Source organism: Dreissena polymorpha, chromosome 10, assembly GCF_020536995.1.
Source record: "Dreissena polymorpha isolate Duluth1 chromosome 10, UMN_Dpol_1.0, whole genome shotgun sequence".
NCBI classification, from domain to species: domain Eukaryota; kingdom Metazoa; phylum Mollusca; class Bivalvia; order Myida; family Dreissenidae; genus Dreissena; species Dreissena polymorpha.
Window position 1 is genome coordinate 36,554,300 of NC_068364.1, and position 64,587 is coordinate 36,618,886.

The 64,587-nt window shown below is 34.3% G+C and overlaps 4 protein-coding genes across 4 annotated transcripts; 2 read left to right on the forward strand and 2 right to left on the reverse strand.

The window, feature by feature from the left end:
• Positions 1 to 277: 277 nt before the first annotated feature.
• LOC127847758 (protein arginine N-methyltransferase 2-like) lies at positions 278 to 3,206 on the forward strand. Its single transcript, XM_052379889.1, has 3 exons — positions 278 to 468; positions 2,315 to 2,504; positions 3,047 to 3,206. The coding sequence occupies exons 1-3, from the start codon at positions 447 to 449 to the stop codon at positions 3,204 to 3,206; spliced, it is 372 nt and encodes a 123-aa protein (XP_052235849.1). The 5' UTR covers positions 278 to 446.
• A 2,674-nt stretch (positions 3,207 to 5,880) lies between these two features.
• On the reverse strand, positions 5,881 to 10,012 carry LOC127847753 (uncharacterized). The gene is made up of 2 exons (XM_052379881.1): positions 9,001 to 10,012; positions 5,881 to 8,563 (listed from the first exon to the last, which is right to left on the reverse strand). The coding sequence occupies exons 1-2, from the start codon at positions 9,746 to 9,748 to the stop codon at positions 8,217 to 8,219; spliced, it is 1,095 nt and encodes a 364-aa protein (XP_052235841.1). The 5' UTR covers positions 9,749 to 10,012; the 3' UTR covers positions 5,881 to 8,216.
• Positions 10,013 to 16,574: 6,562 nt separating this feature from the next.
• LOC127847756 (putative nuclease HARBI1) lies at positions 16,575 to 18,581 on the reverse strand. Its single transcript, XM_052379886.1, has 4 exons — positions 18,525 to 18,581; positions 17,850 to 18,076; positions 17,231 to 17,338; positions 16,575 to 16,788 (listed from the first exon to the last, which is right to left on the reverse strand). Exons 1-4 carry the CDS (start codon positions 18,549 to 18,551, stop codon positions 16,629 to 16,631), a joined length of 522 nt encoding a protein of 173 aa, XP_052235846.1. The 5' UTR covers positions 18,552 to 18,581; the 3' UTR covers positions 16,575 to 16,628.
• A 26,526-nt stretch (positions 18,582 to 45,107) lies between these two features.
• Positions 45,108 to 57,502, forward strand: LOC127849047 (nephrocystin-3-like). Its single transcript, XM_052381770.1, has 6 exons — positions 45,108 to 45,341; positions 47,320 to 47,390; positions 55,364 to 55,475; positions 55,975 to 56,100; positions 56,307 to 56,432; positions 57,356 to 57,502. Exons 1-6 carry the CDS (start codon positions 45,108 to 45,110, stop codon positions 57,500 to 57,502), a joined length of 816 nt encoding a protein of 271 aa, XP_052237730.1.
• The last annotated feature ends 7,085 nt before the right edge of the window (positions 57,503 to 64,587 follow it).

Below are 64,587 nucleotides of genomic sequence, written 5' to 3' on the forward strand. Positions count from 1 at the left end.
ATGCAAGTTTATAAAACTTCATATTCAAACGAAAGTTGAATCATTATTATTTGTTAGACATTATTTGTTCTTGATTTCGTGTTTGGCCGATTTTCGAATATGAGACAAACACATACAAAAATGACTGAAGCCATTTTCGCATCTCTTTTTTCCAAAATAAGGGATCAATGAATTAACGTATCCATGAACAACTCTTTTTTTTAAACCACGAAGTTTTATGCGTACAAATGTATATGATTTTACAGTGTAGTCACATCTTATTTTGGTTTAACATAAACCACCTCTTTACCAATGTACTTTTAGGTTTATGCAGTTGAAGCCAGTGATATTGCAGAGTACACTCAACAAGCTGTAGAAAAGAAGTGCATGGCGAGAAAGATTACAGTGCTACATGATTTTGCTGAAAATGCGAAAATTGAAGATGATGTGGATCTTATTATATCTTAATGGATGGGTACCATGCTACTGGTATGGAACTGTTTGCCCTTTACTCTCTAATATATTGTGTGCTGATTGATTTTTTTTTCAAAATATGTGAAGGGAAAGGAATTACTTTTTATGGTTTCTTGGTCTTTCAGGAAAAGGAGGATTCTTGCAATGTTTCATGTAAATGAGCCTCGCTGTAGGAAAAAGAGGCTTAATGCATGTGTGATTAGTGCCATCCCAGATTAGCCTGAGCAGTAAGCACAGGCTAATCAAAGACGATACTCTTGGCCTAGACTATATTTTAGTTTAGAGGAGAATTCTTGTAAACAAAAAATTCCATAAAAGTGGAAATTTGTTGTCCCGGATAAGCCTGTTGGACATAATTAAGCCCCGTTTTTTTCAGAATGAGACTCAAATATTTATGTACATGTCAATGTTTTATATAAGTGTTCAGTTCATCAAAACTCTATTACGTCACAAAAATATTAACGTTTTATTTTTTTAAATATATCTTCACCACATGAAATAATTGTATCATGTTACCAGATTAAAATCGATAGTATTATAACAATCGTATAAACTAAAGCTTTATACTATTGCAAGAAATGGCGAATCTGTTTTTGTCAACTAATGGAAAGACAAAATCGTTAAAAATGCGATATTTGATAATTATTAATGGAACAAGGAAGGACATAGTAGAATATAATGTGAGCTTTGGCTAAAGATCAAGTTCATCATGCTCGGCTCGAACCATGGTAGCACGAGGCTTGTATAATAAACTTGATCTTTATCCAAAACTCACAAAACATTATTTATATGCATTATATTGTACATTACTGTTAATTTAATGCTATACAAGCTCAATCTCATTGACAGCATTTGGTTAACAGACCCTCAATTCCGAATACGGGGAATAACCTGTAATTGATGTTTTAAAAAATCTTTAGATATTTATGTATCTTGTAATCAAATCAATGCCAGTTTTCATCAACCAATTCTTAGATTATAGTCTACAAATAAAGAATATTCTTCAAGCTGTTATGTCCTAAGAGTTTAATAGAATTGAATATGAATTAGAATGTTACGCATCTAACTACACTGTTTTGATTTAGGAAAGTTTTCTAATGACAAAAGCAACGTTTGTAGTCTGTAGATATACAAAAGCTGAACATATTGTGTTGGATCAAAGTCTATTTTTTAATCTTAAGACCGCATGTGGCAGTACTGGCGTGAAATCCATTTCTACAGGTCATATGGAATAACACCTATTTTTGCATGGCGTGGTTCATATTGTCCATACCCATTATGTATTTCATCCTTGTTTAGAACACTCGCTAAAGAAGACCTGCTGCTATGACCTTCCTTGCGGTGATTGCCTTGAGAAAGGTAACAAATGAAATGAAATGTGTGATAATTTTGGGGTAAACATATCTAACTCTTGGTGGATATCTTGTAAAAGATTTAATCATATCTGTTCGTATCGTATCATAAGTCAATGGTTTTTATTTTCATGAGTCCTCATTATTTTATTAACCAAATGTCCTTTTTGCTCTAGATCATTTCACTGTTTAATTATTAAAGAGCATTTGTTCAACAATTTATTGATGTATTAACTGGTTGGAAACACTGTGGCTGTGTATGCTTTTATGGTGATATGGGTACATAAAATAAGGTGTTATTTTCTGGATAGTTTGTACATCTATTAAATGTATAATATAGATATTCGATTAAATTCTTAAACATAAAAATAAACAGTTGTAAATGTGAGACAAAAATACAATAAAACTAACAAGATTGTTATACACATTTTTCAAATTTCTGCACAGTCAAGATATAAACTTGTAATCAAAACTAATGATAAATAGAACTAGGTTTTTCTATTTTTCAGGCCAGTCTGTTTTACGACTCGATATAAAGACAGTTATCATAGAGAGCTTAGCGAACATAGAATGTAAATTTGAATTTGTCATTGACCAAGGGGATACCATTCATGACTTTTGTACCTGGTTTCAAGTCGAGTTCTGTCCCATGAGTGAAGACGTGGACACTGTGATACTCAACACTGGACCAGACAATGAGTAAGAGACACAAATAGTGTTAAATATATATTTATTTTTTTATCATATGCTTATTTGTTAATGTGCTTCTATGACTCCTCTTTTAGTACTTGGGCACTGAAACTCAACAATGGACGAGATAATGAGTAAGAGACTCGCAAATAAGTTGAAAGATTTATTTTCTGCGTCTTGTTCTCAGTGTACTTTTCGCTCCTCTGTATGCACAGGACAGATTGTTCTCAAACTTTCACAGTTTAATAACCTTACAGTTGAATGACTTTGTGCATAGCCCTATGCATAAAGAATTATGGCCTCTCATGTTTTTTACACTATAGAATATATGATTCCAAAATGTTGTGTTTTCAACTCCGCTTTTACTTGGTGGATCTCGCTCAAACTTAAACATTTAAATGAACTTCAAATGTACGCGTATTCGACAAGTAAACCACTACTTTTACTAGACATTAGATTCAACTCACTTAAATTAAATGTCTAACCTTAATTATTTTGCAAAAAGCTGTCGGTTGATTGAGATACTAGATGATTCTTTATATGTTTTTCAGGCTGACCCATTGGAAGCAGAATCTGTTCCTGTTGAATAGTCCGGTACGAGTAAATGCTGGTGACGTCATATCCAGGACTCTTACGATATCTCACAATCCTGAACACCGCAGACACCTCAGAGCTTTTTTTTATTTTACGTGCATACCTGGATCAGAGTAGAGTAACATTGTAAGTTTTATGCCACCAGCATCTACTGATAAGTGATGCCGATAAATCGTTTTTGCCTTGTGTCCGTTAAGTGACACATTTAGTCCAACATGAATTATGTTTCATTCAAAGCTTTGATACTTGCAAATATGATTTCTTTGAACACTATCAACTCTCACCTTACCTCATATTCACATATCCAAATTTTTAGTTAATCCAAAGTCAGGAGTTTCTTCTTACATTATTATCGCATGTTGCAAGCATTAGATACTTGCATGGATGATGTCTTTGAACACTATCCACCACCTCACCTATACCTCATTTTGACCTTGAGTTTGACCTACTTTTGGACTAAGATTATTTCAGGAAGCAAAATTCTTCATCAAACCAAAATAACGAGTTTATTCTAACATCCATACTGTATGTTACTTGCTTTTAATATTCGGATGATGTATTTGAACACTTTCAAAACACCAACATATCCCTACCTCATTTTTACCTAGACAACGACCCACTTTTGGACGTAAACTAATTCAAAAGGTCAAATGCTTGGTTGACCCAAAATGACCTTTTCATCTTCCCTCAATACCTCTTGATATAAAGCTTTGATACTTACGCGGATGTTATCTATGTTTACTCTCACAGGGGGTTTTCAAGCCATTTAGGAAATCTAGCTTAGTCAAATTGGTTTTTTTTAATCGATAAAAGTGGCAAATTTGGGATAAAAACTCTACACAACAGGTCTTTCCTTGGCCATTTACAAACAAATCATATAAATTATGGTTATATATTTTGTTGGTTGTTTAAAAAATAAAATTGAGATATAAAGTATAAGAGTCATAAGCCATAAGACACTTCTTTACAAAAAATATTTTTTTGGGGGAAATGGGGATTTTTTTATAATTTCGCTTAGGCATAGGGTCCGTTTGCTTTGGGATCGGGTCCGTTTAACGGCTTTTTTTACATAGCAGAAAAACGCATGTCTCATACTTTAACTGTGTCATTGACCTACTTATAAACGTAGACTAATTCATCAGGTTAAAATTCTTAACCCAAATGTTTGGTTTAAATAACTGGGAATAAACACATCACTGTACTTCACGTTGACCTTGATATTGACCTTCTTTTAGGTGAAGCACGTGATAATATATAATAATTGTACAATAGGTTTTTACATTATAAGAAATTGTGATGTGTTTAGTTTAAAATGTTCTTCAGTTGTTAAACTATACAATTTTGCAATCTTAATAATAATAAAATAAGATTATCCATTATGATTGTTTTAATACAATAAGTTTGTTTTTCAGGTTGACCCAAGCTCATTTCAGAAGATGTTCTATGTGTGGAGATGATGTCCAAAGAATTTTAGCATATAAACATTCATAACCAAAGATCAGTCTGTATAATGGCAATAATCAGTGACCGCCACACTTTAATCGAGGTGGATTAAAATTAAGATATGCATTAGATGCTAACATATTTATGACATGACTACCGATCCGGTAGTCTACAACTATTCACCTTTTAAAAATAAGAATGATAATTCATAGAGTTTCTGTTGTACGTACTGCACATCAAAAGCCATCTCCATGTATGGTAGACCAGCTTGCTTAGGAAAAGTGGGTTAATTGACTACGGTGATATGAATGAAAAACTGTTGACACATTCTTTTAAAAACATTGCAATTTAACATTTTGCCCAGCATGGCATTATAAACAAATATATGGTCATAATATATTCATTAACCCTGTTCAATATATTGCCAGTTGTGTGATACCCATTGTTTTGTTAAATACTGAGTGATTATAAAGTTTTTAATAAAAAACTGTGTAAATTAGTTTATCATAGTCATTCCTGCAAATAAGCGTGTACATAATTGTACGCGTTTACACAAGATCACGGTTGTAGTGATGGTTAAATTTATTCAACATGAATTGAAATGTAAAACTATGTACAAGGTTATTATCTAATTGTGCTGTTCTAATTAAATTACACAATAATGTGTGGTATATGAAGTATAAATCAATTCAAATCAATTAAAATCGATTTAAATTGAACGTAAATTGCGGAAATAACGCTGAAATATACATGAAAATGGCGCGTTTATTATTTGACAATCATGGCGTAAAACGAATCATGGCATTGAGGTCACATCTATGAGGAAAACATAATCCATTTTGTTGCTTGAAATATATGAGTTTTCCAGTTACAAAATCAATGACATTATATTTGCCCCAAAAGCTTTATTATTAATCTAATTTGACTACTCAATTTGTGATGTGTATCCTATGAATCTCAGTCAGTGGAAGGCTGATACATTTTTCTAATCCGTATGCGCATCTATATAACATTTAATTACAGGTGATATGTTATATATTGAAGGAGGAAAATATTCTCAATGACATCTAAAACAAAATCCAACTATTTTTATTTTACTTTCTTAAAGTATATTTACTGTTGTACATACGAGTATTAAAGTTTGTGCTCAGGTTTATTACCATGATAGTGTTTAGTGTAAATGAACGATGAAGCTAATTGCCAACGGATGTTAGTAATGTGAATAAAAGTTTAAGTAAATTGTTAACAATATAAGTTTATATAAATAATAGTTGAAGCAAATTAAATCGTTTAGCACATGTTACACCATTTAAAAACTTTAAATCTAGGGAATGATACTCTTTACGAGTATTTAAGATTACATTGTAGAGAAAATATTTATACAATTACATGATATTTCAATAGATTTAATACAGATACTTTTTAGCGAAATAACAACTAATATTGATCTGCAAATTATACATACTTAATTTCACTATCGTTGTTCGTGTCAAGTCGTCAAAAGGCAAATGAGGAAATAATGATAAGCGTTAAATATTGTCAATATATATAGATAAAAAATTGGAATTCATCAAAAATCGTTGCAGAAATCAATAAATGCAGCAGATTACCCTCTGCAAACATTAATAGCATGTCAAAAAAGGATAATTGCAGTAAGCAATACATGTGCAACGATATTTTTACATATAGTAACATATAGTTACAGACCAAACATGGTCTTTTCAATGCGACCTTCTCTATAACTAATGCCGACAGCTTACGTCTGCCATTTTTGTCCACTGCAGGTGTACACACCTTGTGTCTTGTAGCTCAGAGTCAGTAAAGATGGAGAAAACTTCTCCATTTATGGTCAGAGCGGGGAGATTGTCTTTGCGCGTGTTGGAGCGAAACGACCTAAAATATGTACATTTCAACCCTTTTAGCAGCTAAGGCATCGCGATACAACGAAATATGTGACGAAAAGGCCGACATTGAGTAATAAAGGAATGATTATCGCGCAAATTGTGTTATTTCTAAATTCCATTAAATTAAAATTCTGACGGACAGACAAAGCGCGGCTAATTTATGCTACCCTCCTATTTGGAGATTAAAATATACGCAATGGCATGCTGTATGGATAGTGTTTATTAGTTAGAATGGGTTAAATATACGTTTACCCATATGCTATACGCACTCACTTAATTAATTGTCTTGTACAGTCTTCAAAACCACAATGGTATCAGATAATGATCAGTTAACAATGTATATCATACAAATTTACGTTGACATTATGCTTACATCTAATACGCGAAGACACTTCAAAATACAAAGCTGAAAGTAATAAAATATAAATAAGAGTTTTTTGCCATATTGAAATATGTAATAATCACAGCAAACATTCATAAAATATTAAATAAATGGAAATTTACATGAAATACAGAAGCAACATATTTTTACATGAAATAATATGCAGTCATAAATACTCATGGCACTCCACAATTTCTGTTTAAAAACAGTTAAATAAATGAAAACAAGAATCATATAAAACACATAAATTTTAACAAGAATCAAATAAAGTACGTATATAAAAAGAACAATCAAATAAAGAACGTAAATGGAAACGAGAGTCAAATAAAGAATGTACATCTAAACAAGAATCAAATAAAGAGCGTGAATTTTAACAAGTGTCGAATCAAGTACGTTAACCAAAATGAGAATCAAATAAAAGTACGTTAAAAACACAATACTCAAATAAAGTACGGTAATGAAAAACAGAATTACATAAAGCTCGTAAATGAAAACAATATTCGGAACGTTTACTTAAATGTATAAAGCGTTTTATTTAATAAAAGCATGCAGCGGTATACGTGAATGTTTTTGTTTCTGCTAACATTTTAAAAGTACAAACGACACTGGTCAATATATTTCTCCATTTAAAGGGATCTTTTCACGTTTTGGTAAATTGACAAAATTGAAAAAAGTTCTTTCAGATTCGCAGATTTTCGTTTTAGTTATGACATTGTGAGGTAACAGTAATACTGAACATTTATCATGGTCTTATATAGCCATTATATGCATCTGTTGACGATTTAAAAACCTGAAAATTATAAAGCTTAGCAACGCGAAACGATTGAATTATTTGGAGAGTTCTGGTATAGTCGTTTAATTTTGTGAAACTACGAAGAATGCATTAATAAAGTATAAAACACGTCATTCATATATACTTGGCAGGATGGCCGAGCGGTCTTATGGGTTTTTACTCCAGAAATCCGGGGGTCACTGGTTCGAGCCCTGATGCGGTCTACTTTTGTTTCCTTTTTTAAATTTTATTCTTGATTTTTTACTGGAGCTTTTCAGATCCAATGTTTACATTTATCAATATAAAGCATTTAATGACAAACTTCAAAACACGCCAAAATCTGTGAAAAGGCCCCTTTAAGAACGTTCACGTATGGAATTTAAACGTCGTGTTTTTTTTTTCAGTATTTCTTGCTATAAAAGAATTCCAAAATAACCTGTTTACATTAATTTGGCAAAATATATGTTTAAAAAAGTTGTTAATTTTTATATAAAGCATATTTACATCACGTTCTAAACGTACTGCATGTTGTGCCGAATTGCCAATCAACATGAGTACATTAATAGGATACTGTAAATCCTTACATTATCTTTTCTATCCTATTTCATGAATGGTTTTGTCGCTGACTATGTTTCTTTAAAAACTATGACGTTTTGTTCTATTCCCACGAGCACTGAATCAGTGCTGAAACTGAAGAAGACTGAACATGGCCGTGTTACACCATCCTTCTGAGTAGCTAGTGTGGCCAGCTTATTCTTCCCCTGGCTGTCCACCTGTATAATCGTGTTTGATGCATAGCCACAAACGAGCACTTGTCCACCAGGTGTCACATGAACACCCCGTGGATTATTTAAGTCAGGGTCAGAAAAGGTGGAGATAACTGTTCCATCTATGGCCAGTGTACGGAGTGTGTGTTTGTCCATGTTGGTGACGTAGATCTTGTCGCCCATGAGGTTCACAGAACATTTGTACACTGCAGACACAAAGCATTATAAGACAATTTATATTTTCAATTCGATGTTATTCTGAAATAAATTAATAAATCAAGTGTGATTATTCTGGTAACTCGAATTACATGAGAAAAAGGCACCTGAGGAGAGTATTGTGTATAAATAAACTTTGTATAGCAAGTTATGCGCTATGGCAGACCATGCTAACTAGCGTGAAGTTGTTTATACAACTAGCATAGTGACTATTTATAATAAACAAACGTTCTTTCGAAGTGAATTTACGTTGTCCAACCATTTGTTCATATATCTATTGTGTCGCCGTTTCATTTGAGTTCAAAAAGTGGTATACTTATAAGCATCTTAAATACACAAAATGTACAACATACGTTACCCACTATGAATGTGTTTCTTTATATATGTGCATCGTTATTACTATAATATAATAGTATTTGTCCACTACCTGTATTAGAATCTGTTTTGTCCTCGTACAGTTTCTTTACAAGTGTTCCAGTCAGAGTGTACTGATTCAGAGCTGTACCGCTAGTTACATACAGATCATCCTTATGGTGGGCAATACCAACACACCTGTGCGTCAGCTGAAGCTTCCTTCCCATCTCCAACCTGTCATTCTTGGTATTGATCATCTGTAGACAGTGTAGACCGTCATCAATGTTGTTCTCATTCATGGTAACAACGACCTCACTTGAAGATATCAGACACATTTCATATAAATATGAAGACAATCCACTCAAACAGCTCAAACATTGGTATTTATTGTCTAACAATGTCACCTTATTATTGCTATAGTCTAGTACAAGCGTCTCACCAGTAGGAAGCTCACAGATTGCATAAAAAGACCCAGAAAGCGACATTTTCTCTGACTTTCTCTGCAGCAAAATGGCCTTATTTGGATGTACAACTTTCCCCAGACCTGTCAATTGAAATAAATACTTCTCAAAGTCGATACTGGGTGCGAATTGTATACCATAATCATATGTATTTTTCGACTCTTTTAGAAATAATTCAAAGTCCTTTATCTGCTGTTGATATTTTTCTAAAGCTATAAAAAGAAGCTTACTGCTTTTGTTGCAAACTTCATTGACCGCTTTACTGAGACATAACAGACTTTCTTCAATGCTGTTACAAGTATCCATTTCTTTAGTTATATATATAGTAGAGCTAGCAATCAATTTGTCCACTTCTTGCATCGTTGCTTTCTCTAGCCGATCTAAATCTGTATTTATTTTCTGTCGCACTGTGTCGATCTCTTCCTTAATTCGCTTGTACGTCCCTTCAAGGGACAGAAGATTGCATTCTGCTTTGTCTGTCAGTTTCTTCAACTCCTCTTGTATTTTATCAATGTTTGATGAGAGCTGGTGGACGTCTGCCGTTGAATATTTGCTTGTCTCTTCAATAGGGCTTATTTTACTGCATGCTCTACAATGCGCATTTATTATAAGTTAATTAATACATTAAATCAAGTAAACAATGTTTATGAGAAGTATACTAAGTAATATACATTACTAAGAAATATGTACCAGCACTTACTAGTTCAAACAACTAACGAATACTTATTAAAAATATCTCAAGAAAACAATTAAACATTGCATCCGCTTTTCAATTTTTAAAGATTTTAGCGCTTAATATTGGTCCATTATCATGATCAAAATATAAATTACTTATATTTGTCAGAGACACTGATCCCGCACGACAAATGTTTTAACAAAGTCAAATACAACAGTTGCTTAAAGATGACTTTCTTTAACACAAAGCATAATCTTTTTAAATATAAGTAAATATAAATCACAAAAGAACACAAGTTCCATAAAATGTGTTGTTCCTACAATGCCTTACCTTATAAAAACCTACAAATGAAGGTCAATCAGCTTTATAATATTGGCCGAAATCAACGAACTAATTAGGCAAGATTCTTCTAATTCATTATCAACGATATTTTTGACAAAATGTGAATTAAAATACCTCCACACCACTTTGTGACAAGTAAACATCGGTATGCAGACAGACCGACACACCAACCAACCAACTGACAAACCAACCGACCTACTAACCGACGAGTGTCACCAATACACGATGTCAAATTTGTTTGCTCGGGTATAGCAATAGAAAAACATACCTGATTGAACAGTTTAATCATCCCTTTAATACACATATTAAACACATGGATATTCAATGTCAATCTTAAATCTGCAAAGTACACAACTAAGGCACTTCTTAGTCAAAGTCGGCCAATTTGTTACAACTAGCTGCACAGCTTTCCCATTGCCCTTCACAATCACTGCACAAAGGGTTGACATTCAAAATAACAGTTGATGTACACGCTTGACTTGTCGAAAACTATAATTGAAAATATTTCTTCGAACCGCAATATTTACGTCACAATCTTTAAAACTCGTGTACTATGATCAGTATTAACATCTGGGGCCCGGCCAGTGTTGACAACAGGGGAATCGTTTAAGAAACTTTGAATAGGGCTAATGTACACTTTTATTTTAAACTGCAGTTCCTGATATAATATATTTACCTTGTTTTCCATATATAGTCTACAATGTACATACACTTTGTTACTTTTTGGGAAGTTTTGAAACTAGGAGAAATAATTGAAAAAAACAAATGGAAATGTGTCGATAGCCGAAGTATGATTTATAATTTGATAAATTACATACCAGGGCCCGTATTCACCAACCACCTAAGTATTAAGGCTAAAATTTCCTTAATTATCTAAGAATTTACCTAAGGCAAAAATTTCCTTAACTTTCTTACTAAGTAAGTCCCTTAGGTAGAACCTAAGGTAAGATTTGTCCTTAAATACTTAGGAAAAATAAATGCGTTTTCGTTTAAAAATAATTCTATAACTGGAATCGTCAAGCCAAAAATATTACTATATTTAGAACATGACGTTGAAAAGTGCTCGCAAAATGGCGGAATGTCATTAGCGCACAAATGTGTTGATAAGAAAAATCTTAATATTGCGTGTAGATGCTGAATAAATAATATAAAAAGTGCATAAAGTAAGTAAGAGGTTTACGCTTCCGGCATCTGTCGAAACAGCTGTCACAAAATATCTGTATCGATTTTATGCTGTTGTCGTCGATCTCTTAATCAACAACAAACATGTACCCAAATTTGGAAAAAAACACGGAAGTGAATGCAGACGATAGTTGGAAAAAAATGGCGAAACAACGAGCGCCCAACTTTACATTACAAGAAAACACTCTCCTCGCTCATTTGATGGATGAAGAGTACATGAACTTCGGTATGTCCAGGCATAAACTGGACAGACAGGTTTACCAGCCGTAAGTGTTATTATAATTTGTTATCGTACCGGTATATTAATTACCTTCGATAAGTTTATTCCTAAACATCAAAACACTTTAATTGCAGATATTTTTTATGACTGCCTTTTAAAGTATGAACATAATTAAGTATTGTATGGCAGCGATTTTTGTTCCTGCTTTATAATGTACCCGTAAAAGGTACTTTCCCAAATGAAGAAAAACTACAATTGCTGTCTGAAAATTTCCCAAAAGGAAGGCAAATGCCGTCATTTTTGTTCCATAAAAGAGCATTATCTGCAAGTTAACAAATAAAATTATCACTTTGCTTTTGATACCATTGAGCAATTAAAAAACCCTATCATTCCCAGGATTGTTCGCACTAATTTCTCCAAATGGGAAAGGTACTTTTCCTAATTGGGGAAGACAAATGGCTGTATTGACGTTTATGTATTAACTATTAAGCCATTGTTTTTATTCAATTTATGAAAGTTCATTGATATTATCAATGTCTTATTGCATTTGATACAATTGTTTTAATATCATTGAGTGCACAGTAACTAACAATAAGAATGTTTGCTTGCAATGCGTTTCACAAAATAAAGTATATTACCCTGTATCTAATTTGATTTTTATACCCCCGGATTGAATGATCGGGGTATATTGTTTTTTGCCTGTCTATCTGTCATTCTGTCTGTCTGTCATTCTGTCCAGCAACTTTAACCTTGGTCATAACTTTTGCGATATTGACGATAGCAACTTGATATTTTGGCATGCATGTATATCTCGAGAAGCTGTACATTTTGAGTAGTGAAAGGTCAATGTAATCCCATAATGTCAAAGGTCAAATTTATGGCTTCAAGTGGCGCAGTAGGTGGCATTGTGTTTCACAACAACAGCAATTGTTTTTTATTGTGTTGACACAATATGTTGTTATGCATCCCATATTAAAGGCAATACTTAAATTAAATTTAAATATTTTTTTGATGATATTATTGATTAGGATAAGCATCTTATCAAAGTGGATATAATACTGGAAAAAAGGATGAAATATATCCTCAAATTAACCATAAAAAACACAGTATAAAGTGAAAATTAACCCTTTGCATGCTGGGAAATTTGTCGTCTGCTAAAATGTTGTCTGCTAAGTTTCAAAAATTAGCATTTTCTTCGATTTTTTTCAAAGAATACTATCAGAATAGCAAACAGTTTGGATCCTGATGAGACGCCACGTTCTGTGGCGTCTCATCTGGATCCAAACTGTTTGCACAGGCCTTCAAAATTCGGTTCCCGCACTGAAAGGGTTAACATGACATGGAAATCAGAGAAAGCCCACTACAAAGTATATATTTTAAGTTCTGTGTTGTCTTTTATTCAGAAATTTCTAGCTCTGTAAAAAAGGAAATGTGGTCAAATGTGGAGACTACATTTAACGCCAATAGTACAGGGCCCCACAGAAAAGGGAGTGACCTCGAGAAAAAATGGGAGAACCTCACATTTACACAAAGAGGCATCTACCAGGATCATCAGCGTATGCTGACATTGACTGGTATGAAACTTTAACTAGGGCTGTTTTCTTTTTCCAAGTATAAAAGGAACAACTTTATTTATTGTTGTGGAAGTTGATGTATTTGTTAAATAATTTATATAAAACAACATTACAAGCATAACATGGAAACTATTCAACTTGCAAGGACCATATTAACCCATTTATGCCAAGCGTCTAGAAAAAAGGCCTTGGCAAACAGCGTAGACCCAGATGAGACACCGCATGATGTGGCGTCTCATCAGGGTCTGGGCTGTTTGCTTAAATGAATTTTTGTAAGAAATTTTCTAAATATAGAAATAAATATACAAGACATCCCTAATTTTGGAAATAAATTGATCCAATTTAGAAGGATGGGAGACTCCACTAGGCATAAACGGGTTAATTTGTCAGAATCATTCAGCAATGTTCAAAGTAATATTATTCAACATAAACTTGTTTAATTATTTGAATATTAACTTCTATAAACATAACTTATTAATGCAGTTTGTCAAAACAATATTTTTTATAAAATGGCAATAAATAATATTATATAGTCATTTCTTTGTGACCATAATTGAAAAAAAAGCTTACTAGAACTGTTAAATTTTAATTATAATAACAATGAACTTAATTTGCTGTTTATTTTTGTTATTGGATCACAGGCTATATTAAAAGTTCTCTCCTGATGGTGCACCTGTCAAAGTATCACTTAGTACTGTTTATTTTTTGCTTTTAATTATGTTTTGTTGAGTGCATATTATTGTATAATACTCAAAATATTACAGGCAGTCCTCCGTTTAATTCAAAGTGCACAATCCTCACTGAGGCTGTGATGAACGTAATTGGAAAAGAGGGAGTTGACATAATGGGTATTAGGCCAAGCAGCCTAGACACCTCTATTTTGCAATTGACCGATATGCGGTAATTTGTTTAAAGTAACATTAAAATGCATACAAAAAGTAGAACATTTACTCTTACAATAAGTTCTTTCAGTGACGTATTAACATATTGTAAATGTAGCATACCATAATTGAATTGCTTTGATGTTAACCTTAAAATAATGCTATAATAATTTTGTGTAAATAAAGTATATAAATGATATTTGCTTAATATAAATACAAGTGTTAATAACAAAATTAGTAATGTTGTCTTGTGTTTGAACAATTTATTTGTTTTGTTTTTAAATTAATTTATTTAAAATAAATAAATCATGTCAGCGACTCTTTCAACATATATGCATAACCACAAATGATGTAATTACTTAATAAATGGAACAATTAAGACAACCGATACACTTTAATTTATAAATAAGAGTATCTCTTATCTAAACATGTCAACAGGTAAAGTAATGAACGTGCATGTTAAACACAATATTTTGACAATTCATATACAAGTAACAATTGCATAAATAAACAATAACAATGTAACAACAAATTTGAATTTTTGAAACAAATGATGTTGATTTAAAAAACAACATATTGTCAATATGCTTACAGTGATGATGACCAGCAAGATGCTGAAATCAACATCGCCATGTGTACCTCAAGGTAATCATTCAAATACACAATTGATTATAGCTTGAACTCATAACACAATTAATCAAGATATGTGTTTGTCAGAAACACAATGCCCCCATGATTTACCATGCATGTGTATCTCATGGAGCTGCTCATTTTGAGTGGTGAAAAGTCAATATTCAAATAATTAAACAAGTTTATGTTGAATTATATTACTTTGAACATTGCTGAATGATTCTGACAAATTAATATGGTCCTTGCAAGGATCACCACTCAAAATGCGCAGCTCCATGAGATACACATGCATGATAAATATCAAGCTGCTATGTTCAATATTGCAAAAGTTATCAAATTTTACCCAAGGTTAAAGTTTTGGGACAGAATGACAGACAGACAGGACAAAAACAATATACCCCTGATCTATCGATCCGGGGCCATACAAAATGAAATAATGCACCAATGATTTTTGTACATGTTTAAAAGTGAAATTACATTTTGAATAGGTCTATAATTGATATTTAATATTATATAATTTTCGTGCTGCGATGTCAAAATCAGTTTCCTTTAATCCGAAAAGAAGGTGAGGCATTAATTATGAAAACATTATTATTGCAATTAACTTACATGCAATTTCATAAACAGAAATTATATATATATATATATATATATATATATATATATATATATATATATATATATATATATATATATATATATATATATATATATATATATATATACATGCACATGCATATCATTTGCAAAAAAAACACTCGCTATCAGACGAATGCATTATTGACATTTTAATATAATACAAACATATCTTGAATATCAAAAATTGTAATGGTAAATACATCTGACTTTAGACATGATGCACTTATTCCAGATATACACCATCGATGGCTGAGAATGGCTATAGAAGCGCAACTATTTCTCCTCCAGACAAACCTTCACCTTCATGGTATGTATGTTATGTATTTTAAAATATAATAAATTATTCTACACAAGCATCTAGATAACAGAAACATGTGCATAATATGGATGACTGAACCTAAAGTGTTATCATTTGACTGAATCTAAAGTGTCATCATTATTTACCATTTTTTATGATACAAAAAAGAAGCCATTAACATATTTACTTTTTTTGAAAATTAAATAAAAATTAAATAATTATACCATGTTTTTAATATCCATTTAGTTGCAGTCATAGCAGTCTACATGAACTTAATGCCTTGAAGAAGAGGAAGCTGGAGCTTCAAATACAATTGTTTGAGGCCCAGTTGGCGCGATTTGATGAGGAATAGATTATTTTGTTATTTGTTATTATTTTGTTATGAAGATATAGTTTAGTTATATTAAAGAGTTACATGAAATTCATCTTCATTGTGTATTTCTTGTGATTTTTTGAAAAATTGTATACAGTAACTTAAGTAAGTTTAAAATGCTCTAAAAGCTTAAATAGTTGTTTCAATTAAAAATGCAAGTCATTTGAATAAACAGGTCTGAAAACATGACTTATTCAATGTGAATATGAGTTGCGTTCTGACAAAACTGGGCATAATGCATGTGGGTCAAGTGTCGTCCCAGATAAGCCTGTGCAGTCCACACAGGCTAATCAGGGACGACACATATCGCTTTAGGCGTAAAGTGTAGTCCCTGATTAGCCTGTGTGGACTGCAGAGGCTAATCTTGGATGACACTTTACGCACATGCATTATGCCTAGTTTTCTCAGATCACGACACCTATGATCTAAAAAAATGTATTTGCTACTACATTCCTGTAACGAAGGCCATCTTCATTTCCATGGTAATTTTCAGGATGATCTGGTAAGGCATCTATGTCCAAAGGATCCATTGGCAGATTTCGCATGTTGCATATGTTGTGCAATACAGCACATGACAAAATCACCCTGTTAATAAAAATATTAATTAAGTTACACAAGTTGCATAAAAATGTCATAAAAACCTCAAATATGTATAACATGTAATTATAACATAAATAATACTTGAAACATATGCATTGTTTGTTCATAATAGTCACATTAATTCAGGTGCTGTTTAGAGTGTCGTTTTTTTCAAGACAGACACAGGGGCAAAATATTAATCATTAATGTTACTTAAAATGATATTACATTAAAATTTTAAGTTAGCTGTAGAGTCATACAAGCATATTTATTTAAGAAATACTTTTTTTGAAGCTGTGTTGTGTTAACATAAAATTTAATCTTCATGTAGAGAACAAAACTATATCTCTCAGTGACTAACATATTCTGTTAAACTATTAAATTTGTCGTAGTGACTGTTCACTGTGTATCAAAGTAACATGATTACAGGTTCTTATAATGAACTTACTTGCATGACTTTAATGGATGCAATCTAATTTCATTGTGCAGAATCACCCATCTCCTTTTCAAAATCCCTATGGAGCGCTCAACCACAGATCTCGTACGTTTGTGTGCCCTTTAGTACAAAAGTAAATGCCTGGTTAAATTCTTCTGATGATAGATTTTATCTTTTGTAGTAAAAGCATTATTGCATGGTCATGAAGAAGTGGATAATTTTTCCCTGATAAAAGCAACATTCTTTTATATTTATTGAGTACCCAGAATTGCACATCATTATTGTATAACTAAATACTTTTTATGAAGTGTAATACATTAAAAACATTTCATGAGAATTACACACAATATGAAATTATAGTATTAACATAAATCAGACATGCACATATAAGCACCAAGGGTCTTTACATTTTGTTCAGGAACAAGATGGAGTGGAGGAGCATTTATTTGAGGTCAAAGTAATGAAATTCTTTTAGAAGAAAATCATAGAAACTTAACTGTCGCTCATAAAGTTATTAAACATTGCGGTGAAAAATTCATATTGATTGCTAGGTTTGCTTTTATATGAGCTATGGTGTTGTTATGGAATATCTGTTACTATGTAGAAGAATTTACAATGTATTTTTTTTAACCTGTTGTAAATCAGCTGGTGCTCATCAGCCGGATTCATGAATGGAGTCAGAAGCCATCTCTTGCACGGATAACCTGAATCTCCCATGAGATATTGGTGTTGGTCATGGACAATGTTCTGCTCCATGATTTGATGTAAGCCGCTTTGCCTGAGTATTCTGGCATCATGGACAGCACCAGGCCATCGCGGTACAATGTCTCTAATAAGACAATTGGCATCAAACATGATCTGTAAAAAAAACATTATATGGAGATACAAACATAGTATTAATATTCTTTTCCACTTGTATATTTTTTTACCACTGTTATATTTGTAGCATAGTACACTATACCATATTAGAAAAACATATGTACAACAAATAAGACGTTATATTAAAATGTCATTCACAATCCATGCATTTGAGTATAAAAAGAGAATATACGAAAAAAGAATCGCAAATTGGCTCCCAATTAATTATTGGATTTTTTTTTTTCATTTTAAACCAAATAAGCATGTTTATTGTGCATATTAGAAAAGGTTATCAGAACAAATCATAAACTATATGCATATATTGAAAATGTGTTTATATTAATGATTAAACTTTATAAAAAAACATTGAACACTGATTCACAAAGTCGAAGAATTAAATAAAATATATATAGCTATGTTTTCGATATTTTGAAAATAACAACATTACCTGAGTGTTTATGGAATGATATCCCATCCGGTTGACATACGCCGGTTCATCCACATGTGGGGCTTGTATTTGGATATGTGTACCATCTATTACCCCAATTACATTTGGAAATCTAGCAATATTGTAGAAATCCTCCTTTATTTGGCGGATTTCTCCCGCAGAAGTTGGTAGATTTATGAATTGTCTTACAATTTCAGGCTCTGTCAACGCATCAGTAACCTGTGTAATTACCCGTGAAACTGTGGGTTGAGAAACCTCATGGACATCACCATCATTTAGTTGAATGGTAGATGTCGCAAAATATCGTAATGAAATGAGAATTTTTTCGATACTGTTCAAACTATTGTTTCTGTTGTTTGTTGGTGCAATTACAGGAGGGGCAGGTATAAAACCCGGAAATATCCGGAAATCTTTATGGTAAAACCCGGAACCGATATAAATGGTTATAACTTCATTATTATTCGTCCGATATTAATTATAATGGTACCGTTGTAAAGAAGATCCTCTACAGATTCTAACCATATCAAAATATTTTATGGCAGGGTCGTAGTCGGCCTGTAAATCGCGGACAAAGTCGGCCTGTTTTAACGTTTTTTTTTACACACGCAAATGCCGAAAAGAAAACCCGGAACCGATATAAATGGTTATAACTTCATTATTATTCGTCCGATATTAATTATAATGGTACCGTTGTAAAGAAGATCCTCTACAGATTCTAACCATATCAAAATATTTTATGGCAGGGTCGTAGTCGGTCTGTAAATCGCGGACAAAGTCGGCCTGTTTTAACGTTTTTTTTACACACGCAAATGCCGAGAAGAAAACCCGGAACCGATATAAATGGTTATAACTTCATTATTATTCGTCCGATATTAATTATAATGGTACCGTTGTAAAAAAGATCCTCTACAGATTCTAACCATATCAAAATATTTTATGGCAGGGTCGTAGTCGGCCTGTAAATTGCGGACAAAGTCGGCCTGTTTTAACGTTTTTTTTTACACACGCAAATGCCGAGAAGAAAACCCGGAACCGATATAAATGGTTATAACTTCATTATTATTCGTCCGATATTAATTATAATGGTACCGTTGTAAAGAAGATCCTCTACAGATTCTAACCATATGAAAATATTTTATGGCAGGATCGTAGTCGGCCTGTAAATGGCGGACAAAGTTGGCCTGTTTTAACGTTTTTTTTTACACACGCAAATGCCGAGAAGAAAACCCGGAACCGATATAAATGGTTATAACTTCATTATTATCCGTCCGATATTAATTATAATGGTACCGTTGTAAAGAAGATCCTCTACAGATTCTAACCATATCAAAATATTTTATGGCAGGGTCGTAGTCGGCCTGTAAATCGCGGACAAAGTCGGCCTGTTTTAACGGGTTTTTTACACACGCAAATGCCGTAAAGAAAACCCGGAACCGATATAAATGGTTATAAATGCATTATTATTCGTCCGATATTAATTATAATGGTACCGTTGTAAAGAAGATCCTCTACATTTTCTAACCATATGAAAATATTTTATGGCAGGATCGTAGTCGGCCTGTAAATCGCGGACAAAGTCGGCCTGTTTTAACGGGGTTTTTTTACACACGCAAATGCCGTAAAGAAAACCAGGAACCGATATAAATGGTTATAAATGCATTATTATTCGTCCGATATTAATTGTAATGGTACCGTTGTAAAGAAGTTCCTCTACAGTTTCTAATAATATATAAAATAGTTTATGGCAGGGTCAGAGTCGGCCTGTAAATCGCGGACAAAGTCGGCCTGTTTTAACGGGGGTTTGTTACACACGCAAATGCCGTAAAGAAAACCCTGAAAAGGAAAAAGGGAATTATAAAAACATTATTATTAATTCGATATTAATTATAATGGTATCGTTGCAAAGAAGAACCTCCACAGTTTCTAACCATGTTAAAATATTTTATGGCAGGGTCAGTGCCAACCTGTAAATCGCGGTCAAAATTGACCGAAAAATACCGTTTTGTTTTTGTACACAAAACAATGTCTTGAGGAAAACACGTAAAAGCTAAAAGGGGCTATAAAAGCATCCTTTTTCTAACCGACCATACATTTTTGGTACTGTTGTTATGGTTTTCTTCCACTGTTTCTAAATATGTAAAAAAAAATTGTGAGAAAGCATAATATGAAATAAGGCGATGCATCAAAGCGAGCTCAATTAATCTGTAATAGAAGAAACCACGGACTCTAGATGACAATATACAATATACGCACCGTGAAGAAACTAACTCACAACTTATATACAGATAATATTTGAATTAAATCATTAAAGGCACTTCTAGCAGAAGAACCTGGAGTTCGTAAAGACTTTTATTAAAAAGTAAGGAAATGAACTTTCAATTATTACTTTAATCAGCAATTCAACAACAAACGGGCCATATTAAAGGGTTTCATGTGACCTAATGAACTGAACTGTTAGCCCAAAAACCCCGCCCAAAACAGATTGTCATACTATTTGTTGCCATCCTTGCAACCACAATTTACCTACGAAGGTCAGATCGGGATTCGAACCCGAAACCACCCATTAGCCATCTAAATAAGATATGATTCCGGCCTGGGTTGCTCTACCAATTAAGCTATTCTGACCTTTTGAAAAATATATGGGTAAACTGCAATTCTGTTGAATAGCATGATTAACTTGCTTAAAAAAACTTTTCCAAAGAATTACATGTACATTTCATTGAAATTGTTTTATGATTTAGAACGATATATTGGCAGTTTAAAAGGTCACTTGTTTGAAAAGCCCACAAAAGCTTCCGTTTGTAAAATGGTGATAATTTGCCGACCGTGTAGTTCATATAAACCCTTATTTTGCACAAATCGGGAAGAAACATTTATGGATCGAAAACCAACTGCAGATAAGAGCAACATAACAGTCCTTGTAACTAAGTAACTTTTTTGTTTTAAAATCGCACAAAAGCTGCTGTTTGTAAAATAGATAAAATCACCTTATGTCGGCACACATCTGAAGTATATATGGTTCGAATACCAACTGCGGATAAGAGCAACTAAACAGTCCGGGGCAATTGCACTTTACCGGTACGCACTATAACCCAAGCCCTTATAATTAGTGTTAAGTTGCGCAAATTTCGGAATCCATGATGGCAGCGTACCGGTAAAGTGCAATATAGCCAACATAAATAAGGAGTTAAAGCGGGACTGCACGATTTGTGTCAAATATGTTAATCAGCAATTAAACAACAAACAGGCCATATTAAACGGTTTCATGTGACTAGACGAACTGATGAATTGAACGGTTAGCCCAAAACCCCGCCGAAAACAAATTGTCACACTATCCGTTTCCAGCCTTGCAACCACAAGTTTACCTACGAAGTTCAGATCGGGATTCGAACCCGAACCCACCCATGAGCCATCTAATGATACCGGCCTGGGTTGCTCTACCAATTAAGCTATCTGACCTTTTGAAAAATATGTAAGTAAACTGCAATTCTGTATAATAGCATGAATGACTTGCTCAGCAAAAGTTTACAGTTATTCGCACATCCCTGCTCATAGCAAAACACAATTGACTAACATAAAATCTTTTTCCGTAAATTTCTAAATCTTTAATCGAAGCATCTTCATTCATTTTCAGAAGATAATGTTTTATTAATTTTGCATTGCCTTGTGGCTTTACATTTAAATTAGGAGATTTGTGACGTATATCGTGTGTGGTCATTTCAGTGACGAAAAAAACTAGTTTAACCTCAAAATATTTAACATACAGTCCACACAGGCTTAACAGGGTCGACACTCTTCGCTGTTATGACATTTTTCGTTTATATGAAGTCTCTTCTTAGCAAAAATACCATTAAGGCGGAAAGTGTCGTCCCTCATAAGCCTGTGCGAACTGCACAGGCTAATCTGGGACGACACTGTACGCACATGCATTATGCCCAGTTTTCTCAGAATACGACACATAGTTTAAACGCATTTTCGATAGAATTAGCGACGACATATGAACGTGGTTTGTTTTTAACAGTTAATTATTTATTCAAAGCATCATCAAATGCAAAACGTATTTAGGATTGTTTGTTTGTCATGCATTATTGTAAACTTCGATAAGATTAAAAAAAGAGCATACATGTGTATGTGGTTAAAAAAAATTAAGATAAATTGAAAGAGAGCATAATGTGGATGTGCATTTCGTTTGACTCTCTGGATTTTAATGACAAGTCGGACGTGGCATTTTAGTTAACAGTAAAATATTTGTTAAAAATTCGAACGAGCCCAAAACGCATTTTGGATCTTGTGTTTGTCATGCATACTAGAAAACTTCCATAGGCATAAAATAACTCGCTTCTACGTGATCGCGGGTTTGTAAAAAAAAATGGTCAGAATGGTTAGCGTTCGAAACAAACGTTATCAATAATGGTGTGGTTTAAATTAAATTTCGATAAAGTGACGGCAGTACAAAAATGGTTGTGCATATCATTGTAAATATACCTTTAGACTTTTTTTCATTGTATATTCGGAGTCCAATGCAATCAATGACGATTTGTCCAGTATACTTATTGAATTATCTGTCTATTTGTAAATCCAGTATGAAATTTATCAAACCCATTTTGATACTTAAAATACTTTCAAATATATATGCATTTAAATACAAGCAAAGTTCGGATTTCAAAACACATATCTATACTTAGATTCTCAAAACCATACCCATATCAGTAATTTTAGTCGAAAAACTCACCCCGTATTTTCGGCACATCCCTATATACCCGTATATAGGAAGTTATCCCCCCCCCCCTTTTTCCGGGGCTGGATGTCGAAGGCATAAATTGCATTTTATTGGACGAGATAGATTAATTTGTTATAATGGAAATGACACCATAAAAGTAACTGTACTGGAGGATATCATTACATTATATCTAAATAGATATCATATTTATAAACATTAAGATATAATTGTTGTACCATAATCACATACCTTTATCTCAGTGCTTGTTCATCTCAAATTACCATGTGCAGTATGGACACAACCATTTTTCATCTTGGTTTGTCATTGTGTACCCAACACATCTTTTGTGAAACCATCTATTCATTTTGCATCTTTTATTGTCACATTCCACCATATCGCCAACTATATCAGGCAACTTACAAGCGCAAAAAATCTTAATAGAACAACTTTTTGCTACTTTACACGGCATTTTTGGCATTTTTTCTATTTTTGGAAATGTTGTAAAATGTTGTTTAGTAATACATTCTAATAAATGTGCTCTCATTCTTGGTATATCATATCTGATAATTGAAAAATCTACATCATAATTGTTGTGTAACACCTCAGTAAGATTGGCAATAGCAAAAACACCACAATATGTGTAATTAGGTTGACGTTGTACGTCGGGTATTTGTACTTGTACACTGCGCTCTCCATTTTCATAGATTTGAGCGATTTGAATTGAAATACTACTGTTTAGAGTTCTTGGAGATTTTAAACTGTCCACCACAATAACATGTCGATCTTTCTGTGATTGGTATGATAATACCCAGTGATTACTGGCGTTGTAATGTATTTGGGCGGAGGGGGGATTTTGTTTCGTTAAACGTTTATTTATATCCCAGGTACCTAAATCATGATTAAAGTACAGAGCAAGAAGTGTGTTCTGCATCCCACTGTCAAGCGCGAATTGTTCTTTTAGCATTTGCTGACATTTGTTTATTATTGGGTCGTTCAGCCACCCGGATGGATTTTTAACTAGCTCTAAATCTATTGTAGATATATTTGCAATTTCTACATTATCGTCTTCCGCGTCATCAATGATCATTTGATTAAAACACGTCTGTTCACTGGTAAATGAATCATCGCTGCTTATATTTAAATGGTTTTCTTCTTCGAGAACGTCTTCTGCAATTGAACTTAAATTGTTGTCAAACTTTATTTGTTTACAAGAAGTGAATGAATTGTTGGTGTTCCGGCTTCTTTTTTTAGACGTTGGTGTTTTTGGGGTTGATGCTATTAAATTGGCGAGCTTTTGTTTCAGCGATGTGTCGCATGATTTTCCAGTTGGTGTCATGAGTATTGAATCGGGTGCTGGGTTAATTTCGAAGTCGGCTTTTTTCGGTTTCTTTTGTCCCGTTTTTTTGGCAACACGCGGTTTGCTATTTTTTCGAAGAAGCGTGAGATTTTTAACCGTGCGTTTATCACAGATTCCATCAATATTCAGAGTCATTTTAACCGCTAGTAGGTGATAACAAAGTCCAGTTGACGGACAACTACATGTTTCTTTTGGCATGATTGTCACCAAACGTTTGGAGCCATGTATTCCCTCAACAATTAAGGTTTTCATGGATGGGATTAATTTTATTTTATCATTATTTATAATAAATTCCGCCAAAGCTTTTTGGGACATATTCTTTTCAATACCCTTCCTTTCCCCTAATTCCTTATCGTCAATACAAGTAATGTTTTTATCTTTAAATATTTCCAAATTATTTTTTTCTCCGTCGATGACATTTTCTCTTGTTATTAAATTGGTTTCAATCGGTTTATCAGTAATTTCACCTGATTTTTGGAAATGCTCTAGTGCTTCTTTCGCTTGTCTTAAAATATCATCCGGTGTACCGGATATGTGGGGTACATTAATTTCACTTCTGTCTAATCTGGCGTATTCACAGTCTTTTCTTAATTTAAAATTACCAAATCCTGCTCGACCACATTGTATGTCTGCATAAACTGATTTTTGACACATTAGTAAGTTTAAACATATTAAATCTACCGGTAGCTCTTTCCTGTGTTGTATTGCTTTTATCATATTATTAATTGATTCGGCGGGGTTACTGGTTATTCCTGAGTAGGGATTGTATATGCCTAATTTTTCTAACACCCAACGACCAGAATTATTCAAAATGGTTTGATGCAAATGTCTGTCAAAATAGTTCTTAAATTCCTGGCTCCACTCTTGTTCTATTTTAGATTTATGGTCAGTGTAATCGTCTTCAGTTGCACATTTCATTAAGTCTTGCACATGTTTAGTGTACACGGAGAAATCATCACTTTTTGCATTAGTTTTCTTAAGCCAAGTAGTTACGTCTGTTCGTATGTGATTCCAGCAGTGAATAATTTGTATGTTGGGTAGCGAATTCTGAATTGCTAATTTTATTCCGGCCTCGCGATCACAAATTAGCGGAAAATGTGTTCTTTTTAAATTTGGAATATGTTCCTTTATAACACTGAAAAACCTTTCATGGAATTTTGCGTCTCGCCGTTCGTGCATCATGAATGCTACGGGCACTATTTTATTGCCTTCAAACAAAATATGTTGATATGACAGAACACTAACAAACAAGTGCCCCATTTTATAAGTTGTGTCATAAAACATTTTTAGGGGTGTATCGGAGTCGAACATTAGTAATTCATTGAATTCTGTCAGTATTTCTTCCAACCCCGATATGCACACCAGGGATGGAAAGACGTCAATTTGTTTGTTAAAATTTTCTAATTCTATTAAAATTTCACAGAGATTATATATTTCGTCGTTGCTATAACGTTTTTCACTTCTACTTTTGTATAAATGATTTTTTACCTGGCGAACGTTTCTTGCTGTTTTTACACCAAAATCTGTACCTTTCTCAGCTTTGCATTTCAATTCTTTGTCTATAAAATTAGCACTAACGGTTTCATCATCAGCACGTGACTTGATATGTTCAATAACAGAAGGATTTGTTCTTATAAACACCGTTTCCTTACTCTTAGAATTCCCATGTGCTAGTGGTGTATATATGGTGGGGTCTCCAAGGTGATGTATAATTGCAAATTTTCCATTTTCTAAGCGTTCGTATATATGCTTTTGAAAAGATTTTGAATGTTGGTTTTCGACTAATTTAATTTTGAAAAATGACTTAAACATCGTTGGTTTTTTCTTTGGAAAGCGTTTGCGACCGTCATTTACCCACATATATTTGTCCACGCGAACGTCTTTTTTCATTGCTAATGAGTCTAAAGCTACCACATATATCCCCACCACTTATGTTGAAAGGCATGTCAGTTGATACCTTACCTTGCCCAGCCTCACAAGCACCCATTATGTCGTCAACACTCTGTGCAGACAATGGTTCCTTCTGGTTTGAATGTACTACTGCAGTACCGCCCCCACCGGACTGTCTTTTTCTACCGTGCGGAACTTTTGTAGCATCTTCAATCCATCGGACTATCTCATCAAGTTCGAGATGAGTATATGGAGAAGCGTGCTGCTCGTGTCGCGTCTCACCACCACCATCACCACCACCACCACCACCACCCCTTCTACCACCACCCCATCTACTACCACCCGTACTACCACCACCACCACCATCAACACCACCGCCACCACTACCACCATCACCGCCACCACCATCACCACCCCTACCACCACCACCCCTACTACAACCACCACCACCACCACCACCACCACCCCTTCTACCACCACCCCTTCTACCACCACCCGTACTACCACCACCACCACCATTAACAACATCACCGCCACCACTACCACCATCACCGCCACCACCACCACCACCACCCCTAATACCACCACCACCACCCCTACCACCATCACCGCCACCACCACCACCACCCCTACTACTACCACCACCACCACCACCACCACCACCACCCCTTCTACCACCACCCCTTCTACCACCACCCGTACTACCACCACCACCACCAACAACAACATCACCGCCACCACTACCACCATCACCGCCACCACCACCACCACCACCCCTACCACCACCACCACCAGCCCTACCACCATCACCGCCACCACCACCACCACCGCCCCAACCACCCTTACTACCACCACCCCCAACACTACCACAACCACCCCTACTACCACCACCACCACCACCACCCCTACCATCACCCCCAACACTACCACAACCACCCCTTCTACCACCACCCCTTCTACCACCACCCGTACTAAAGTCATAATCTTGATGCAATTTATATTTTTATGAACGTGTTTACACGAGCATTAATTTGTACCCGCGCTTTCGGTAAATCTAGTAACCGTTTATAGATATATAAATATATTTACGTAAAACAATGACACTGCGATAAGATGCACTAACGCGCATAATATAAAATGGTTTAAGAAATCAAGTATATTATGACCAGGTCGGAAATTAACTCATTAGCAATGGTTACCCACGCTTGATTTATAACTAACAGACCCTAAAAACAACGACAATATTTACATAGCTTACAATTAAAGACTATATCAGTTATAAATTATGTCAACCCTCCTGAACATCAACATACAACGGACAGTGAACGAGTACATGTATTTCATCCTCGATCTTATCTGTACAATGAAAACAAGTTCTGTTACATAGCTCATTATTTTCATTCCGGCCGGTCTCTAGCCTGACTACTGAACATACTAATATTCGCGAATTAACCTGAGTTCACAGAAATGAATGCTATTTACATTATTATTTCATGTTTCAAAATCAGTGTGCACTTAATCAACTAGATCTAATAATTAGCACTTACTCATTCGTACAATAACAAAAAATCTGTATAAATTAAGACTCGTTTCATGAAGACTGAAATCAAAATCATGATGAGAGCTCGAATATACGAATTTGAGTTTTTTTAGTGAATTTTACTTTAAACGAGAACATTGCACTATGAATGCATACTAATTCGTTGATTTTGGACCAATTCGTACAAGTTTTTACCCGCAGCCTTGGAGCGTTCAAGTCTCTCTCTCTCTCTCTCTGGTGTTAAATGCAATATACGTTTACAATCTCATATTTTTGTGCAGTTATTTCAGCTTGTGGTTTTGTTTACAGTAGACGTTTAAAACGATTTTACTACTAGCGAAATGCAAGTCAGTCTTTCGTTGATTTTTTTGTTCTAAAAAGTGCTTTCTGCAATGCGTGCTTATACTTTTGTAAGATACGCTAAAAAGAAGTACCATTCCTTTTACCAAAATATGAATCATTTTCTGCACACGTGAAATGCAAATTATTTCATTGCGAATGAGATGCTAATAGACTGATGTAATGACAGCGATGAATTTAAAGAATCTGTTTGTCTTACATGTACACTATACATGAAAGGAAGGTATCATTAATCTCGTTTATTTTATATATATTATTATGAAAAAATATTTCGTTAAAGGCATAGTCAAACGGAAAAACTTTTCATGGTTATTATAATATATCATTCCTTCACTAAAATGAATGATATATCTTTGGATAGTTGTCAATTTTGTGGTTTAAATTTGAAATGTCATAATGTGTAACGTCTCTTACAGAGTATATTATATATACGATTTTGTAGTGACTGTCATGTTTTATACATAGCACACACAATGCACCCATATTCGATTTTTCGTCATTTAAAGTCAAAAGTTTCAATTGGTTGCATCAAAATATCACTCACTACAAGTTGGTTTTTAACTACTTCAAAAAATGAAAATGCCCCTTTAATTGACTATAGAGGATTTGACACCATTGAGTTAATGCTGTTAGTACAGATGACATAATAGTTTCAGATTTTAATTCGCACCGTTCGCTTAACTCAACGTTCAATGGCACGCGAACTTATTATTGTAACTAATGCAAGCTAAAAATAATATGTGAATATTTTCTAAAAAAAAAACACTATCCTGCGAAAATGGATCTTATTTAATTGTGGTTCCCTCTTATGTTGTCCGTCGACTTTAAGAATAATGTGTCAGTAATAAAAGTATTGTACATATTCACATGCTTTGTAATAAATGAAAGATGCAAATGTGTCCAATTCATCTTTTTCAGTGCGCTTAATGAAGCTTCTTTAATATCCAACTTAATTAGCGCCGTCTTTATTAAGGCTATGTCTATTTTAAGAACAGATTACGGGGCGACTAGATTACAGTGAAGTTTATACTAATGTGCAACAATGATGTGGGTCCACTCTCGTTGTTTATTTTAAATGTACATAACAATTTGGCAATAAATGACATCAGTTATTTTCAGTAAATCCAATTTGTTCATAACAGTAGCCAGGTGCCTGAGATAGAGCTGATAAATAGGGATAACCACAGCGGGTGGCTAATACACAGTGTAGACTTCCCCTGTTTTATTATTGGAATTGTTTTTTTATCTGATTGGCATTTATGAAGTGTATTAATTCGGGTCTGTTGGCGATCATTTTATGTGCAAAACTGTGTTTCTTACATACTTTCAATCGTTATGCTTTTAAACACAATTTCATGAAACCATTTAATTAAATACATTGGCGCGTTGGAACATGAATTATAAATCAAGCTGAGTGGTATCAGTTTTTAAATCGCATAACTCGCTTAAATCAACGTTCAATATCACGCACGCTTAACAAAATTATAAAAACATCACGTGATTCATTATATTGGTTTAAAAAAGTATGTACACATATGATATGTATTGTTATATTTTGTTTTTGTTTTTAATCAACAAGAAAAAATAAAACATTGTCATATATATAACGCTTTACCTTTGCAAAATTCTACATTACATAAAGAAGTATCGTATTTGTTAAAGTGAACATGCTTGACATATTTATCATGCATTATTACAAGTATTATATTGCACACGGAATTTGACCTTTAACTTTATGCAATCCACATTTTTAAGCGTCGTATTGTAACAGTAGCAGACAACAGGCATCAGGTTAATAAGAATAACTGATGTATTTATAGAACGTGAATAAAATCACCAAGTAACATGTTTTGAAATTACAAATAATAGTATAACATTATTCATCTATCAATGGTCATTAAAAGCTATGTTTAAAAGCAAATAATATCAAAATGTTTGCCGAAATAAACAATTGTGCTGTGTTTGTGTCACGCTCTATTGGTATTTAAGTCGGTCCATACAATCACCGAAAAGCACCGAAAGGCACTCAATTTCTCTATCTATATATGCAATATATCGTTTCTAGCGTGTGTTAACGGGTTTAATTAGTTATTAATGGTTATATGAATGTATGTCTATACTACATTTTGCCCAAAATTGGATTAATATCGGCAATATACCGACCGAACAGCAATTCATGTGAAGACCGAAAAGCAATCAATTTCTTGTATATAAATGAAAAATTGCGTTTCTAGTGTGTGTAACGGATTAAATGAGTTATAAATGGTTATATTTTATGCATACTTATACTACCTTTTGTTTATTATGATGTATTAATGCCCAAAATTGGATAAATATCGGCAATATACCGCCCGAAAAGCACTTCATGTGACGACCGAAAAGCACTCAATTTCTCGCTATATATATGAAAACTTGCGTTTCTATTGTGTGTAAACGGACTAAATTAGTTATAAATGGTTATATTTCATGCATATTTATACTACCTTGTATTTATTATGATGTATTAATGCCCAAAATTGGATAAATGTCGGCAATATACCGACCGAAAAGCACTTCATGTGAAGACCGAAAAGCACTCGATTTCTCGCAATATATATGCAAAAATGCGTTTCTATTGTGTGTAAATGGACTAAATTAGATAAAAATGGTTATATTTCATGCATATTTATACTACCTTGTGTTTATTATGATGTATTAATGCCCCAAATTGGATAAATATCGGCAATATACCGACCGAAAAGCACTTCATGTGAAGACCGAAAAGCACTCCCGCGACAGCACAGAATCACCGAAAAGCACTCAATTTCTTCATATTTACATGAAAGTAAGCCATAAGTGCCGTTTATAATGGATTGAAAACATGTACGTATTAATTAAGTCATTAATCACTTCGTTAAATATTGATTTAAGTGTAAAGATCACGCACAATAGTATTTTTATTTGCAACCGAAAAGCACTATCGCGCCAGCATAGAATCACCGAAAAGCACTCAATTATTCTATATATACATGAAAGTAAACTATAAGGGCCGATTTTAATGGAGTGAAAAAATGTACATATTTATTTAGTCAATAATGACTTCGTTAAATGTTGATTTAAGTATAAAAATAAAAAAGGCAGTTCTTTTTTTCATTTGCATCAAAATTAAGGTTAAAGACCGAATGTTTAAAAAAAAACTGCTATTTTATGAATATATATCAAGCACGTACACTTAACCAAAAAATACGATATTTCTTTATTTAATGTAGAATTTTGAAAAAGTAAAGCGCTTTATACATAACAATGCTTCTTTCTGGTACTTTTTGAGTAAATAAACAACAATGTACAGCATATTATATTTGTACATAATTTATAAAAAGAACTATGCGCGTCCCATTGAACGTTGAGTTAAGCGAGAGTTGAGAATTAAATTACACATTCATTGTTTCATTATTTCTTTTTTAAATTGAAATGATTAAAAAATTAAGTCAGAAGACCAGCTTTTCTGCATTAAATGACCTTTAACAAAACGCCATCAGACCCGAATGAATACACGTCATTTATTCCAAGCAGGTAAATAACAAATACTGTAATAAAACAGGGGAAGTCTACACTGTGTATAAGCAACCTGCTGTGGTTATCGTATCAGCTCAATACACAGGAACATGGTCATAATGGCTACTGTACTGGAAAAATTGGATTTACAGTCAAAATAACCAATTTTTTTTAAGTCTACACTGTGTATTAGCAACTTGCTGTGGTGATCTTATCAGCTCAATACACAGGAACATTGCTACTGTACGGAAAAAAATGGATTTACAGCCAAAATAACTGATTTCATTTATTGCTGAAGTGGTGTGTATTTAAATTAACAACGAGCATTGATCCACCTCACCGTTGCACATTATATTAAATTAATTAATTTAATGAACTAATTAAAGGCGGCGCTAATAAAGTGTGAAGGTGGAAATTAAGAAATAAGATATATTTTCGCATGACACTGAATACACACGATACATGGATAAAATATAAATAAGACACATTTGAATCTTTCATTTCTCCAACAAAATAGCACGTAGTCACATATATAAGATAGCTTAAAGACCAGAAAACAATATAAGTTAGACACATTTGCATCTTACATATCTTAAAAAAAAACAACATGTGAATCTAAAGCAATACATTTATTACTGACACTACCTATTCTATATGTCGGCGGACAGCATAAGTTCAAAGAAGGAACCACAATTAAATAAGATCCATTTTCGAATGATAATGATTGTATAGCAAGAAGTCATATATTAATTCTAGCTAAACTTGCATTAGTTAAAATAATTGTGTTCATTAAGTTCACATCAATCTGTTCTGTAAAAAGAGATAGAACAGATTAAAGACGGCGCTAATAAAGTGTGAAAGTGCGCGTGCCTTTGAACGTTGAGTTAAGCGAGAGGTGCGAATGAAATTACACATAATTTAAAACTGATACTATTGTGTCACCTTGCATTGTGCTAACATCAATAACTCAAAAGTGTCTCGATGCTCGCGCAATAAATGGTTTTAATGGAACCATTAAAATCGCTATTATTAATACAAAGCACATTAACTAAAATTCATGCTGCAATTTCTATTTAAGAGTTTCACGTCAATTAGAAAAACTTAAAACATTTACATCAATTTACGTATAAGATGATAAACAGCATGAAGTGCTTTTCGGTTGGTACATTGCCGATATGAGGCAATATCTTGATATTGAGTGTATTTTCGGTGCTTTTCGGTGCTGTTCGATGCTTTTCGGTACTTTGCGGTGATTGTATGCACCCGTAAATAACTATGTATAGACATCGTGAACAATACATAGTGAGCAATCTACCCATATATATTTTGATATGGTTAGAATCTGTAGAGGATCTTCTTTAAAAACCCGTTAAAACAGGCCGACTTTGTCCGCGATTTACAAGCCGACTACGACCCTGCCATAAAATGTTTTGATATGGTTAGAATCTGTAGAGGATCTTCTTTACAACGGTACCATTATAATTAATTTCGGACGAATAATAATGAAGTTATAACCATTTATATCGGTTCCGGGTTTTCTTTTCGGCATTTGCGTGTGTAAAAAAACCGTTAAAACAGGCCGACTTTGTCCGCGATTTACAGGCCGACTACGACCCTGCCATAAAATATTTTGATATGGTTAGAATCTGTAGAGGATCTTCTTTACAACGGTACCATTATAATTAATATCGGACGAATAATAATGAAGTTATAACCATTTATATCGGTTCCGGGTTTTCTTCTCGGCATTTGCATGTGTAAAAAAAAACGTTAAAACAGGCCGACTTTGTCCGCGATTTACAGGCCGACTACGACCCTGCCATAAAATATTTTGATATGGTTAGAATCTGTAGAGGATCTTCTTTACAACGGTACCATTATAATTAATATCGGACGAATAATAATGAAGTTATAACCATTTATATCGGTTCCGGGTTTTCTTTTCGGCATTTGCGTGTGTAAAAAAAAACCGTTAAAACAGGCCAACTTTGTCCGCAATTTACAGGCCGACTACGACCCTGCCATAAAATATTTTGATATGGTTAGAATTTGTAGAGGATCTTCTTTACAACGGTACCATTATAATTAATATCGGACGAATAATAATGAAGTTATAACCATTTATATCGGTTCCGGGTTTTCTTCTCGGCATTTGCGTGTGTAAAAAAAACGTTAAAACAGGCCGACTTTGTCCGCGATTTACAGGCCGACTACGACTCTGCCATAAAATATTTTGATATGGTTAGAATCTGTAGAGGATCTTCTTTACAACGGTACCATTATAATTAATATCGGACGAATAATAATGAAGTTATAACCATTTATATCGGTTCCGGGTTTTCTTTTCGGCATTTGCGTGTGTAAAAAAAAACGTTAAAACAGGCCGACTTTGTCCGCGATTTACAGGCCGACTACGACCCTGCCATAAAATATTTTGATATGGTTAGAATCTGTAGAGGATCTTCTTTACAACGGTACCATTATAATTAATATCGGACGAATAATAATGAAGTTATTACCATTTATATCGGTTCCGGGTTTTACCTAAAAGATTTCCGGGTTTTCCGGATATTTCCGGGTTTTATACCTCGCCTACAGGAGTAAGTAGGTCATTCAGAAATAAAATCCCCTGTCTGTCCAAACGGTAGCGTTCAATAAGTTCAAAATTTTGTAGACTGTCTAGTAAATCTACCCTGTGAATAAAACGTCTAGCCATTCTGAAAAAGCAAATAAACAGAAAAATAGTTTGCACTTACTTCATAATTCCGTGTTAATAGTAATACACACATTCGTAGACATTGCAAAAGGGAAAGATAAACACAATCTGACATGCGATACAGTTTAACCACATTGTCAGATATGTAAACACATCCCAGGCACAAGTACATAAAGCCTGCTTGTGTCCTTTTATTTTCATCTCTTCAAATATATGATGCATACTGAGAAACGACGTTAAATGATACAAAAATCTATTGTTGTATTCATGAAATGAAATTCGCGTTAGATGACAACGATTTTACTTCCGGTAGAGTGTTTAAAAACCGGACTTTGAAAGTCAACGGAAAACATATCAGTCTCTGTTAAGAACGGTGATACATTTCAAAGAAAAAACATACCTTTGGGATGGATTTTGGCCGAAAAATGACGAAAACCACGGAAACTCGTCTGCTACGACGCCATTTTTAAGGTGATTTCGTTGGACTTAAGGGAGGTGTATGTGTCCCTTAACTTTGAGGGAAAAAACGGTCAACCTAAGGCGTATTTCTAAGGTTAGGAGTTTTGTGAATATGACTTAAGGAATTTCCTCAAATTTAAGGGGAAAACATAAAAAAAACTTAGGCAAAATGACAACCTTAGGTTATTTTTCTCCCTTAGGTGGTTGGTGAATACCGGCCCTGGACGTATAGTTTGATATTTTTCTTTAACTATTTGTTAAATAAGTCTGTAAAACATTGTGCCTCAAACGGCGAGTCAGAGTAAACTCAAGAGCCAAAATGAAACACAACTTTGTAGAGGACTACTGTGCGATGTAACTTACTTTACATAAACTGTGTGAGCCATATACATTCAGGGCGGTTACTTGCCAACAGTTAATAGTATAAATCATTAAGTCATATAATGTCCAAGTTTAAAAAGCTCGTATCTTGTATTTTTACCGCACGTTGTTAAAAGTGCAGATGGATGACATCATATGATACAATACAATCCCTGCTAGGTCGAAAAGAATGTTCTTTAAATAGTTCAAGAGAACGTCTGCACATAAGTGGGACTCTACGGAAATACAGAAAGACATGTAGACAGACAGACAAATGGTCGTTTCGGAGAGTATAAACCCAAATTAAATGGGTGGTAAATAAACACTTGTAACACGGTTAAAGTGAGGATTCCGTTCGGAGAAGGTCACAGTTTCCGAATTTGCAATTTTCTAATCGTCATTTTTTGTCTCTGGCGGGAGAGGATGAGAATATACAAATGTATTGTATAAAGCTTTAAAAAGATATAAGTACATAAACTTTGGGATGTACGGGCGTTCGACAGTCCAAATGATAATATATTCGTATAATATATGAACAACTGTGTATGTACCTTTTTTGCTCTTATAATACGTACATGTATAAAACCCATTCCCGCTTTACCATGCATAGTTTTTCAAATATGAAAGTTAAGACAAATTAATATGCCGTTAATTACATACTTAATGGAATTTATCTTTGAATATATAGTGTCCAAGTGTGTCCAAGTGTGTGAGGTTCAATGGATTTTCTCTATTTGCAACAATAATTTAGTCATATCAATGCGGTCAGTTAAACCTCTCATGCATTTCCTGCGAAAGCTGGTCACATACTTATGCTAGAAGCTTTCAACTTATTTAATTGAATCAGATATATTGCAAGAATTTCCGCAGATAGAAGAATTACATGACCAATCACCATTCAAGATATTTGGCCCGACCGGGGATCAAACTCGCCTTCCTCAGATGTATAGTCCTGCTCTCTACCAACGACTGCTGGAATTAATCGCGCAATGAAAATATTGATATCAACAATAAACCTTAAAGATTTAAAGTGGCCTTTTCACAGATTTTGGCATATTTTGAAGTTTGTCATTAAATGCTTTATATTGATAAATGTAAACATTGGATCTTAAAAGCTCCAGTAAAAAATAAAGGATAAAATTTAAAAAAAGGGAAAAAAGCAGCCGGTACCAGGGCTCGAACCAGTGACCCCCGGACTCCTGGAAGAAAAAACGCATTAGCCCTCTCGGCTATTCCGCCGGATATACACAGTGTAAGTATTTTATACCTTTAATAAGCAATCTTCGTAGTTTCTTAAATTTAAACGACAACGACAGAGTTCTCCAAATTATTCAATCGTTTCGCGTTGCAACGCTTTATAATTTTTAAGTTTTCAAATCGTCAAAAGATACATATAATGGCTATATTGGACTATGGTAAATGTTCAGTAATACTGTTTCCTCACAAATAGCATAACTAAAACGAAAATTTGCGATTCTGAAACAACTTTTTTCAATTTCGTCAATTTACCAAACCGTGAAAAGATCCCTTTAAACATGTATGTAATACATTATCAATCCTAACGTAGTAGATCGATACTTTAAATCAATGTAAACTTCTTGCATTGCAAGGTTAATGTTAAATATTGAGAAATCGATTGTGTCGAGTATAAGCTTAATTTGTACCATTTAAGTTGCATTTATTATCTTTACAGAAATATTAATAATTCGATTTTTTTCATATACATTTGTTCTTGTAAAATATTTTAAATTTCATTTAAGAAATACTCTAATTTCTCAAAACTCTGTCTTCACCTTGTTTCATATTGTTAGAAAACATAGTTGTTAGAGTAACCCCCACAAAACAATTGGTTACATTTAACTTGCCTGTGATGTTGTACCACGCAAATAACACAACAAAGTTGGCTATGGTCCTCACAGAACAGCTTAATTTTTTCATCGCTATGCTCGCCACACTGCTCCAGTATGTCTAACGTTGACTTGGCAATCGGCCATTTCTCCATTTGTTCTCTGCCGAACAAAGAATGAGAATTAAATAGCTGGTTGTGTAGTATCACACAATTCTCACAGTAACACTTAGAACATCCTTCACAGTAAAACTGGGCCTCGTTTTTATTGCAAGCATCACAGGAAAAGTCCCATATTGTGTCTGATCCTTTTGCTGCAAGCGAAGACTCCATGCTTGAAGCCATTTTGTTTTCAGGTGAACCAGGAAGTTTGTGTTTGGGCACAGTTTTCTCCCCTATGCGTTGCTACAATAAAATGTAACCGCATCTATTTCTGACTGAAATCAAAGCGGTGAATGGACTTCATATAGCCGCCGTTGCGTAACACAAACATTAATAGTAATAATAGTAACTAATATTCATATTGCATCGAATGATTACATTTGATTGTGAGATTCGCCGCGCCATTTATGTTATTTAAACTCTCACGACATTGCAAGAACCGTTCTAAAGCGATGAACGCGCAGTTTAAGTTATTTAAGTGTTTAATGTTGTTTTTTGTACATGTCTCCTGTATTGTATAAGCAATTAGTCGCTTGATTTAAATATAGGGCAAGTGGATGCTAACACAAAAGTATCATTTGATAATATTTATAGAGTTAAATTGATCCTGTATTTGATATATGTTTTCCATAAGAGAATATGTTCTACAGATATTTCCGTATTCCGATTGAGACCCAGTTGGCCCCTTGCAACACATATAAGTCATTGTGCTATGATAAAGTTTCTTTCGTACTGGTGCGAATTAAGTTGTACTTCGTCATTACTTATACAGGGCAGTTGTAACATTCCCGAGGGCAATAGGGTCTTTAATATTGGCCCATACCAGACCCGAAGGCAACCGAAACCGAGTTATTAAGTGCATTTTCGTGAAAAAATACCTGTAATAGTCCACGGGTTGTTAATAAATGTTTTTTTCATTAGTCTCATCATTCAAATTGGTGTTCATATGTGTTTTTCTCCTGTCTCGTCAATCCAAGGGGTGTTAATAAATGTTTTTGATCCGTCTTCTCTGTACAATGTGTGATAAAAAGTGTGTTTCTTCCGTCTCACAGGTCTAATATTTGTTAATGGGTATTTCACATCCCTCTTATCCTTCCATGGGGTGTTGATATGTGTTTTTTCAACCGTCTATATGTTTATTGTTTTTCCCAAGGCCAGGCAATATGTCGCAAACGCTCCTTGTCAAATTCAAATTCAACGGTCATTAATATTCGTACCGCTTTTTAAACTTGTAATGCTTGGGAGGATTTTGCTAAATTCATTTGATACTTGGTAGAATATGTTGTTATTGGAAACACAGTCGAAATATTAGGTATGACATTTTCATAAGTATATTATTTTTCTGCAGAGACATTATGTCCCAGCTTAACAAAACAAAAAGGGAGAATATGCAATACTTTGACAAACTTGTTTATATTGTGATTGCGGTGATTGCGATGTTTTGTGAGTAAAACATGTATTCAGCTTAATTTTTATATATACAACTTAGCATTGGTATAGGCCCAAAAGTATGTAAAAATATGCAATACGTTGACAATATTCTTTCCAATGTTAGTTTTTGAGGTTGTGATCCATTTGGCATACCTTTTATTTCAATTTACAAAGCTATACAAACTGTTCATAGTGAAATAAGATCCTAAATAATGATTGCTTTTATAACTATACATTTGATCTTCAGGTTGACCCAAGTTAAGTTCAGATGTTCTACGTATGGAGATGATGTCTGGGGTACTTAAGCATGACGTTATTCAAATACCTCACCAAACATCAGCCTGTATTATGGAAAATACTCAGTGACTGGCTTTCATTGAGCAAGGTGAATTGATTAAGATGTGTACTACAAACTAAAATTGTTTCTAACAAAACTACCAATCCAATAATTAAACAAATCATAATTTAATAAAACGAAATATACTTCTTAGAGTTTGTTCTGTACTCACTGCACATCTGAAGCAATCAGCATGTATGGTAAAGCTTGCACAGGAAAAATGAGTTAACTGACAACGGTGATATGAATGAAATACTGTTTAACCCTTTGCATGCTGGGAAATTTGTCGTCTGCTAAAATGTCGTCTGCAGAATTTCTAAAATTAGCTTTTTTTCGATTTTTCTCAAAGAATACTATCAGAATAGCAAACAGTTTGGATCCTAATGAGACGCCACGTTCTGTGGCGTCTCATCTGGATTCAAACTGTTTGCAAAGACCTTTAAAATTCGGTACAATACATTAAACGATGGATGCCTAACATGGCATTATAAATAAACCTAAGATCACTATATATTCATTAACTCCGCTCAAAATATTGCCAGTTGTGTGGCACCCATTGTTTTGTTAAATACTGAGTGTTGAAATATTTCATGCATAATTGTGTATACAAGTTTATCATTTATGTCCTAATAATAAGTGAGTGAATTAGTGTACGCGTTTCTATAAGATCATGGTTGTAGTGATGGTGAACTCCATTAACATGAATTTAACTTTTAAACTGTTTCGTGTACAAAGCTGGTAATACACAACTAATACAACAGCAGCAACATTATTAAGAGATTGTTTACGTATTTGCTGTTAAGGAAGTCCTTGACATTTGTAAGGTTTTATCTTTTTGTATTATCTTTATTTAATTACTTGAATTTATTTGCGATTTGATGTAAAACATAATAAAACAATAATAAATATGAGAGCAAATTTCGGAAATTACAATGAAATGTATATTGAAATATAGCTTCTAGTGTATGTCAATCATAGAAAGTATTCAAGTGAAATATGGCGTTCAGACCACCAAGGAACAAAATACATCTCGTAGCTTGGATTATGTGAGTTTAAATATCTCAATGCCATGTCATTGTATTAGTCCAAACTCATTTTATTTAAAAAGCAAACTTACTTGATAACTCAATTTAATTAAAGTATCACGGGAATTTTATACATTAAAACAACGATGGTAATATCATTTGGCATTTATCGCAGAATCCATCCTGGTATTTGGTTTAATTGCTTAAAGTGCATGTCGGTGTATACATAAGTGGTTAAATTGTTTCAAATATTCATAAACACATTGCTTATCATTTTAGTAATTTCAACAATAGCTAAAACTAAATGTATTCGTTAAGCACATTTTATAACCTTGAAAAACGTCCAGACAATATATTACACTTAACTAAAGTTATTAAGTCATTCCGTGGTTTTATGACATATATTTATTGAGACTTTAAAAAGTTAAATTAAAAAATAAAGAGGATTGTAAAAACTTGCATTACAATTACAAGGTAGTTGAAAAGATGTACTACAGATACTTTTTGGAGAGTAAACAATTATTCCAGTCTTCAGCTTGTACAAATCTCATTAGACTCACGTATTTATTGTCAAACCGTCAAGTGAAGGGAATGATGATGGACGTTCAATATTGTAGATATGTGTGTTGTCTCAATACGTACATCAAACTTAATATTAATCACAATATATTGCAGACAATTATATTACAAGCAGAAGAGTAATATTTGCATATAGTAAAATATTCCTACTCCCTACAAACATGACTAAAATATGAAATAAAATACTATTTGCAGGACCAAATACATATGCAACATATTTTTATTTGTAATATACAGTTATTTACACTTTTGTATCGCGTGACGCCGCGACTTTCGCGCAAAATATCGAGTATCGCTTCGTGTGTCGTGTTTCGCGGTCTGAAATTAGACCGCGATGCATGAGATTCGGATAACATTGGCGATATTTGAATAATAAAATATCGTGTATCGCTTCGTGTGTCGCGCAAAATATCGTGCGTCGCTTCGTGTTTCGTGCATCGTCCTTTGAACGCGATACACTAAACACGAAGCGATACACGATATTTTGCGCGACAGTCGCGGCGACGCACGATATTTTGCGCGACAGTCGCGGCGAAGCACGAAATTTTGCGCGACAGTTGCGGCGACGCACGATGTATTTAACACGATATATCGCCTGTTAGGTTACCTACACAAGGGCGATATTTCGTGGTACATTCGCGCGCGTCGCTTCGTATATCGCGCAAAATTTCGTGCGTCGCCGCGACTGTCTTGCAAAATATATTGCGTCGCCGCGATGTCACGCAAAAATATCGTGTATCGCTTCGTGTGTCGTGTGTCGCCCTTTATGAAAGAAGGGCGATATTATAGATGGCACTATCCGGATTCCGTTATAAATTATACTAATCCTCAAATTCAAAATTCGCAAAAAGTCAAGAAATCAAAAGATGGTTAATGTCGATGCGAAGACGAAACGAATGTAGTTAATTAAACGCTTTATTTGTTGAATAGGTGTATGGTAAAAAGCTAGAGTTATACAAACAAGAAAAGAAATACATTTAAACCGATTTATTAATACTTAACGATTCAATGACAGTCTATGAATGGCTACCCCCCCACACACCCCACTGTGACTACGAGCGTTGAAATGCTGATTTCGGCACGCCAGCCAATTTTCAAAACTCACATTTCCATCAATTTGCAACCGATTTGCAAACTCGTGGCGTCCAAAAAACGCAGAAGACTTTATTCTTAGAGAAAAAATCGTTGCCTGTTCGCTTAGTCTACCGTAAAGCGGCTTGACTTTTTTCAAAATACCTTTCAGATGATGCAAAACTGTGTAGAATGATACCGTAACAATAAGATGTATTGAATTACCTGCACATTACAGATAATAGCCAATATGCATCTTATTAATCTAGTTTTTTTAATGTATCGATACACTCACTTATCGTTCAGTTTGGTTTGCTGATGCACATGTATAACTGTCACTTACGAAGTTATAATTACAAACTAACGAGCTTCTTCAAAAAATAAGAAAGCAATTATTTTTCATATACCGATTGTACCATGTGTGCTGTTCAATTCATCAGCCAGCTATCATCATTAATATCAAAGTAGCATAACATTGAAAGTAAAGCACAATGCCAAATGTCTTAAAATATGAATAAAGATATGCCTTTAAATCAGAAAGTTGATTACATAAAAAATATGTGAAAGTCTCGTTTAAACGGGAAGCGAATTTGATAACACGATTATTGTTTGCAAAGTCTTTAAAGATGATATATGGCACATATAAATTTCCTTATTCATATCAGTCAATCTCCTTTATCTTTATCAATACTGTCTTCCTGTCATAATGCCCACGATTAGTATTTCTATTAGGTGAAAAAAAGAAAAGTCAGTATCAAATAAAATGTATTTCGATTAACTGCGTTGTCATTTCCAAAAAAAATCTTTAGAGGAAAATGAAGTTATACTATAATGTAATATCGTGTTGATATCAAAATAATAAATATAATAAATATAACAGATAATCCACAAAAATGAATGACATACTTTCAACCAATAAAATCATCGTTTTCAGTTCTCAGAGAGGAACACTATATTTTAATGTTTCATTTGTATGAAGTATTGCATTTCATTTACTGTTCAATTTCCGCCAAATTGTGCATAACAATTCGAATACTTCCAATAATTGTCTTTTAAAGGGTACGTATTAAACACTATTTAAAGTATTTGGTAACTTGAAGACTTTAAGGGAGAGCTATTTGGTGCGCCTCAAGTTTATACACATTAGTCCTAATAAAGTGCAGTTAAGTATTAAATTGTTCTTCAAAATTGAAAACTAAGTTTGTCATACGGAAGTTATGATTTTAATTACGCGATTTTCATGACGCGATGAAGGAAGAACATGATGATTAAAAACAGATTTAGGTCATTGAAACTATTAGTTTAATTCAAAAACGTCAAGCATATAGTACAAAGTTTTAATTGCGAACGAGAGCACCGCATTTAACGTTGATCAAATTCGAATGATAATGCGAAAGATGAAAGCCTTACGCAGTTGCATCGTGGATACCAGAATCTAAAGCATTGTGTAAAATGCAGTTTGTCCTGATATTTATACGTATACCACTTTGATATGCGATTTATCGGCTTTATCGTGATTTTTTTTGTACATTAATACACATAGAAACTAGCAACTTTGTCCAATTAAGTTTTAATGTTTTATGTGAATGTATTCAAAACGCAGAATGTTGTACTTTAATTTCTTGATAAAATAAACTCTTTAGTTTTAAAGTCCATATCAAAGATCTAACAATGCTTTAGCTTATGATATTTATTTTACATCTGGTATGTAAACTAAAAAGAAATTTAGAGAAAAAATCGTGCTGCTGTTTGTGAACTGTGTTATTTAGTGTAAAAACTTATATTGGCATTCTTACACGTATTTTTACAAAAATAAATTTTATTTATTATGACAAACTAAATTATCTAGCCAATAGCATACTTGTCTACAATAAGTATTTATTATGACCAATATGAATATGCTGCCAAAAATACGATTGTTTTGTGACACGAAGGTCTGTGTTACGCATAGTTACTGTCTGTTCGAACTCATATACAAATAGTACGTATGTGAATGTGTTGCTCGCGTGTATTATTTTCTGTACTTAGATAGTTTATGTTTGCATGTGTATAATTGTGACGTACGTTTTGAAGTCCATGCTTTGATTTTATATAATAGTAATTGTTGTATTCACAATATTTTTCTTTTTGGAAAAACATAAAACTATCTGCGTAGAAATTAAAGTAGTTAATATAATACTGTCACTTGTACATATAATGCGAGAGGACCAAAATGATAGGTAACGTTAGTCTTCGGCCCCGGATATTTTGTTTTCCACTCAGGTGACTTGTTGTTTACTGGATTTCACTATATTGGCAACACTAGAACACGTATAGGAAAACCTGAAATGTGTCCGTACTTAATCGATACGGAGCAAGCGTAATTTATAACGCATCGTGTATTACCGTGTAGAATGCCTTTATAAAGTAAATGGGATAATCAGTTAATTGTGCTTCGAATATCTCTAAAAGCATATAGATCATCGTTTATAATGTGGTTGTTTTCAAACCATTTAACAAGGATATTTCGTTGAGTTAATAAAATTATTCTAGCCATGATATACATATGGAAAATGCCTCGATAATTTTAGGGACTTAATTTGTGACCTTTCTTGAAAAAAGGAAAAATTGCATATTGTGTCCGTTCTTCCAGGTAAATACCGGAATCGAAAACATGGTTGAAAATGGTTCATAAAAGAAAACGGCACAGTTTCCTGTGAACGCGCAGTTTGTATACATTGAGATATTGGTAAACGTTGTACAAATTACATCCGCAGTAAAATTGCAATCTTAACTTTCAATATTAATTTTTTGGTTTGTGCTGTTGAGTCAATGTTTTCACGTCACGTAAACAGCTGTCATTCCAAAAATTTGCTAACAATAATTTGAAAGTAATTGGCAAAATTGCAAACGCGCCTGCATAAGGAATGGAATAACCGTGAACAAAACTAAGGCGTATCTTTCAGATTTGAAATGCAATCAAACAAAGACGTTAATTAAAATTTAAAAGACAAACTTTGCACAACCAATGTTATAGAAATCTTTAAATAGTTTGAAGCCTTAAATAAAATCATTTAATAAAACGTATTGCTAGCAGCATAATACTGTAAAGCTGTTTCTTAAAAGTATTATCAAATAAGAGAGAACTGTGTAGGTAGCAACGCATAGGGGAGATCACTATGTGCAAAGAAAAAAACCTGTTTCAACTGTAAACAAAATGGCTTCAAATGCGGAGACCTTTCTCGCATCAAAAGGGCCAGATACGCTAAGGGACTATCATTGTGCGGCTTGCCAGGAGCTAGAGGCTCAGTTTCACTCTGAGGAATGCTGCAATGGTTTCTGCGCCAGCTGTGTGAAACTGCAAAACCAACTTTACAAGACTCACACTATGTTTGGCAGAGAACGAATGGAGAAATGGCCGATTGCCTCGTCAATGTTGGAATTTCTGGAGGTTTGCTCTAACTGTTATGTTTTTTATATTTTACTCTATGAATGAATGTGAAGAAGGATTCCCGAGGAATTAAATCAAGTTTCATGTATATTATACAAGTATAATTGGTTATCAACAGAAGCATTTTAACTACTTCATTACACATAATTTAGCGCACCCTATGTTTTAAAATCTCTGCTTAAATATTCTACATAAACTGTTCGATTTTTATCAAGAGGTTTACATTGAATAAACGTGTCGGTCAACTAACTAATGAGTGATAACGTACTACATACATGTTTAAATGTTTAAAGTTGTTTGTTGAGTTCAATATTTACGTTAAGCAATTACTTCCGGTATAGTAAGTACAGCGAAAAACTACAAAGCCAAGGATCGCGGGTTCGATCTCCAGCAAGTACGCGTAATTTTAATAGTAATTGTTCATGAAAGCCTGTCTTCTTACATTCTCCCCATCTTTGATTCATGTAGGGCAGTTCTCAGTTTCTGACATACGTATGTTCACTTAGTTCTTAAAAAGCAGCTATCCCATCGAAAGCGTGAGAGGGTTAACTGACCGCCTTTGAATAGGTTAACTGACCGCCTTTAAGTGGGTTAACTGACCGCCTTTGAACGGGTTAACTGACCGAATTTGAATGGGTTAACTGAACGCCTTTGAAAGGGTTAACTGCTAACTGACCGCCTTTGAGTGGGTTAACTGACTGCCTTGTAGTGGGTTAACTGACCGCCTTTGAGTGGGTTAACTGACCGCCTTTAAGTGGGTTAACTGACTGCCTTTGAGTGGGTTAACTGACCGCCTTTGAGTGGGTTAACTGATTCCTTTGAGTGGGTTAACTGACCGCCTTTAAGTGGGTTAACTGACCGCCTTTGAGTGGGTTAACTGACCGCCTTTAAGTGGGTTAACTGACCGCCTTTGAGTGGGTTAACTGACCACCTTTGAGTGGGTTAACTGACCGCCTTTGAGTGGGTTAACTGACCGCATTTCAGTGGGTTGACTGATTCAAGTTGGGCAGTGGTCAAGTAATGGCATGAGAATGTGACCAGCTATCACATCGAAAGTGTGAGTTGGTTAACTGACCCTCCTGATTCAAATAAAATATTGTTGAAACTGGTAAACAAATGCAAACAAAAAAACAAGCAACGCTTAAGTGGAAAACATAAGTTCCACATGGTCAACGTGACGTTAATTTCTTTTTACTTTATGTGTTTGTTTTAAATGAACTTTTTTTCTTAGCAAAGTGGGTATGAACTTTATATTTCAGCATATCATAGGTTTTCAGAAATAAGTTTGAGTCTAATATCTCATTGGTAAAGTAATAATAGGAGTTAAAACAACGATAATAATTAAAACACTGTCCTCGCCATCAAAGTGATATATCGCAGTAATTGTGTGCTAGAAGGATGATTGTAAAAGAAAGTTGGCAAGCGTTGACTGAGCTTTGCAAGTTATCCATCTCTATCCATCCGGAATGTTTGGAATACTTTATTTTGAACATCAACCACTGTGTTTTGGTTGCCGAGAATCAAAACTGTATTTTTGTGCATATCCGCAAATATTTTGCTGTTAAGATCTTCAAAGACATTAATATTGTTAGAGTTTGTATTACATTACCTCAGTTTGATTATGTATGATTTTTCAACAGACTCAACCAGTGGGGTAAAGTTAAACAAGATCCATTTTATCTTACTCGACCATCATTATTTAAACATGAAAAAGTTTTTTAAGGCTAGAATGTGCAGTGTGTCTGATTGTTTTGCTGACTTCGTATACGGTTAAATAGTTGGCACACTTGTGCATCACGGTCGGTCTTAAAAGACACTAGTTACTGTTTTACTAAGGGTATGAACTTGAAACTTTCTTTATAAGATGGATGTCAGTTTACGCTTTTTCAGACACAAGCCAATGTTTGTTCCTACGTTATTTTGACTAAAAGGAGGTCATTGCCATGTTTTCTTAATGAGTCCTGTGTCTGCCCTGCAGGTGCTAGTATCATCAGTGACTCCTCATCGGCGAGACGGAGTCGGCCAGATCATACCGGTTCTCAGGGATTGGTGTAATTCATTGCCTGCCAGTTCTGATATTATATGAGCCTTGCTGAGGGAAAAGGGGACTCAATTCATGTGCATAAAATGTCTACCCAGATTAGCCTGTGTATTTTGCTTTGCATTCCCTGTGGTTGGGCGGTTTTAGCCGTTCTTCATATTCTCCATTCTGATGCCCGTTTTAATGTCACCTGTACCTTTCCCGAAGGACTCAGTGTCCCAGTCCGGCTGCCTCAACAAGTTTGTTGCTGGTACGATTAACGACTGGACAGTTGAGAACGAGAAACACTGGCTAATATGCATTTAGATGGAACGCCTCACTGAGATGTTCACTGAGAGAGGAATCAACGGGACCCAACTCGCTAACATGGACGACAACAAGTTGAAGGTTAATTATTACATTTGTTTGTGTGCAAATCTTTATGGGTGAAGCAAATGGACGTATGACTCAATGCTATGTTTTTGCCTGCCATAATTCACCAAGTCTGTGTAATAGAATAATAAAATAAAGTTTATTTTGCAGAAAAAACATTATTTTAAAATTTGCTGTTGTGTTTGATGGTTTAGATTTATAGAACAGAATATTGTCAACAATAAACCTTACCAAAATATGTGCAAAATAATATACATACTTATTTTGTAATGTATTTTAGTGTTTGCTGTGCAAATATTTCCAATGGAATCCCTTTAGCTGACATTGATAGCATACTTCTTTTTAAACATCACCATTTATCCACATTATACATTACCATTTTGTTTTAAAAAAGTAGAACATTTGTAAAAATGAAAAGCTTCGGGGTTTGGGGATCGTTTTAAAGCAAAGGAGGACCAAGAAATCGCATTGAATATGAAATTGTGTTCTTATACCATTTTTGCCAATACTTTGTGATACATTGTGCCTTTATGCAAAGGTCAAAACTTCTTAACGGATTACTTTTTCTGACGTGGCCTTAGACCATGGTAAATGATCATTATTACTGTTTCCTTACTATCATAACTACAACGAAATTTGCGATTCTGAAACATTTTATTTTTTAACATTTTGTCAATTTACTGAACGATATAATATATGTACCGTATATCATGTACGTCTCAATGTTAAAGCTTTGCAACACGTTTTATTGCACTGCTGGAACAACGGCTTTCGTAAAACCCAATGTTTAAACATGTTTAAAGTTTTAGTACAACAAAAAATGTATTTTTGTAAACAAAAATTATCAGGATAGGCAACAACAATACTTAATATGGTATAAACTATACGAATACACAGATGCAATGTGAATAATAAACATGAGAATAAAGCCTTAAAGAAAAAACACTCTTATGCTGACAATGTGCCAAATATTAAGAGGCACACACAAAATGTATTGTTGATTACCAAGAATAGAGTGTACATTTGTTTTAACCACATAGCCGTTTCACTGGAGAAACAATAGATTCACTTACTTATATTGTTTAAAAAATATGAAAATTCCATTGATTCATTCTAGTCTGCTGGCGGGGAATCATTCACAAATGTTCGAAATATCTTATTAATGTTTAAAACTTACAAAGGTCGAGGAAGGTCAAAACTTACATATTAATTATAAAAAAAGTTTTCTTAGAAATAGTCCTTGTATTCAAAGCAGTTTCATCTCATTTATTAAAGGGACATTTTTGCGTTTTGTTAGATTGACAAAAAATAAAATAAATGTTTCAGATTTGCAAATTTTCGAGTTTGTAATTTGCGAAGAAACAACAAAACAAAACATTATTACACTCTAAAATATCCATTATATGCAACTTTTGACGATTTCAAAACCTGAAAACATTATAAAGCGTTACAAACGCGAAACGCGTAACGATTTACTTATTTACAGAGTTCATGTTATCGTTATGTTTGTGACATTACTATGATTGCTAATATTAAGTATAAAATGCACCCCTCACTGTTTGAGCACGAATGGCCGAGTGGTCTAAGTTATTGACTTCTACTCCAAGAGTCAGTCGTTCGAGTCCAGTTGAATATTACTTGTATTTGTATTCTTGTTTTTTTTCTGGATCTATTTAGTTCGAATGTTTACATTATCAATTTACGCATATTGAACATATGGGGCATATTGTAAGCATTTAATGGCAAACTTGAGAATATGCCAGCATCTGTGAAAAGGTCCCTTTAAAGTTGAAATATCAATAACAATAGAATAATATTGACAGCAGTACATCAAGAATGTTGGATTTTAATTTTAGGTTTTATGTTTATCTCGAGGTTGCAATCACAAACATGAATATATGCGATCTTTTGCAGTTACAGTGTGCTTTATTGTTCAATTATATATATATATATATATATATATATATATATATATATATATATATATATATATATATATATATATATATATATATATAAAGGAGGAAACGTGATCCCGATTGCAAAACAAGTAATAATTGAATTATTGAATAATTGTTATCTTGCATTGTAATCTCAAATTTCAAAATGTTTATAATGATATACATCGGCACATAATTCATTATGATTAATACGACTGGTGTACTCAACTGTAAAATAAGTGATTCTTTTAAATTGAAGTACAAATGTAATATTAAGCTAACATGCAGCTGTCTCCGAAAAATATTTAAAGGGATGCAACTCGTACATACGTTTTTGCTTATTCCAGAGTTGTCTTTCTTGGATAAAGGGTTGCCTTTTTGCATCAGTAATACAAATAATACATTAACGATAGAACAATAATAATACATATATGAGCCGTGATCTGCGAAAACAGGGCGTAATACATGTACACAGTAATACATCTACAGACACAAAACATGCAAATAAGCCATTTGCACAGACGAATACAATTTCAAATTTAAGGAAGATACACAAATAAAACGAAACTTTAAGCAAAAGGAAAGTTATTTTGAAAAATAGTTCCAAGAAAAAAAGTATGCTGTCTTTAAATCATCTGTGATTAAAGGGAAATATAATATGTGCAAAATATGTAAACTAAAAAGATTTGGGTATAATAAGTTATGTAATAACTCTATTAAAAAAGCAAATGACGACTTTCTAAGAATGCGAGCTTGCCTAATTTATGGTGAAAAAACACTTATATAATTAAAACATTTTGAGATCGTTTTATGCAAGCAACACATTTCGATTTTCATGGAAAATCCGTGGTAGTTGCTGCTCTGCGTGTGCATGCAAGTTTGAGGTTTATTATGTTTGTGTTTACGATACCGACGGCGTTTTATTGAATGGAATATTAAGATTATCTTTGCGTTGATGGTTGAGTGCAATGAGCGAGTGGTAACATGACTGCAATGCTACGCATGATTAATGTGTTTTTTTTTTGGCGTGAATAAAGACTGTTCATTTTACCTGTAAGTATGTCACTGGACTGCAATGCCTAAGTTTTATTTGTGTTGTTTGACATAGGGCGAATGACTTATAAACGACAAGCTTTGTAATGCAGGATGCACGACTAATCACAGAAGCTTGAACGTGCCAATTTTGCTGCATTGTTGTTAAAATAAAGTACTAAGCTACTAAGCAAATGTCAAACACCAAATTTTATTCCACATGCGAAATGTACTTAAGTTTATTGAATAATGTAGTAGTTCGTGGTGTCCGTTATTGTGTTATCCCTTCTCCCAGTCACGTGTTCTATTGTCGGGGGCGTGTCGCAGTGCTGTATGGCAATCTGTAATGTACACGATAAAACGTTGTTGGTTGTCAAGCATTTCATGGTTTGCAAAAGTTTTCCCCCCAAAAGAGCAGAAAAGAAAACAAGATTTCGGGCAGTGAAAATATAAATGAGACTTGTTCTGGGAAAACCGGGCTTAATTTTTTTTCATTTCGCGTCGTCCTTGGTTTAACCAGTGCGGACTGCGGACATGCATTAAGCCCTGTTTTCCCAGAGCGAAGTTCAAATGTAAAACTCCAGCTGCATCAGCAGAGAATAAAATTCATTATCATGAGGTATTGTATTTATTGCAAGAATCAATCGCCTAATACTGTAAAATAATTTACATTCGGTGAGATTAGATTTGCGTTTAATTTTTTTCGTGATAAGAAAATTCGTGAGTTTCCGATTTTGAAGACAAAATGAGTTTGCGTCGGTAATATAGCGATGTGTTTGTGTTAAAGTCGTGGATCGGTCAGACAATGAAGTCAACGAAAATTAAACAACATGCATGATAATGTTTTTACAGTATGTGGATTTGTCTTTGAAGTGATAACTCCGATGTAGATCCCGTTTGATTGTTTGATGATTTGCACATCGATTTCATTGCACAAAAGAGCTCTTGTGATCCCATACTTTTATATGATCTGACAATAACAACATAATGGTTGAGTTAAACACAAGTAATTAAATTTAAGTTTAAAAAACAAGTATAATCGTAACATCAAATAAGTATTTTAGAAGCCGTACAATGACAATAAAATTATGTGCGCCTACAACATCATTTGCATATCCAAACGTAACTTGATGCCGTCCGGGTTGTAAAGACACTCGAGGACAATTGCGGCCACGGACTAGGAGGCGTTGTAATGGTTCCCATGGATACTAAACATTGGTGTTTCGTGGGGGATCTGGGGACAGTTTACCATCACCTGCGTCACGCGGAATATAGAGTTTGGTGTACAAAATGAGCCTCGTTGTAGGAAAACTGGGTTAAACGCATGTGCGTAAAGTATCGCCCTAGATTAGCCTGTGAAGTCCGCAAAGGCTAATATGGGATAACGCTTTCCACTTTAACTGGATTTTTGCAAAAAGAGACTTCCTTTAAATGAAAAATAACATACTAACTTAAAGTGTCGTCCGTGATTACCCGTAGCGGACTGCCCAGGCCAAAATTGGAAGACACGCACGTGCTTTACGCCCAGTTTTTCTAGAAGGTGGTTCATATTTTCTAAATTAATTTGTGTGTGTGTGTGTGTGTATGAATGTGTGTTTAAGGGCAGGACGGACTTTTTAGCGGGGGTTTCATTTGAGTGCTTCAATTAAAGCTTTAATAACTTAGCTACGTACTTTTACGCATTTGTAGTCCCTTAAAAAGTGAAATTTAATTAAAGATCTTTCTAATTAGATTCAAGTTTAAAGAGTTCATTTCCAACCCTTAGATACTGATGAGAAGCAAACAGCACAAACAACCGGAACAAACTAGGGGGTTGTTGTGGTTTAATGCTGTTTGCACATAGCCATTTTCGCTTTGCCTCTGATTGCTTTAATTAAAACTTGTTTTTAAGTAAAGAAAGAATGTTTCAGATAGTATGTTAAAAGCACAAGTTATATTAAAATGATGGTAAAGACATTGATTCATTTTGAAATACTTTTAAAAAAATATGAAAAATGATTTAAAAATAATTATCGTGACATTAGAAAGTTTTAATCGCGTAATGATAATTTGAAAGCGTACTTCAGTCTTTGATTATTAAATGCTTTATTGATTTTGTCATATTTGGATATTTTTTAACTTTAAATGATAATTGGAAAGATGTATTAACTTCACTTATTGTTATTTGAAAGCTTTATTTCCTAAATTTTAATTGAAAAGCTTTATTTACCGTATGTCATTTGGAAAGCTTAATTTGATTACATAATAGTTGTCTTCATGTTTACGCTGCTTTATAGGGTTACACTGGAGATACGACTTACATAATGGTAGGTAACCAAATCAATATTACAATGTATATATGTAGGTAGATTTGATTGGATTTCAAAACAAAATTCAATTACATTTCGAAACAAAATGTCTCTTCATAAGAAATATGAACTATATCGTCAAAATACTGTTTTGTTTTGATCTGCAAAAAGCACCTGCACAAAATCAAATATGCGAACATCTTTATAACTGCGTTTTTAGCCTTGGGTTCAGTGCATGGGCCCTCTACAAAAGAGTGCTTTTTATATGAAGGGATAAATACATAAATGTAGCTTCTTGATGGTTTCACATGCTCTAAAATGGTGTTAAACCCAAAATTTTAGTCCAACATTAATATGAAGAGCTTTATAAATAAATGTATTGTATTGTTAGTATATTAAGTTTATTGATACTTTAGACGGTCTAAACTGTGTAACATTCAAATTTTCAGCAACGCGTTTAAGCATGCACCCTCCTCAAAAGACTTCTTTTGAATATTAAGGACTAAATAAACTACTTAAGTGCAAATTAAAAAAAAAATCAGCAAGCGTTTGAATATGACGGGCTTTATAAATACTTTGCGTTCCTTGATAGTGTCATATGGTTTAAACGGTGTTAAATTCTTAATTTCAGCCTCAAAATTTCTTTTTTATATATATTTTCATACAGTTTAAAACGGTGTAAAATTCTGAATTTTAGCATCAACATTTAGTTTCTTGATAGTTTCATACAGTTTAAAGCCGTGTAAAATTCAAATTTTCTACCTGAAAATTAACTTTCTTGATAGCTTCATAGATCTGAAACGATATAAAATTCAAATTTTCAGCATCGCGTTCAAGGCATGGCCCCTCTGAAAGCGAGCTCTTCATTTGGAGGGGCTGTGTGTAGGACCCTAGTCCGAGACTCAAGCTAGGACGCTCAACGAACTCGGGGTGTTCAACGATCTACAAAATAATTTTGCGTAAGAATTAATTAAAACCTTTTATAGTAGCTTAATTGCATAATCGCATCAGAAGCCTATTGTATCGAAAGCCTAAGGCTTAATGAAACTCTTGAGTCAGGTTAATGGGCAGGACCAGTACAGGTGCCTATGCCGGAGATCTAAAGAATGCTACCACAATCGGGATCGAAGATGTTATCTCACGGTTGCTTGGCATTGTGGCTTAAGTCTATGTTGTGGCTCAATTCTACATTGTGATTTAATTCTATAGTATGGCTTAATTCTACATTATGGCTCGACTCTACATTATTGATTAAGTATACATTGAGGCTTAAATCTACATTGTGGCATAATTCTTCATTGTGACTTTATTCTACACTGTGGCTAAATTCTATATTATGGCTCAAGTCCACATTGTGGCTAAATTTTACATTGAGGCTTAATTCTACATTGAAGCTGAATTCTACATTATGGCTTAATTCTACATAAGGGCTTAATTCTACATTGTGGCTTAATTCTACATTGTGGCTTAATTCTACGTTGTGGCTTAATTCTACATTAAGGCTTAATTCTACATTGTGGCTTAATTCTACATTAAGGCTTAATTTTATATTATGGCTTCATTCTACATTGTGGCATAATTCTATATTGTGGCTTAATTCTACATTGAGGTTTAATTCTGAATAGTGGCTTAATTGTACATAGAGTCTTAAATCTACAGTGTGGCTTCATTCTACATTGAGGCTTAATTCTACATTGAGGCAGAATTCTACATTATGGCTTAATTCTACATTAGGGGCGTAATTCTACATTGTGGCTAAATTCTACAGTGTGGCTTAATTCTTCATTGTGGCTTAATTCTACATTGAGATTTAATTCTGAATAGTGGCTTAATTCTACATTGAGTCGTAATTCTACAGTGTGGCTTCATTCTACTTTGAAGCTTAATTTTAGATTATGGCTGTATTGTATATTATGGCTTAATTCTAAATTGTGGCTTAATGAAAAATTATGGCTTAATTCTACATTGTGGCTCAATTCTACATTGTGGTTTAATTTATCAGTGTGACTCAATTCTACATTTTGGATTTATTCTACAATGTGGCTAAATTCTACATTGTTGCTCAATTCTACATTATGGCTCAATTCTACATCGTGGCTTAATTCTACTTTATGGCTGAATTCTACATTATTGCTTAATTCTATTTTTGTGGCTTAATTCTACATTATGGCTGAAATCTACATTGTGGCTCAATTCTACATTACGGCTTAATTTTACATTCTGGCTCAATTCTACATTTTAGCTTTATTCTACATTGTGGCTCAATTCTACAGTATAGCTTATTTCTACATTGTGGCTCAATTTTCATTATGGCTCAATTCTACATTGTGGCTCAACTATACATTTCAGCACAGCAGAGAAGTTCTTCAAGCGTTCCCTCGAGATGCGTGAACATTTCCTGGGTACAAACCCCATCGATCTGGCGCAGTCCCTTAATAACATCGCAGCGCTGTTAACGATCGTAAAAACTACGCCATGGCGGATCCACTTTACGAACAGGCTCTGCAGATCCTTTAGCAGAATCTTTTCGCAGATCATCCCGGCATAGCTGCTGTGATCATGCATTTGGCTCTAGTCTACCGGAAGCAGGTATATATTTTAACCCTTTACCACTAAGATACGTATTTTGATGCATTTGCATGTTAAAATTAATTAAACACCTTTCTTACTAAATTCAAGTTTTAAATGCTTCATTTACAACCCTCAGATACCGGTGAGAAGCAAACAGCATAAAACCTGAACAGACTGCAATATACTGGCAGGCTGTTCTGGTTTTGTGCTGCTTGCACATAATCATTTTCACACTGCATCTGAGTGGGAAAGGGTAAAGACACTACATGTTTGCTGCGCTATGGGAAAAGAGGGATTCATGCATGTTCGTGAAGTGTCTTCTCAGATTAGTGTGTGCACACTTTGCTTCTGAGCGGGAAAGGGTTGAAGAAATTTCTTATCGTATTCAGGGTAAATTTGAAAAAGCTGAACCACTGTACAGACAGACAGTGGAGATACGTGAGAGAGCGTTCGGTCCCGAGTATCCATCCGTGGCCACCGCGCTCGTGAATCTGGCCGTGCTGTTGTCGCAACAGGTTACATGTAGGTGCTTTTAGCATTGAAAAAAAGTGTATTTAAATACTTGTTTTTAAGCAGCTGTTGGGTGAATGTGTCTATGAACAAAATAATGTTTTTGAAGTGCTTGTGTCCTTTATAATGCTGTTGGGGTGCTTTTAACGAACATATGCATTGTTTCTTGATGTCCTTGGGAACTCTTAACATAATTCAAGTCTCATTTTAGAACAAGCACAGCTTTGCGGAACCTCTGTATGAACGTGCGTTGAAAATATACGAGGAAAGTCTAGGTGTGCACCATCCAAAAGTGGCAGAAACTCAGCGGAACATGGCCCTTCTGAAGTATGATCAGGTACGTGTTTTGTATGGTTAACAACTGTTTCTTTTTGTTATGCCCCTGTAGGGTGGCATATAGCATTTGAACTGTCCGTCCGTCCGTCCGTCTGTCCAAACACTTAAAAATTGGCCATAATTTTTGCAATATTGAAGATAACAACTTGATATTTAGCATGCATGTGTATCTCATGGAGCTGCACATTTTGAGTGGTTAAAGGTCAAGGTCATCCTGCAAGTTAAACAAACAAATCCAAGGGAAGTAACAAGCTTTAAAGGGAGGTAATTTCTATTTATCATTTGGTATGTACAAATAAGTTTTAAAAGGGATCCGGAAGTAATATTATATTTTTAAAAAAGATATAATTAAAAAAATCAAAGTGGCGCAGAAAGGGGCATTGTGTTTCTGACAAACACATCTCTTGTAGGCAAGCCAGAAAGATATTAACATATTTGTTTTATACCAAATAACAGCCATAATTTGGATATTAGTTTTATATGGTACACCTTAAGTGAGCTTCAAACTTGTTGAGCCTCCATCTGGTCGGGCCTTAATGCATGTGCGATAAGTGTCGTCCCAGATGAGTCTATGCAGTCCCCACAGGCTAATAAGAGACAATTCTTTAGCTTGAATGGTATTTTTCATTTATTGGAAGTAAGCAAAAATCCCGTCTAAGTGGAAAATGTTGTTTCTGATTTGCCTTTGCGGACTGCACAGGCTAATCTAGGCCACTTTACACACACGCATTAAGCCCCATTTTCCCTCAGTGCGACTCATATTCTGTGTTTTAATATACAGCAAGAAATTGATATTTGTTTTATATAGTTATCCAAAAGTGAGCAAGAGTGATTGAAACTAGATGGTTTACTTTGGGGACCGTTTTGACTTGTGACTGTTTTGGATTTGAGGTAATTTTGAATTGCGACCATTTCAATTCACAGCAAGAATTTGAGACAGCTGCCAAGCTGTACAATCGTGCCACAAAAATCAAGGAACAGGACACCTCATATCAGGTCAAGGACCTGTTGTCCGGACGTAGCTCCAGCGGTGATACCACCTCCACTGTGAAGAACCACCTGCACCCATGAAGAAGTACCATACTTAGCTGTGTATAATGGGCAACTATGCACACAGTGCATCTTTTTTATGCCAAAATGGAGGGAAAAAAAGCGAATTAGACCATTTTATTTTTGCAGCATTAATTAATTTGCTTCATTTGAAAGCTTTATTTTGCAATCAAAGAATGAAGCGTTTTGATGATTAGAAGCATTGGTTGCATAGCACCATATTTTGGGAAAATTTTAAGACTAGTATCTTTCGAATATGGGGCCTTGAAAGGAACCGTTGTCATCATATTGCAAACTGGCAAAATATCTGTTGAACAAACCTGGAAAAGTGAAAAAACATGTATCCATGAAGAATAACCTATATCTGTGACAATCCACCTTCATTATTGCCCAATAACCTGCACCTATGAAAATCCACCTGCATTCATAAAGAATCACCAACACCTGTGAAAGTACACATGTATTGACAAAAAACACCTGCATTTGTCAAAATCTAGTTACATTCATGAACTCATTTTGATGGTGCACACCTAGACTTTCCTCGTATATTTTCAAAGCACGTTCATACAGAGGTTCCGCAAAGCTGTGCTTATTCTAAAATGAGACTTGAATTATTTTAAGAGTGTTCAAAACATCAAGAAACAAGGCATATGTTCTTTAAAAGCACCCCAACAGCATTATAAAGGATACAGGCACTTCAAAAACATTATTTTGTTCATAGACACAATCACCCAACAGCTGCTTTTTTCCATTAAAACAAGTATTTAAATACACTTTTTTCAATGCTTAAAGCACCTACATGTAACCTGTTGCGACAACAGCACGGCCAGATTCACGAGCGCGGTGGCCACGGATGGATGCTCGGGACCGAACGCTCTCTCACGTATCTCCACTGTCTGTCTGTACAGTGGTTCAGCTTTTTCAAATTTACCCTGAATACGATAAGAAATTTCTTCAACCCTTTCCCGCTCAGAAGCAAAGTTTGCACACACTAATCTGAGAAGACACTTCACGAACATGCATGAATCCCTCTTTTCCCATAGCGCAGCAAACATGTAGTGTCTTTACCCTTTCCCACTCAGATGCAATGTGAAAATGATTATGTGCAAGCAGCACAAAACCAGAACAGCCTATTGCGTAATTCTATTCAAATAAATTTAATTGGTTCATTTGCATAGTTCATGTTCAACAGACCTTTCTTCTAAAATAACAACTTTGAAACATCAATGTAAAACGCATACTGTGTTTGATGAGTTTTTTTATTGCAAAACGCAAGTATTGTCGTAAAGTAGCATGCATTTTTTAGATTGACTCCCTCTCTCTCTCTCTCTCTCTCTCTCTCTCTCTCTCTCTCTCTCTCTCTCTCTCTCTCTCTCTCTCTCTCTCTCTTCTCTCTGTCTTGTCTCTGTCTCTGTCTCTTGTCTCTCTCTCTGTTTTCTTCTGTCTGTCTCTCTGTCTGTCTCTCTGTCTCTCTCTCTGTCTCTCTATCTGTCTCCTCTCTCTTATCATCGTCTGTCTGGTGTCTGTCTGGTCTGTCGTCTGTCTGTATGTCGGGTGGGCTGCGGCGTCGCTCGGCGCGCGGCGCTCGCTCGCGCGCGAGCGCGCGCGGCGCGCGGCGCGCGCGCGCGCGCGAGCGGCGCGCGAGCGCGCGCGGCGCGCGCGCGGCGCGCGGCGCGCGCGCGCGCGCCTGCGCGCGCGCGGGACTCGCGCGCGAGAGACGGCGGGAGAGTAGAGAAGAGAGAGAGGAGAGTAGAGAGATATATGAAAGATATATATATATATATATAGATATATATATATGATATATATAATCTAATTTATAATATCTCTATATATAATATATAATATATATATATATCGATGCCGTTAAAATGCGCTACCAATACGAAACAAAAGTCTATATTAACAAAATCTGCACGAGTTTCGATAATATAGAGACCTTTTTTACAGAATATTGATATTAATATGCACATCATTAATTTGAGAAAAGATACGATAACGACCAATTAAGCGTTTTTCCTGGTACGTTAAAAGCAACACAACTTATTTGGCATAGTAGATTTAAGTACAAATAAGAAACAATTTTTATGTATGCCAATAACGATATATCTGGTGGTAACAAGGTAGAAATCCGTCTTTTTGCACTTTAAAACATAAAAATAATCAAGTTTGTCGAAAGGGACGTATACGTATAGACATCCTACTTTCGGTTTTAAAAGCGGTACCGTTTAAAAAATTATACGTTGCTTGCTAACCAGGCTATTGATTTAATTGTATCTATGAAATAAGAATATATCGGGTGGCAACACGGTGGAAATCCGTCTTTTTGTGCTTTAAAACTTAAAAATAATCGCGTTAGTCCAAATGGACGTATACGTATAGAAATCCTACTTTCGATTTAAAAGCGGTACCGTTTGAAAAATAATTAATTACTTGCTAACATGGCTATAGATCTAGATTTAATGACAATTTTGCACACTTTCAAATTGCATCTATATGTATTGCTTAACATGTATTTCATTTCAAGGTAAGAGGAAAGTTGTGTGGCTTTAAGTATATTTCCCGTACCGGTTGCACAGTAGAAACACGTCTATATAGGAAATAATTCCGTGTTATGGCAGTTCAAATATGGAAATCAAACAATGTAAATATGTTAATAATATGTTGCGATAGATTGTCTCCCTTACACTTTTAAATTCGTTGTGTTAAGACAAAGAGTGAAATACTTTTTCATCTAAAACATCTAACATGAAGCATATTTAATAAAGAATAATTTACAAATACATTGAGATAAGACATGCTTCAGTTGTACTTATACATTTTAACATGTTTAATAGTCGAACAATTTAACTTAGATTGCGCGTGTTTGAATTTATCTATTTTCTTAAACAGATGAACTTTTAAACCAGATGTAAATTGATTTTGTCATTTACAGTTTGGTTATTTCAGTTTATTTCAATTTGAATAAATTACATAAAACGCGCGCCACTCACGACCAATTCGATCCTTATTTACATCGTCGTAAAAATTGTAAATTGTAAAATAGTTGTTTTATTTTATAGATACTGGCAGTTCGGTCGAGGCGGATATTCTTATCTGGATTACTTTTAAAAGATTAGACCCAGCACAGTATAAATACTCAACCACATTACTTCCTTGTGTACAATACATTAGAATCATGAATTTAATATGCTCTTCTACCTGGCTACGCAGTCTGTTCAGCGCGCTGCTGACACTCGATCATGAGGTCAAGTGTGATTTTGTGATTTTCTTACATAACATCATGCGTAGAAAACGCAGCCAACTTATCATATTCACGTTCAGATATGATTTCAATGGAACGCTCATTCCTCCTCGCATCTATGACTTTTTTAAACAATACATTACACATAAACTGGATCGGGTATGACAGTCCCGGTCTGTGTGAGGCTCTCCGTGGTCTGAATATCAGTAGTCTGCGTCTGCATTCTATGGTTACCTTTCTAGGTTGGTACCCAAAGTCATTGTCACTGTCATCACTAACACAACTAGAAACGCTAATCATTGAAGTGTATGATTTCGATTTCAATTTCTTAGAGGCTCTCCATGGTCTATGCATCAAGAATCTGAGTCTGTATAGTCAGGGTAAAAAATTTATAAACTCAGAGTCGTGGTTGACGTCAATACAGTCACTCAATCAGCTGGATACGCTTTCTATTGACGTGCAAGCTATCAATCCAAATTTGTGGAAGGCTATTTACAGTTTGAATATCAGACGTTTAATTTTGTGTGGGAGGGGTCTGTTGAGCGGTCTGGTAGTAAATAATGGACCGAGTTTGGTCCAGGCTATCACATCTAAATGGAAACAGTTTATGTAGACGTGAATGCCGATCATAACCTCTTAAAGGCGCTCTATGGACTTGGTATCAAAAGTCTCAGCCTGTGTGACCCTGGAGACCGTATGAAAGTGAAACCGTTTCCGGAGTTGTTCAAGTCGCTTTCGTTGTTTAAGACGCTTAAGTCGCTCAAACAGCTTGAAAAGCTTAGTGTTATCGTAAAGAGTGACAGTATTGGTATTTGGGTGTCTCTCCGTGGTCTAATCATCAAGAGTCTTAGTCTGTGTGGTTGGTGTGGAGATTTGACAGTAAAATATGTATCGTTTTTAACACAGTCACTATCGTCACTCACAAAGCTGGAAACGCTTAGTATTAAAGCGTCTGAACACAATCCCGGTCTTTGGAAGGCTCTCCATGGTCTGAATATTAAGTGTCTTGGTCTTGATGGTTGGAGAGGAGGTTTGAAGTAGAACATGGAGATTCAATATCGCAGTCACTTTCAGCGCTTACAAAGCTGGAAACGCTAAGTATTAAAGTGGATATTGATAGCCCAAGTCTGTGGAAGGCATTCCGTGGGCTGAAAATTAAAGGTCTGAGTCTGGAAGGTTAAAAGGAAGGATTGCGAGTGACACACCTAGAGCAAATGTCGCAGTCGTTGTCATCTCTCACGCAGCTAGAAATGACAAGTATTGGCCTTTCTAGTGACAGTCACGGTCTGTGGAAAGCTTATCGAGGTCTCAATATCAAGAAACTGAGTTGGTGGACGATGCATTGGAAAGTTAAAGATGGATTGTTGATGGCAGAGTCGCTAACACAACTTGAAAAGCTTTTTATTTGCGTTGATAAAGATAGTCCTGGTCTTTGGGAGAATATCAGTGGTCTAAATATCAAGGGTCTAACTTTGAGAAGTCATTCTGAAGGCTTGTTCGTTAAGCATGTATCGCTGTTGTCACAGTCAATATCGTCGTTCAAATACTTGGACTCGCTTACAGTACATCTGCGCACATATATCGACATCAAGGTACTTCAGACATTGAAGTGTTTAAATTTCTACTGCGATGCTTTGCTACCATCGGAATTACGCGAACTGGTTTACAAACTGTCGGCAAGTACTCTTGAAGGTAACCTGGCATTTAATTGTGCTTCTTTCAATGGTTTGTCTTTCAAACGAATTCCACAGGAGGACTACATCGCTTTTAATCAGGAAATGGGAAGCCTGAAGCAACTTGCAGTCAAACGATTTCGAATATATGACCGAACAAATCACTTCATTAAGTGGATTGATTCTGAAGATTCTGCATGGTCGGAACGTGCAAATAAAGTTGTTGTTGATGATGATCACGATGATGCTAGTGTTGTTGATGATGGATATACCTTTTACATTAAAAGTATATCTCCAGAAATCATTAATCGAATTTCAATGCGATTTCAGATTATTCCAGTCATGGTCATATGAAATTAACATCAAAAGTTTCATCAATGCCTTTAATAGTTTAAGATAATTCCAGTCAGTGAAATTATACATTAACTATGCAAATAGTACAAATAAATACATCACCAATTCCTTTGTCAGTTTAAGATAATTTGTGAATAAACGGAATACCTTTTTGCAGGATTAGAAATTGAAGCTGAAGATTTAGAGAATCGTCTTTGTCAATCATCAATCTAAAATGATCTGTTTAGCAATGTTAAAATAAAATTAAGAAATCGCCTTATACCAAATATATAAACTGCGGGTGTAACTTATTGTCCATTTTAAATACTGGTATGTTTCAAAATCTTTACATCCTGACAATGCAGATAGAGCATATTAGTCAAAAAACGTTAAGCAATACTTGTTATGTTTATGTCTTTGCTTTGATCTAATTCGAACTTGGACACGTTGATATTGTTATTAAAACAAATAGTTTTAGACAAAATCTTTGAGATATAAAACGCAAAGAGGGTCACTGAAACACGCATGATGCAGTCGGTTCTCAGCACTTTATATATATATATATATATATATATATATATATATATATATATATATATATATATATATATATATATATATATATATATATATATATATATATATATATATATATTTTATTTACCGAATTATATTAAAGTGTTGAAATGTCAAACACTCATTTGAATTGCATAATCAAAATTGCGCGTTTCAATTAATTATTTCGAAAATTGAAGACGTAGTAGTGTTAAGTGAGAATTATATTGTGTTTGTATTGCACTGACATAATTTTAAAACTGGTAATATTATGTGATTGTCATTTATTTTAATTATAAACATATACCGAATGCTCATGATGATAGATCAAGCCTTCCTAATTTGAATAGGTGAATGTAAGATGTAAATAAAAAGTCAAGCGGGCAATATGCCTCCTATGTTATTAAATTGTTAAAGGCATACAATAGCAATTTAGACACCTGTATAAATGCAGTATTTATATTTGATTACAAAACATATTACACGACCAAATTTTTATGTTCATATGTTCACATATAATTGTTCTTATGTGTATTAAATAATTTAAATAATATGTTTTGAATATGTTTGTTATCGGAATAATTAGAAATTCGCTCGCACAAGTTTTCATAGAAGGAGAGAAGCATAATGAGAAAAAAAACAACATGACGTCAAAGTCGTTCATGTTGGTTGCTACTAGAGAGCAATAAATATGCCTTCATAAAAGACCTTAACTGTCAACAATGTTTGTGTTATGTGTAAATTTTATTATAAATTTGTTCATGGGATACATGCCTTTAGTTTAATGACCGAGAATAGTAGTTGTCATTTCAATCGTTAAGTTTGAAAATACCGTTACATATTAACGTAACAAAATAAAATGTAACTAAGTACTATGTAACACTATTTATATTTTGCTGCTACATGAAAGAATAGTACAGGTCAGCTGATTAGACTTGTGGTAAAAGTCATTAAAGTGGCTTTTATGTAACTATTATAGGCCACACTTATATATTCATATGCACATTTTAATAAATCGCATAAAATTACATTTTTTTGGTGTTGAGTGTAATGAGCGCGTGGCTAGAGAAACGTTTAAGACAACGTTCAAAATAATGGGAACTCCGTTTAATTTCGAATGGAATGTAGCCGATATGCAAGATATTCCGATCAAATTGATATCTTCGCGGTTGACGAAAACAAAAAGCATGGTCGATGAAGTGCAACTGCGGCTAATGGTGCATGGCTTCTCAACAAAAATTCTGGCGTCCACAATTTATAGGTTTCTGTTCAGGTGGCCGTAGAACAAATACATTTGTTAA

Excerpts from the sequence above, each read along its gene's own strand:
- LOC127847758 (XM_052379889.1), top strand. The coding sequence starts at position 447 with ATGGATGGGTACCATGCTACTG. Across the intron at positions 469-2,314 it reads GGATGGGTACCATGCTACTG|GCCAGTCTGTTTTACGACTC; the intron begins GTATGGAACTGT and ends TCTATTTTTCAG. Across the intron at positions 2,505-3,046 it reads AACACTGGACCAGACAATGA|GCTGACCCATTGGAAGCAGA; the intron begins GTAAGAGACACA and ends TATGTTTTTCAG.
- LOC127847753 (XM_052379881.1), bottom strand. The coding sequence starts at position 9,748 with ATGCAAGAAGTGGACAAATTGATTGCTAGCTCTACTATATATATAACT. Across the intron at positions 8,564-9,000 it reads CAAAACAGATTCTAATACAG|TGTACAAATGTTCTGTGAAC; the intron begins GTAGTGGACAAA and ends TTGTGTCTGCAG.
- LOC127847756 (XM_052379886.1), bottom strand. The coding sequence starts at position 18,551 with ATGGGATATCATTCCATAAACACTCAG. Across the intron at positions 18,077-18,524 it reads ATCATTCCATAAACACTCAG|ATCATGTTTGATGCCAATTG; the intron begins GTAATGTTGTTA and ends TTTTTTTTACAG. Across the intron at positions 16,789-17,230 it reads CATCCATTAAAGTCATGCAA|GGTGATTTTGTCATGTGCTG; the intron begins GTAAGTTCATTA and ends TTTTATTAACAG.
- LOC127849047 (XM_052381770.1), top strand. The coding sequence starts at position 45,108 with ATGGCTTCAAATGCGGAGACCTTTCTCGCATCAAAAGGGCCAGATACG. Across the intron at positions 45,342-47,319 it reads CAATGTTGGAATTTCTGGAG|GTGCTAGTATCATCAGTGAC; the intron begins GTTTGCTCTAAC and ends TCTGCCCTGCAG. Across the intron at positions 55,476-55,974 it reads TCGCAGCGCTGTTAACGATC|GGTAAATTTGAAAAAGCTGA; the intron begins GTAAAAACTACG and ends TATCGTATTCAG.